A 72089-nucleotide genomic window follows, 5' to 3' on the forward strand; every position below is an offset into this window, starting at 1 on the left:
CCCCACCCCTCTCTCCTCTCCCACAGGACCCCCCCTCTCTCCTCTCCCACAGGCCCCACCCCTCTCTCCTCTCCCACAGGCCCCCCCCCACCCTCTCCCACACGCCCCACCCCTCTCCCACAGGCCCCACCCCTCTCCCACAGGCCCCACCCCTCTCTCCTCTCCCACAGGCCCCCCCTCCCCTCTCCCACAGGCCCCCCCCTCTCTCCTCTCCCACAGGACCCCCCCTCCCCTCTCCCACAGGCCCCACCCCCCTCTCTCCTCTCCCACAGGCCCCCCCTCCCCTCTCCCACAGGCCCCCCCCTCTCTCCTCTCCCACAGGACCCCCCCTCCCCTCTCCCACAGGCCCCACCCCCCTCTCTCCTCTCCCACAGCGCCCCCCTCTCCTCTCCCACAGGCCCCACCCCCCCCATCTCCCACAGGCCCCTCCCCTCTCCCACAGCCCCCCCCCTTTCCTCTCCCACAGCCCCCCCCCTCTCCTCTCCCACAGGCCCCACCCCTCTCTCCTCTCCCACAGGCCCCACCCCCCTCTCTCCTCTGGCCACACCCCCCCCCCACTCTCCTCTCCCATAGGCAACCCCCCCTCTCCCCTCTCCCACAGCCCCCCCCTCCTCTCCCACAGCCCCCCCCTCCTCTCCCACAGCCCCCCCCCTCCTCTCCCACAGCCCCCCCCTCCTCTCCCACAGCCCCCCCCTCCTCTCCCACAGCCCCCCCCCCTCCTCTCCCACAGCCCCCCCCCTCCTCTCCCACAGGCCCCCCCCTCTCCTCTCCCACAGACCCCCCCCCCCCTCTCCTCTCCCACAGACCCCCCCTCTCCTCTCCCACAGGGCCCCCCACCTGCTAGCTCTCCCCTCCACTCCCATCAGAACACCCCTCCTCTCCCATAGGTTATCCCTTTCCGCTCCCAAGCCTCCCTAACCCCCCATCTCCCACAGGTTCTCCCCCCACCCCCTCTCCCCCGGCTCCTCTTTCCGCCTGCCAGTGGTATCAGATCAGGACTGATCCCGGCTGCATTATTCCCTGGTTTGGCTGATGATGTCCCCTTCTGAGCCTTGGTGAAGAAGTATATGTAAATATGAAATTAATGCTTCATATTTGCATCAGCTGAGCAGGTTTCCTTTGGAAGATTAATGTGCAATGTGTTCTGAAATTTCAGAATTTTTTCTTTAATTAGAACAATCGAAATTTCTAAATGCCTTTCACAACTTCAAAACACCTTAAGCCAATCAAATACTGTTGAAGCGTAGCCATTGCTGTAATGTAGGAAATATGACAGCCAATTTACACACAGCAAACTCCCACAAACAGCAATCACCAGAACATATGCTTTTTTCTTAGCAGAGTTGGTTGAAGGATAATATGAACCGAGCTCCCTTACTCTTTTTGGAACAGTGGGATCTTTTGTGCACACTCGATGGGGCAGACTGGGCCTTAAAATCTCCTCTAAAAGGTGGCGGGCATGAAATATCCCATGGTAATCTACAAGAAAAAGTGTTTTCCTGCTCCTGACCAATGTTTATCACTCAACCAACACTGGATTATCTAGTTGTTCCTTGCTGTGTGCAAATTGGCGAATCAAATTTGCATAAATAACAAATGTGACCACGCTTCAAAAGTCCTTCATTGGCTTTGGATGCCCTGAGGTCACGGAAGGCTCGGCATTAATGCAAGTTCAATTTTTCCATTCTGCTTCTGAAGCCTCTGATCCATCCTGGGATTCCAAACACATTCCACTGGCACTCCCAAGTGGGCATTGTCCAGGTACACAGAGCTAAATGGTGAGCATTAGCAGAATATCCAGTTGCAGATGGCCTGGGCATGTTTGCAGTTGATGCCCACGCATTTGCTCTTTCGAGCTTGACTGGAGGTGAGGAGGGCCCTCCCCATCAGATCCTCCGCACACGCCCGGGGTCTCATCTCCTCGGCACCGTTGTGCTCGAACTGGCTGCTGTGGGGAAGGGGCTGTCGTCCACCTTCTTCCGAAATGTGCCCTGGCAAAGGAGGTTTAACATAGAAACATAGAAACAAGGAGCAGCAGTAGGCCATTCGGCCCTTCGAGCCTGCTCCGCCATTCATCTTGATCACAGCTGACCATCCAACTCAATAGCCTGCTCCCGCTTTCTCCCCATATCCTTTGATCCCTTTCGCCCCAAGAGCTATATCTAACCCCTCCTTGAAAACATACAATGTTTTGGTCTCAACTACTTTCTGTGGTAACGAATTCCGCAGGCTCACCACTCCCTGGGTGAAGAAATTTTTCCTCATCTCAGTCCTAAATGGTCTACTCCATTTCCTCAGTCTGTGACCCCTGGTTCTGGACTCCCCCACCATCGGGAACATCCTTCCTGCATATCCCCTGTCTAGTCCTGTTAAAATTTTATAGATTTCTCTGAGAAAGAGATGCGGTGTTTTCTGTTGGGGTTCATCCCCAACAGCCCTGTGACACAGGACTCTGCTCTCTGGGCTTTTTCCAAGAACACACGCACACAGATAAACATCAACTGCTGCTGGAGGGCCATCACATGAACATACAAATTAGGAGCAGGAGTAGGTCATTCAGCCCCTTGGGCCTACTCTGCCATCTGATAAGATCATGGCTGATCCGATTGTGGCCTGTACTTTCCTGTCTGTCCCCTATACCTTTTGACTCCCTTGTCAGTCAACTCTGCCTTAAAAACATTCAACAGCCCTGCCTCCAGTGCTCCTTGGGAAAGAGAATTCCCTCTGAGAGAAAAAAATTTGGTCTGTGTAAAATGGGAGATGCCTTATTTTAAGCTGTGTCCCCTAGTTCATCCACTGGGTTAAAGATGAACATAGGGCATAAGAACATAGGAGCAGGAGTAGGCCATTCAGCGCCTTGAGCTTGCTCCACCATCAACTAAATAATGGCTGCTCATCTACCTCAACACCATTTTCCTGCTACTCCCATATTCTTTGATATCATTGGTATTTAGAAATGTATCGATCTCTGTCTTGATCACACTCAATGACTGAGCCTTCACAACCCTCTGGGGTAGGGAATTCCAAAAATTCACTATCCTCTGAGTGAAGAAATTCCTCCTCATCTCAGTCCTAAATGGCTGGTCCTTACTTTGAGACTGTGTCCCCCAGTCTAGAGCCCCCAGCCAGGGGAAACATCTTTCCAGCATCTACCATCTCGAACCCTTTAAGAACTTTTTAAGCTTCAACGTGATCACCTCCAGGCCCAGTCTCCTAAATCTCTCCTCATAGGACATTCCTGCCATCCCAGGAAATGGCTGTAAATCAGGAATTGGAAGGGATGGAGGAACTCAGGAAAATTACAATCACCAGGGAAGTGGTACTTAGCAAATTGTTGGAAATGCGGGTTGACAAATCCCTGGGACTCGATAGATTTCATCCTAGAGTCTTAAAAGATGTGGCTAGTGAGATAGTTGATGCTTTGGTTCTAACCAATTTTCCAAAATTCAGCAGATTCGAGGAAGGTTCCATTAGACTGGAGAATAGCTAATGCAACTCCTTTATTCAAAAAGGGAGAGAGATAGAAAGCAGGAAATTATAGGTCAGTTAGCTTAACATCTGTCAATGAAGCTATTATTAAAGACGTTATAACAGGGTGCTTAGATAAATTCAAGGTAATCAGTCAGAGTCAACATGGTTTTTTGAAAGGGAAATCATGTTTAACCAATTTATTGCAGTTCTTCGAAGCAGTAACAAGTGCTGTGGATAAAGGGGAGCTGGTGGATGTACTGCATTTAGATTTTCAGAAGGCTTTTGATAAGGTGCCTCATCAAAGGTTATTGCAGAAAATAAAAGCTCATTGTGTAGGGGGTAAGATATTGGCATGGATAGAAGATTGGCTAGCTAACAGGAAAGTGAGTAGGCATAAATGGGTAATTTTCTGGTCGGCAGGATTTGACAAGTATTGTGCCACAGGGAACAGTGCGGGGGCCTCAACTCTTTATAATTTATATAAAAGATTTGGTTGAAGGGACTGATGGTATGGGTGCTAAATTTCCTGAGGACACAAAGATAGGAAGGAAAGTAAGTTGTGAAGAGGACATAAGGAGGCTACAGAAAGATATAGATAGGCTAGGTGAGTGGGCAAAGATCTGGCAAATGGAGTATAATGTGGGAAAATGTGAAGTTGTCCATTTTGGCAGAACGAATAAAAAAGAGGCATGTTATCTAAATGGTGAGAGATTGCAGAGCTCTGAGATGCAGAGGGATCTGGATGTCCTACTGCATGAATCACAAAAGGTTAGTATATAAGTACAGCAAGTCATTAAGAAAGTTATGGAATGTTATTGTTTACTGCGAGGGGAATTGAATACAAGAGTAGGGAGGTTATATTTCAGTTATGTAGGGCAGTGGTGGGACCACATCTGGAGAACCGTATTGTATTGGTCTCCTTATTTAACGAGAGACGTAAATGTATTAGAAGCAGTTCAGAGAAGTTTACTAGATTGATGCCTTGAATGTCTTATGAGGAAAGGCTGGACAGACTAGGCTTGTATCCGCTGGAATTTAGAAGAGTAAGAGGTGCCTTAATGGGGTGGATGTGGAAAGGATGGTTCTTCTTGTGGGAGAATCTAGAACTCGGGGCCACTGTTTAAAAATAACGGGTCGCTCATTTAGGACAGAGATGAGGAAAAACATTTCCCTCAGAGGGTTGTGAGACTTTGGAATTCTCTTCTTCTAAAGGTGGTTGAGGCAGAGTCCTTGAATATCTTTAAGGCAGAGGTAGATAGATTCTCAATAAGCAAGGGGGTGAAAGGTTATGTGGGGTCGGCAGGAATGTGGAGTTGAGGTTACAGTCAGATCAGCCATGTTTGTCTTGAACGGTGGAGCAGGCTCGAGGGGCTGAGTGGCCCACTCCTGCTCCTAATTTGTGTGTTCATATGTTCATATGTGAACCTCTGCTGCACTCCCTCTGTGGCAAGTATATCTTTCCTTAGGTAAGGGGACCAAAACTTTACCCAATACTCCAGGTGTGGTCTATCCAAGGTTCTTTGCAATTGAAGCAAGGCATCTTTACTCCTGTACTCAAATACACTTGTGATAATGGCCAAAATGTCTTTTGCCTTCCTAAGTGCTTGCTGCACCTGATGTTCTTTGGTCTGCCCAAAAATTGCTGGTTCTCCAATGCAAAGAGTGTGCAGTTGAGAGTTGCAGACTGGCACGTTCCAAAGTCCAGGACTTCATACTGAGGATTGCTCTAAAGCTTGGGGCAGCCACTGCAAATGCTCAATAGGGGAAGGCCACAATCTAAGGCTCGTCTGCCAGCAGGGCTGGAAACTGTGGAAAACCTCTTGGGCTGCATGTTTGACATGAATTGCACATTGTAAATATTATGTGTAGTTGCAATTATATTGAGACACTTTAAGGGTGCCACATCTATATGGAAAGAAATCAAATTGTATTGCATTTTCTGCAATGCTGAATTTGAACTGTTTTGCTATGTACTTTTACTAATTTATAGATAAAGTAATAAAATAAACCTTTGCCCAAATATCATCAACACTGTAATTAGTGCTGGGCTGAATGAGCCCAAAAAACTGTCAATCCACTGATTCTGCCCCTAGGCACCACACCCAGCTCGTAGCCTAATGGGTTTTCAATGGTTTGGGGTTGGGCAGCCTTCTTGTTCATCCCCTTACTAACCACATATCAAACTACTGTGGCATATTTACTTATTGAAGCTGAGCTAAGGGACCTGTTCCCTGAAGAGCTTTGAGGCTGAAATGCAATGTTTGGGCTGCATTTCCCGATTTAGATAGAATTTACAGCACAGAAACAGGCCATTCAGCTCGAATGGCCTGCGCACCAGGTGAGCCTCTTCCCAATCTATCTCACCCTATCAACATGCAGAGTGGGGTTCGGGTTAGGCAGTAGAGTCAACAACTTTCATTTCAGACTTTCCCTAACTTTCATTTCAGGCTTTCAGTAATCATCCCATTTTGCCAGCTATGTACTATATATGTTATATATATATGTATATATATATATATATATGAGGGGCTGATACTGAGAAAAACACAGTTGTACAAGACCAGATGGGAGTAAATAATAAATCACAGAATTACAGAATCACAGTACAGAAGAAGCCCTTCAGCCCGTCGAGTCTGCACTAACACGTGAGAAACACCTGACCTACCTACCTAATCCCATTGACCAGCACTTGGCCCATAGCCTTGAATGTTATGATGTGCCAAGTTCTCATCCAGGTACTTTTTAAAGGATGTGAGGCAACCCGCCTCCACCACCCTCCCAGGCAGCGCATTCCAGACCATCACCACCCTCTGGGTAAAAATGTTTTTCCTCACATCCCCCCTAAACCTCCTACCCCTCACCTTGAGCTTGTGTTCCCCTTGTGACTGACCCTTCAACTAAGGGGAACAGCTGCTCCCTATCCACCCTGTCCATGCCCCTCATAATCTTGTACACCTTGATCAGGTCGTCCCTCAGTCTTCTCTGCTCCAATGAAAACAACCCAAGTCTATCCAAACTCTCTTCATAACTTAAATGTTTCATCCCAGGCAACATCCTGGTGAATCTCCTCTGCACCCCCTCCAGTGCAATCACATCCTTCCTATAATGTGGTAACCAGAATTGCACACAGTACTCCAGCTGTGGCCTCACCAATATTCTATACAACTCCAACATGACCCAAAAACAAAAAAACTGCGGATGCTGGAAATCCAAAACAAAAACAGAATTACCTGAAAAAACTCAGCAGGTCTGGCAGCATCGGCGGAGAAGAAAAGAGTTGACGTTTCGAGTCCTCATGACCCTTCAACAGAACTAGGTGAATCCAAGGAAGGGGTGAAATATAAGCTGGTTTAAGGTGTGTGTATGTGTGGTGGAGGGAGGGGGGGGGAAGGGAGGGAGGGGGGTTTGGGTCGGGGAGAGAAGTGGAGGGGGGTGGTGTGGTTGTAGGGACAAGCAAGCAGTGATAGAAGCAGATCATCAAAAGATGTCACAGACAACAGAACAAAAGAACACAGAGGTGTTGAAGTTGGTGATATTATCTAAACGAATGTGCTAATTAAGAATGGATGGTAGGGCACTCAAGGTATAGCTCTAGTGGGGGTGGGGGGGGCATAAAAGATTTAAAAATATTTATTAAATATGTCACCCACACCTTTTGTAAACAGGAATGTTACCTTCCAGGCTGGTGCTAACATGCAGAGGGCAAAGGACACACATAATTGTGGCTCCCCAAATATATTAAATATTAAATATTAAATATTTATTATAGTCATCTATGTGGGGGGGTAGGATTAGTAAATGTAACTTATCTGAATTTTCAAAAGGTCTATGATAAGATCCTGCATAATAGACTAATGAAACAAGTCAGAGAATGTGCTGTGGGGGGATAAGTGGCAGAATGCACTGCTTACTGGCTTCGATGCACAGAGTAAAAGGTAGTCATTCAGAATGGCAGAAATGGGAAGTGTCGTTCCACAGGGATCAGTGCTGACACCACTGCTGTTCACAATTCACGTGAGTGAATTGGACTTTGAAATCAAAAATACAATTTCTAAATTTGTCGATGACACCAAATTTGGTGGGTGGTAGGGTTGGTGGGGAGGGGGTGGAGGGGTGAGGTGGTCATGGATAGTCCGTACGAGGAGGACTACAAACAGGTTACAGGAGGGACATTAATAAACTTGCAGAGTGGGCAAATGATTAGCAAATGAAGTTCATCATAGATAAGTGTGAGGGAATACATCTTGGGAGGAAGAATAGAGAATTCACTTATTACTCGGAAGGTGAAAGTCCAGCTAGGGTAGAGGAACAAAGGGTCACGGAGCACAAATATCCCAAGCCACAGGCTAAGGCCCATATAAAAAGCAAAGCAAGAACTAGGGCTTTATTTCTGGAGGAATAGAATTGAAATGGTGAGTTTTGCTAAATCAGTATCACACCTTAGAGTGCACAGTGCATGCAGTGCGAGTCACCATATTATAAAAAGATACAGGCACTGGAGAGAATACAGAGAAGGTTTACAATGTGTGGGTATACAAAGCAGGAAAGGGTTGACTGCGTCTCTTTTCTATTGAAAAAAGGCTGAGGGGTGACCTAATAGATGTTTTCAAAATTATGAAAGTTTTGATAGAGTGGATACAGAGAACATATTTCCTCCAGTGGGGAAGTGCATAACTCTTAACATTGAGCCATCAATGTAAGATAGTCACCAAGAAATCCAATCGGGAATTCAGAAGAAACTTCTTTATCCAGAGAGTGGTGAGAATGTGGAATTCGCTACCACGGAGAGTGGTTGAAGTGAATATAGATGCATTTAAGGGAAAGTTAGACAAGAGTATTAAGGGAATTGTTACAATGGTAGATTTAAATGAGGAAAGATGGGGGGGAGGCTTGAGTGGCACATAAACACCTGCATGAACTGGTTGAGCCGAATGGCCTATCTCTGTGCTGTATATCCTGTGTAATCCTATGTTCCTTTTTACCCACTATACATATAGAGGAGGTGGCACTGAGAAGCACACTGGCCATACCGTATCAGAAGGGATTGATTCATGCTATTTTAACAGTTGTGTGCTGTACATGTTCAGGGGCTGACAGCGAGACCCACACACTATGCTGTAATGTAGCAGATAGAAATGAATCAGTCTCTTTTATCTGCAGCATACTATAGGAGGGATTCGGGGAGCCACAATTATGTGTGTCCTTTGCCCTCTGCACGTTAGCACCAACCTGGAAGGTAACATTTCTGTTTACAAAAGGTGTGGGTGATGTAAATTAGCAAACATGGTAAAGGTTTGTGCTTTGGAGTTGACAAAGATGTTTCTTGGAGAATTTAAACTCATTCTGAACATCTTTGCTTTAATCAAGAGACACTCAAAGTTTTCAACCGAAACCTTTCAACTCTAGCTACCAACTCTTAATTACTTAAAGCAGCCTCCAGAATTTCCTTGCATCCTCCACCCTGCCCGCAAGGCAACAGCAGCTCCTGGAGCAAAAATGATGAGACAGAAGTTTTATTCACCTCTTCCTAGCTTTCAGTTTGCTGCCATTTTAACCCATTAATTTCTCCCCACAGCAGCATTCAGCAAATGCTTTCTAACTGCTTCTCTCTTCTCTGCTCCCTCCTCAAAATGTTCACCCCTTTTAAAGAATGGGGTGGGGGAAGGGGAGGGGGGAGCAGGGGGAGAGGGAGCGGGGGTGGCTTCCCCTGGCACAAAGGGGAATGATTTCCATTCGTAAGAAGCTGTCAGTATCAGTAAGGGCCCTGCAGTATGTTTGACAGTTCGGTTAAATGGAATTGCAGGGCGAGGAGCCAGCAGAGAGAGCAGAAGGCAGAAGCTGATAAAGTAAGTCTTTCATCAGTTATTTAAAGTGGGAGTGAGGAGGTGTGCAAGAGTGTTTTGGGAGAGGAGTTCCAGAGGATGGAGGCAGACCTGCCTCTAAATGTTGGAACAAAATAGATGAGGAATATTACACCTCTGACCTGTCTTTTCAGGTGTTCATGAGTTTCAGCATTTCGCATTTTCAGCTTCAGCAGCAGTTTGTCTGTAACTCAATACCTACCGCAAAAACTAAAGGAAAGACTTATTTAAAGAAGGATCTAAGTGCATTAGGAGCAGTTCAGAGAAGGTTTACTAAATTAATACCAGAAATCCTGTGGTGAGTAACTCACCTCCTGACTCCCCAAAGGCTGTCTACCATCAATGCACAAGTCAGGAGTGTGATGGAATACTCTCCACTTGCCTGGGTGAGTGCAGCTCCCACAACACTCGAGAAGCTCAACACCATCCAGGACAAAGCAGCCCCGCTTGATTGGCACCACATCCACAAACATTCACTCCCTCCACCATTGAAGCACAGTGTACCATCTACCAGATGCACTGCAGCAACTCACCAAGACTCCTTAGACAGCACCTTCCAAGCCCATGAATACTACCATCTAGAAGGACAAGGGCAGCAGACACATGGGAACACCACCATCTGGAAACTCCCCGCCAAACCACACACTATCCTGACTTGGAAATATATCGCTGTTCCTTCACTGTCGCTGGGTCAAAATTCTGGAACTCCCTCCCTAATAGCACTGTGGGTGTACCTACACCACATGGACTGCAGCGGCTCAAGAAGGCAGCTCACCCCCCACCTTCTCAAGGGGCAATTAGGGATGGGCAATAAATGCTGATCCAGCCAGCGAAGCCCACATCCTGTGAATGAATAAAAAGCAATGGGCAAGTTATCTTATGAGGAAAGATTGGACAGTCTAGGCTTGTATCTGCTGCAGTTTAGAAGAATCAGAGGTGACTTGATTGTAACATATAAGATCCTGAGGGATCTTGACAGGTTGGGATGTGGAAAGAAAGTTTCCTATTGTGGGAGAATCTAGAACTAGGGGTCACTGTTTAAAAATAAGAGGTCGCCCACATAAGACAGAGATGAGAAGAATTTTTTTTTCTCCGAGTCTTTGGAACTCTCTGTAGAAGCAGATTCTTTGAATGTTTTCAAGGCATGGGTAGATAGATTCTTGATAAACAAGGGGTGAAAGGTTATTGGGGGATGGTGGGAGGTTACAGTCAGATCAGCCATGAATGGTGGAGCAGGCTAGAATGGCTGAGTGGTCTACTCTTGCTCCTAGTTCGCTTGTTTGTATTTCAATTCAGCCCAAAGCGCTTTACAATCAATGAAGTACTGTTGGAGTGTAGCTGCCAGTGTAATGTAGGGACATGCGGCAGTCAATTTGCACACAGCAAGATTCCATAGACAGAAATGAAACAATGATCCAATCACTATTAGGTGTTGGTTGAGGGATGACTATCAGTCAAGAACTCCCCAGCTTGTCCTCAAATCGTGTCCTGGGATCATTTGCATCCACCTGAGAAGGCAGACAGGGCCTTGGTTTAATGTCTGACCCAAAAGACAGATGTGGGTAGACTTCATGTAATGGTGTAGAACAGGTACAGCGAAGCTGCAGCCTTTCCAAGCACTGCAAGGTGTTTAAAATTTTTTGCAGGAGGCACATCGAGAAACAATCATTCTGAACAATCAGCATTGTTTTTAAAATTCTGTTCGCGTTTCTGACCTGAGCTGTTGCTTTTGACTCTGTGATGTCTGTGCAGGCATGAAGTCAGTGTTTGGTCAACTGGTGGAGCAAACTCTCACCTCCAGACTGCCTGTCACTCTCACGGCTGGTCTTGATTCTCCACACTCTACAACTGTCCAAAACTCAACTGCCCTGTCTCCTATCCAGGCAGCTAGCCTCACTCACCAATCACCCTTGATCTTCCTGACCTAGAGCACCTCCCACTCTATAAGTGTGGAGGCGGCCTGCATGTACCGATGTTTTTCCATATCCCTCCACCACCCATGCATTTCAAATCAGGATTGTTTTGGAATAAGCTCCTGATTTTTTTTCTGCCAGTTTCCCCAGGAAGCAAGCAGTGTTTCCACCTCCGATTGCTGCCTCGAACTCGAATGCTTTCCAAAATTAGGAGTTGGGTTTGCACAGGAAGTGAAAAAATAGCCATGGTATAAAAAGCTGGAAGCAGAGAGAGAGGCTGCGGTCAGAATCTGTGTGCGATTGACAACATGATGGAATGGAGGCTGGGTGAAAATCAGAAATCCTTTCCTGCTACATATATTGTTCTCTTTTATTTCCTAATTCCCCATTCCCCAACCTGGATGATGAAGACCCAAATACCCTCCAAACATGGCCCTAATATTAAATGTCAGTTCACTTATGCCTAGAGCAGTGTAAGAGGAAACCCCTCCCCAATCTCTCAGTTCGATGATTTTTGTCACATTTGGATAGCCCATCAGAAACAATCAGACAGCACAGAAGGAGGCCATTTGGTCCTGTGCCAGCTCTTTGAAAGAGTTATCCAATTAGACCCACTCCCCTGCTCTTTATCCAACCCTACAAATTATTCCCTTTTCAGAGTTATTGTTGAACCTGCTTTCAACATCCTTTCAGGCCATCATGCCAATAATAAAACAATAGATATGAAAAACTTATGCTCAGCAATCACAGATGTATATAAGTGGGGATTTGAATAAGGTTTCTCATTAGAAGTCTCCCTGCCTGTCTCCCCAGAGTTATCAGGCCAATATTGACAATGAAACTCCTGTGACTCTCCATGTCCATGTCAGTGAGTGCAATATTGGAACTCTAGGGTTCAGGACTATCATATGCTAACCAGTGCCATCCTGGCTATCATACCTACTCAGCGGGGAATAGCTTAATAAAGAGTTGGTGATTTTTCATTGATTATCTGCTAACAAGAGTGCAGAGCAGAGACTGTGCATTGACAGCTCCTGGTCACACAACCAACTTCACACATCAGCTTAGCTCAATCTTTCTCCTTCCCCTTTGCTGAAACACCTTTTTTAAAAAATGTATTCATTTTTGAATGTGGGTGTCACTGGCTAGGCCAGCATTTATTTCTCATCCCTAATCGCCCTTGAGAAGGTGGTGGTGAGCTGCCTTCTTGAACCGCTGCAGTCCATGTGATGTAGGTACACCCACAGTGCTGTTAGGGAGGGAGTTCCAGGATTTTGATCCAGTGACAGTGAAGGAACGGTGATATATTTCCAAGTCAGGATGGTGAGTGACTTGGAGGGGAATTTCCAGGTGGTGGAGTTCCATCTATCTGCTGCCCTTGTCCTTCTAGATGGCAGTGGTTGTGGGTTTGGAAGGTGCTGCCTAAGGAGCTTTGGTGCGTTGCTGCAGTGCATCTGCAGTGTAGATGGTACACACTGCTGCTACTGTGCGCTGGTGTTGGAGGGATTGAATGTTTATAGAAGGGGTACCATCAAGCGGGCTGCTTTGTCCTGGATGGTGTTGAGCTTCTTGAGTGTTGTGGGAGCTGCACTCATCCAGGCAAGTGGAGAGTATTCCATCACACTCCTGACTTGTGCCTTATAGATGGTGGACAGGCTTTGGGGAGTCAGGAGGTGAGTCACTCTCGGCAGGATTCCCAGTCTCTGACCTGCTCTTGCAGCCACAGTATTTACATGGCTACACTACTTTTCTGGGTGTAATTCTGGGGCAGTTGTGACTCTCTGGCTCTTGCTACTGTGGACAGAACACCACAGATCTACAAGAGAGAAACTAGGATAGACGGAGAGAGAGAAAGTAAAAGAAAGAGTGTGAACAAGAAAGAAAGTGAGTGATAAATCAAAAAAGGTACTTGAAAGAGTAAATGAAGATGAGAAAGGAAAGGCCAATGAAATAAGAGGGCTCCCATTATAGAGTGGCTTATCCCCAAAGGATGGCAGATGTAGGTAAATTTATCCTATGGAAAAATTGAATAGACAGTGAATGAGTGTGAGAATATATCAAACGGATAAGGGTTACTACACAAGAGTTTTAATGTGTCAATCAATATCTTGCTCTCGGTCTTTATCAAGAGAGTCTGACTGGCTGGGAACTTCACTTTCTCAGGCAGGGTTCTGAGATCTTTATTATCATTGAATGTACGCTATAAGTTCTGGGAGTGCTCGATGTTGCCGTCATTTACAAAGAAGCATAAAAAAATAAAGAATTAATTATATATAGCTGAGCCAGAATAACAACCTCCCTGCAGACAGTACCTGGAAAGATGTTGAAAGCAATGCATCAGGCAATTAAAACTCTCGGATTGAACCTTACCCTGTGCAGCACTCATTCCAGGGTATCAGCCACTGTGCAAGTCAAAAAGGCAGGCGTCTATAACCTCAAACAGTGACACATCAGGAAAGTGCAAAAAAAGCATGGATTGAATGGCATCTTTCAGTTTGCGTGCCATAGTTGAATAATCCGTTTAGGGCTGCTTAAAGATACACAGGAAACTTCCTCCACCAACGCGATGCCAAATGTCTGGGGTCGGCAAAAGCAGAATGTGCTATCTCTTTAAAGAGTTATTTAGAAATGTTCATTCCAGCCACCCACATCTGCTGGATGTCTCTCTTCCTCTGATTTTGTGTGGGGTATAGTTCCACTTTACTAATATCTTACCCAAGTGGTCATTCATTATGTTAGTAAGATATCTGAGAATGAATGGACATCACAGCTGCTCCAATCCTGTCCCCACCTGACGCATGTGTCGCCCTAACAACAAGCGCCAGTTTAATTTTGTTCATGGCGTCATCTGCACGGTGTGCCTAGCATTGAAATCACTTAACATGTAAAGGAAGGGAACTCTTCACTTCTGCGGGCACACAGCACAAGTAACATTTCATCGCACCATTATCTAGAAGGAAGTCACTCAATGGGACTTCACAGAGGTGTAATCGGACAAACCAGAGTCAAAGATGGTGCTGTTGGAAGGAGCGGCCAATTAAATGCTTGGCTTTAGCAGTGGTTTAAAGGAGGATCTTTTGGGGGAGTCGCGAGGCAGAGGGATTTGGAGGGAGTTGTGAAGGCCTGTTGCTCAAAGGAGTAGGGGAGATGCACAAGAGAATGTGAATGCTCAAGGACTTCCAGCAGCAAAATGCACAGGACTCCTTCCTTATTGACCCTTTAGATACCGCAAGGAAAATCAGAGAGGGCAAGCCCCCTTGATGAGGGGGTTACAGTGTGGATCACGTCCCAGAATTCCAACCTTTAACACCATTAGACACCAGGGGCAGAATGTTCTGGTCCCACCAAATTCAGAAACAGACAACAAGCTGGTTTCCCCACCCCCTGCCCGGTGTCGGCCATCTTAGGGAAGGCAGCTTTTAAGGCCAGTAGGGCATCCCAAAGAGGTGCTCAGCCAGTTAGACTGATTGAGACCCAGGTTAAGGGCAGTTAAAGGAGGCCAGCTGAGATTTCCCAGTTTTAGCGTCCAGTTTCCTGATGTGATAGGGGGAGTGGGCACCTCTCAGCAGGCCAGGAGTGGTGGGGGTGGGGTTGGGGGCTGTTGGAAGGTGGTGAGCCAGGACACATGACCGGCCAACTAAAAGCTGCCCTAAAAGCATTACCCCCAATTCCCCAAGTGGTGGCCTGGTTGCTTTCTCTATTGCTGAGAGTGCATTTTCCATGCTGAAGAGACCTCTCAGTTTCTCATCCTCTTCTGCAGGTTCGGGACCTGGAGATAGTCCCGGCTTCTGTTTCCTGTCCCCAAAGTGAAAATCCAGCACTAAGGTTTTAAAAATTAAGGGATAATGTTTGAGGACATCCTGTACCAAACTACAGGAGATGATGATCCTCCCTCGCCTACTCTTCTGATTCAGTTGTTTTGCCATTAAATCGTATTCCGCCAACATTTGTCCGGGTAGTGCCAGCTAAAACCAGGCATGACCTGCAGAGGTGGTAGTCCTGGTAATGAAAACTTTTAAATGGAAATAATTTAAAGATGAGTTTTGAAGATTTTCAGTGATGGGGTGTGACTGTTTCCTTTGGCAGCTTGTTCCATGGTGGGATTGTTCTTGGGAAGAAAGGTTGTTGTAACACTGTATTGGAAACAAATGGACCCAGAACTTCCAATCTCCGGATGGTCGGGCCCCAGAGGTACCAATCTAAGCTGGGACCCCTCGGAATTCCCCATGCACTGACTACATGGGAATTGCCTGGGAAGTTTGAACTTCCGATGGGTAATTCCCCTGCATCTGGAACCCTCCAAAACACCGGATGGTTCCGACTCTCTTACCAGAATAGTTACCTAGGAAAAGGTAGAAGGATTAAAACCCCTTCTGACTCCTGGGTAACTATACTACTGACACCCCACTGAACACCCGACTATACCCCTGAATGCCCAACTACCCCCCTCCCCACCTATCTGACTATCTCCCGACTCCCTGACTAACCCCTTGACTCCTTGACTACCCCCAGCTCAACCAACCATCCCTACTCGACTCCCTCCGACCTCTTTTCTATTCGTTCATGGGATATGGGTGTCATAGGCTAGGCAACAGCATTCATTGCCCATCCATAATTGCCCTTGAGAAGGTGGTAGTGAGCTGTCATCTTGAACTGCTGCAGTCCATGTGGTGTAGGTACACTCACAGTGCTGTTAGGAAGGGAGATCCAGTATTTTGACCAAGTGACAGTGAAGGAATGGTGATATATTTCTAAGTCAGGATGGTGAGTGACTTGGAGGGGAACTTCCAGGTGGTGGTGTTTCCATATATCTGCTGCCCTTGTCCTTCTAGATGGTAGTGGTCATGGGTTTGGAAGGTGCTGTCGAAGGAGCCTTGGTGAATTCCTGCAGTGCATCTTGTACATGGTACGCACTCCTGTGTATTAGTGGTGGAGGGAGTGAATGTTAGTGGAAGGGGTGCCAATCAAGCGGGCTGCTTTGTCCTGGATGGTGTCAAGCTTCTTGAGTGTTGTGGGAACTGCACTCATCCAGGCAAGTGGGGAGTATTTCATCACACTCCTGACTTGTGTGTTGTAGATGGTGGACAGGCTTTGGGGAGTCAGGAGTTGAGTTACTCGTTGCAGGATTCTTAGCCTCTGACCTGCTCTTGTAGTCGCAGTATTTATATGGCTAGTCCAGTTCAGTTTCTGATCATGATGTTGATCGTGGGGGATTCAGCGATGTTAATGCTACTGAATGTCAAGGGGCAATGGTTAGATTCTCTCTTGGAGATGGTCATTGCCTGGCACTTGTGTGGCACAAATACGGACTGTTTCAGTATCTGAGGAGATCTGACTACCCCCCGACACGACTAACCCACCCCCGCCCCACCATCCCCCTGACTATCTCCCAGCTACCCCCCAACCCAACAATCTCCCCTGACCCCTGACTAACTCCCCGACCTGACCCCCCCTCCAATTCCATGACTACCTCCCTGACCTGACTAACTGCCCCCCGATCCAACCTGACCAGTCACCCGACCTCCTGGCTACCCCATCCCAATTACCACCCCGACCCCCCATGACTACTCCTTGAACCCCTGACTAGCCCCCGACCAACCCCACTGATCTCCCGACTGCTCCCTGACCACCCAGCTACTCCCTGACCACTCGACTACCCCCTCGAGCCAACTGCCCCTGACCCAACTATGGCCCCGACCCCCGACCCAACAACCCCTCACCCAGTTACCTTACACACTTGCCTTCTCCCCACACTTTGTCAAAGTGGCTTCAGGACATTTAAACTTACCGAAATATGGCAGCTGGAAAAAAGGGACATAGCTTGGAGCCCCTTGTTGATGCTGCAATACGAGGAAGCATTCCCAAAATATGTACACTCCGCATTTCTAAGGAAGCCCATTTCGGAAGTCCAGGCGAGAAATACGGAGCTCAGGTGAAAGCTAAGTCATTAGGAATGGAGTGGCAATCAGATGGTGATTGGCGGTCCTCAGAAGATTCGGCCCATTATCTTTGTAGTTTGTGTGAATGGCTACCTCATGTTTTGTTATTACTCCCCTAAGAAACAGAACAGGGAAGTTAAAGATTTAAAGGAAAAACAAAATTAATTGGTGACTCTTCCTCTGTCCCACCTACAATTCCCAACATATCACTGGGAATTCCTCTGCTGGCTATGAATAGGGTGTTAATGCATTGGTGAGCATTTTCTTTGTTCAATACTTTTCGTGCAATCATAAAAGTACATGGGTTGAGGGTTCCTGCACTCATTAAACTCAGTTAAGTATAGTGAGTGCAGGAGCCCCCATCCCATACTGAAATCCCAATCCCGAGGAACTTTGATCCTATACTGAGTTCCCAATCTCATGAACCATCGCCTCACACCAAGAGCCTGACCTCAGTGGATTTAACCAGTTTTGTCCAGTTGGTACAATCTCCTCCAAAAGACCAACTGACAAACAGCAGAGTGAAATGAGGGATGCTCCACAGTTTGCAGCATATTATATGTTGCACTAATCATCACCCAGCGCTCTCTTATATCATTACAAAATATTGCGGATGAAATAAAAACAGAAAATGCTGGAAAAACTCAGCAGGCCTGGCAGCATCTGTGGAGAGAGAAACAGAGCTAATGGTTCATGTCTGAATGACTGTTCTTCGGAGCTGCTCTCTTATCCTTTCACAACGGTGACTTTCATGGTCTTCTGAAAACAGAAGCTGTCCAGTACTTACCCAAGTGGCTGTTGTTCATTTATGAGCCAGGATAATGATTATTGAGGGCTTTTCCTCCATCCAGACTGTCTTAGGAAATGTCAATATTTTTAAGGCAGAGCTAGATAGATTCTTGATTAACAAGGGGGGGTGAAAGGTTATCAGGAGTAGGCAGGAATGTGGGGTTGCGGTTACACTCAGATCAGCCATGATCTTATTGAATGGCGGAGCAGGCTCGAGGGGCCGAGTGGCCTACTCCTGCTCTGAATTCGTATGTGCGTATGTTCAATCTTATTCATCCTGAAACCCACACATATGTGCTAGGGAATGGTCAAGAGTCCGCACCCTGGCTGAACTTTCTCCTCCATGAAGTACCATGAAGCCAGTCAGGGTGCCTCCAGTGCCAACCAACTGGCATTGGCCAATGCAGTACAAATGCTTTCCACTTGCCTGGATGAATGGGGCTCCAGCACACCCAAGGAGCTTGACACCAACCAGGACAAAGCAGCCCGCATGATTGGCACCCCACCCACCACCTTCAACATTCACTCCCTCCACCACCGACACACAGTAGCAGCAGTGTGTGTACCATTTACAAGATGCACTGCAGGAACTCACCAAGACTCCTTCGACTGCACCTCCTAAACCCACGACCACTGCCACCTAGAAGGACAAGGGCAACAGATGCATGGGAACCCCACCGCCTGCAAGTTCCCCTCCAAGTCACTCACCATCCTGGCTGGGAACAATGGGAGGGCTTTTGCAGCCCCTCCCACCATCGGAATTTTCCAGTCCTGCCGAACTCAATGAGCTTTAGAACGGCTCACCGCATTTTACAGCCCTGGCCTCAACACGACGGGGTGGACAAACTCTGCCCCATATCGCTGCTCCTTCACTGTCACTGAGCCAAAAGCCTGGAACACCCTCCCTAACAGCACCACATGGACTGCTGTGGTTCAAGAGGGCAGCTCGTCACCATCTTCTGAAGGGCAATACTGGCCTTGCCAGCGATGCCCACATCCCAATAAAGAATAAAAGGCAGGATTTAAACTTCAGCTGCCTGTTTTTTATGAAGCAGTGTAGCGCATTAAAGCAGTGCATAAAGAATTGTTGTGGATGTGTTAACAAGTGCTCTTCAAATGGGGACGTACCATTCCACACTATTCTGTATAACATCTGAACCGGGTGTTATTCAGTGAGTTGGGTCAGTTTCTGATATTTGTATTTTCTGACTATCTGACTGAATAAAATTGACTGACTGAAATGCAGTTGCTTGAACTGGTGTCACTAGAATGTTATAACACACACTTTCAGTACCAGCTAGCTCTGCTCCCGGTTGCATATATGACCTATGCATACATTATGTCCACTACATACAGGGGTGGAAATTTGGATGTGCCAATTTCTGGGCATGGGGAACAGCCCACAAGCCTGAAGCTGAGGCCCAATGCCACATTTCCATCTAGCAACCCAAGTATGAGGGTCAAAGACTGGGTTCACTGCTAGCGTTGTAAGACACCTCAGATGAGTGAGGACCTGGTCAGAGGGATTGGAAGACATGGGGGTCAAAGGCTGAGGGGGGGTGGTGGTGGCCAGGCCTTGGAAATGAGATAGGGGTGAGGGCGATCTGGTCAAAACAAAGACTGAGGGAGGGAGTGGGGGGGGGGGGTGGGTGGAGGTCAGAGGTCAGAGGTCAGGAGGCAACAAGGAATCAGAGATTGAGGGATTGGAGTTCGGAAGGTTTGGAGGCCACGGCAGTAAAAGGAGGGGGTAGGGAAGGGGATTGGAGTCTGTGGGAGTCAGAGGTTGGGAGGGGAGTAGTGGCAGCACACTGTTTTTTATTCTCTCATGGGATGTGAGTGTCACTAGCTAGGCCAGCATTTGTTCACCATCCCTTGAGAAGGTGATGGTGAGCTGCCTTCTTGAACCGCTGCAGTCCATGTGGTGTAGGTACACCCACAGTGCTGTTAGGGAGGGAGTTCCAGGATTTTGACCCAGCGACAGTGGAGGAACAACGACATAGTTCCAAGTCAGGATGGTGAGTGACTTGAAGATGTGTGGTTTGTGGGATTGGCAGTCCCAAAGCCTAGTTTCATTGAGTGCAAACAGTTATAATTTTGTTCAAGCCCTAATGTTCAACCCCTTTGTCTCAAGGGGAGTTTGTCTCTGCACTTAACATTAGAACCTAAAGGACAGGGGAGAGTGGGTTCTGACCTTCACTACTGGGTTAGCTGCAGTAGGGAGAGGTGGTGGTGGCATAGTGGTATTGTCACTGGGCTAGTAACTCAGAGACCCAGGCTAATGGTCTGGGGACCTGGGTTCAAATCCCACCATGGTAGCTGGTGGTATTTGAATTCAATATCTGGAATTATATCTATTGATGACAATGAAACCATTGTCCCATCTGGTTCACTAATGCCCTTTAAGGAAGGAAATCTACTGGCCTATATGTAACTCCAGATCTGCAATAATGTGATTGACTCTAAATTGCCCTCTAAACAAGGGCCAGTGATACCCACCCACATCCAATGAATAATAAAAAAAGGAAGTTTATTGAAAACTTTTAATGAGACTAATGAATATTCCAAATTGTGATGCACAAATTTAACTGGAAATTGGTTTAAATCTTCCAAGTTTTCATGATTATAGACAAAGTGTGAGCTAGGGCAGCAGAGCTTTGAGTGAGTTTTAAGAAGCAAACATGGCCCATCGTGTGTGACACAATCATCGACCTGCACGGATCCCAGCTCCAGCAGCACTTGTGGAAATAAATAGGTGCAACAGCACAGAAGTAGGCCATTCAGCTCAACAGGTTATGTAAATGAGTCTCATGGACCCTGAGGGCTAAGGAAGGGATCACTCAGTCAGGGCCCTTACTCCTTGTTGTGATCTAGTGATCAATTTAAGTGGACGTGTCACAATGCGTGACTGACATCCAGTCCTGGATGAACAAAAATTTCCATTGGGAAGACTGACACCATTGTCCTTTGCTCTTCATCACAAGCGCCACTCACTGATCACGATTTCCACCTCTGTTAACTCTCAGAAGCTAAGCTGGCCAGATATCTGCTCTATTACCAAGACTGCCTGCCTCCAACTCCATAACATTTCCAGACTCCAGCCTTGCCTCTGCAGCTAAAACCCTCATTCGTGTTTTTGTTACCTCTAGATTTGATTATTTCAATGCTCTCACCAGGTGGCCTTCCATCTTCTACCCCTACATAATCTCAAACTCACCCCACACGCTGCCGCTCGCATCCTAACTTGCTTCAAGTCTTGTTCACCCATCAACTCCATGCTTGCTGATCTACATTCGCTCCCAGTCAAATAACACCTCAGTTTTTTTTAGAATCCTTATCCTTGTTTTCAAGTCCCACAATAGCCTCACCCTTCTCCATCCCTGTAAGCTCCCCCTGCCCTACATGATCTCTGCGCTCATATCCTCCAGCCCTACATGATCTCTGGGCCCATATCCTCCAGCCCTACATGATCTCTGCGCCCATATCCTCCAGCCCTACATGATCGCTGTGCCCATATCTTCCAGCCCTACATGATCTCCGTGCCCATATCCTCCAGCCCTACATGATCTCTGTGCCCATATCCTCCAGCCCTACATGATCTCTGCGCCCAGATCCTCCAGCTCTACATGATCTCTGCGCCCATATCCTCCAGCCCTACATGATCTCTGTGCCCATATCTTCCAGCCCTACATGATCTCTGTGCCCGTATCCTCCAGCGCTACATGATCTCTATGCTCCTCCAGTTTTGGGCTTTTGCACATTCTCGATTTCCACTGCTCTACCATTGGCAGCTGTGCCTTTAGCTTTTCTATTTATGTATTCATTCATGGGATGTGGGCTTTGCTGGCTAGGCATTTATTGCCTACCCTCAACTGCCCTTGTTCAGAGGGCATTTGTTTAAGAGTCAGCCACATTGCTGTGGGTCTGGAGTCTCATGTAGGCCAGACCAGGTAAGGACGGCAGATTTCCTTCCCAAATGGACATTAGCGAATCAGATGGGGTCCTAATCTGGGGTCCTAAGCTTTGGAATTCCCCACTCCCCCAAACCTTTCCACTTCAATGTACTCCTTTAAGACGCATCTTAAAACCTACCTCTTTGACCAAAGGGGTCATGTCTCCTGATATCTCCTTCTGTGGCTTGGTGGCGAGAATATTTTTATTGAGATCGTGCTTGTTACACGCCTTAAGATGTTTTGCAATGTTTCAGGCGCTATATTAATGCAAACTGTTGTTAATTAAGATGGGGCTCAGCTGAACAGGCTTGCTGCTTTCAAAGAATAGTGTACAGCAGTGTGCAATCTTGTAACAATCCCTGGATCATGCTGAACTAACAATGGAATTAAAACAAGTCTTGCTTGCATTTGTACAGTGCCTTTCATGTTACCAAAATCTCTTACAGCCATTTGAAGTGTTGTCCCTGTTGTAATATAACGAATGTAGCAGCCAATTTGTGCACAAACAGCCACGAAATGTATGGCCACATCAGCTGGCTTAGCTGTTGGTTGAGGAATAACTACTGACCAGGACACAGGGCAGAACTCACCCACTGGTTTTCAACATAGGGCTGTGTAATCATTCGCTTCCAACCCTGACAGAGCAGAAGGGTCCTCAGTTTAACATCTCATCCATACGATGGCACTTCCAACAGTGTAGTACTCCTTCAGTACCGCAGTGAAACGTCAACTTAGACCATGTGCCCAAGTCTTTGGGATGCCAGGATTTTCAGAACCCGCCATGGTCCATCCGATAGCCCATTGAGTTTTAAGAGGGAATTAGATGATTATTTGGAAATAAATAATCTGCAGGGTTACGGTGAGAAGGCAGGAGAGTGGCACTCGGTGAAATGCTCGTTCAAGAGCCAGAGCAGACATGATGGGCCGAGTGGCTTCCTTCTGCACTGAATGATTCTGTGACTGAAAGGGTGGTAAAATTAGATCTTGGAGTACTATTCAAAAAAGCAATTGGTTATGTACTGGAAAAAGAAACAAGATTGGAGGGCGATGGGGAAAGACCTGGGGAGTGGGACCAACTGGGCAGCTCTTTCAAAGGGCCAGCATGAAAGGCAGGACGGGCCGAATGGCCTCCCTCTGCGCTTTAGCATTCTGTGTGACGACTAAGTTACTTTCAAATACAAACTTCTGAATTAATCTCGTGAAGATAAAAAAGAACCTGCTAAAATAACCTGGCCACTGCAAAGTGCTTTTCCACCTAAAGATTTTTTTTAAGTTTATAAAACTTTTTTTCATTTCAAAAGTTGGACACCTTTTTTTGGGGGTCAATTTCATAACTTGCAACCGACAGGCACCGCCCTCTGCTAGCAGAAACTTTCCGCGTATCGTTAATATTGAAGTGTGTATATTTAAATCAGGCTGCTGAATATTAATCAGGGACAAGCACGCCCCCGTTCACAATCTGGGGTTGGGGGGTGGGGGGGTGGTGGATAGAGAGAGAGAGAGAGAGAGCCAACCAACCAACCAACCTGTTGTTGAGAAGATTTTCAGATCGGGAGCGGGGAGGTGAGTGAGTGAGAGAGAGAAGAGGAGTGAGCAGCCACAAACACACACACACACACACAGATACACAGACAGAGACGGGCCAGCCACTCTCCTGCACCGGGAAGGTGACAAGTCGCTGACCTGCCTTGGACTCGGCATGGCTTTGGCAGACGCCGTTCTCCCTTCCATCAGCTCGTTTGCCAACTGCAGTAATTTTCAAGAGAGACAGAACGCGATCATTAAGGTAAAAGAATCAAAGCAGTTTGGAACTTGAAGTTGTTTCCTGGTGAGCGAAAGGGGGAGCAAAGTCACCTTTTTTTTTAAACTGACAGATGGGACGACTGAAATGTGGCATTGCCTCAGACTATGTCACCAGGCTTAATTCCGTGAGGAAAATTGGGCTGGGGTGTTACTGAGGAAACAGCAGCCGATGTTCCAGTCCTTTATGGAACGTGAATGTTGGCCGCACGGCTTTCGTAGCCGAACAGCAGGTTTCACATAGAGGCTGCGGTTTGGGTGTGAAATGAGATTTTTTTTTTTCGTTTTAGCACCGTAACTCTTTCGAGTACAAACTCATTTCCATCTGTTCCTGTTTCAGATGAAGTTACATCGTTTCATAGTTTGCCATTGTGAGATTTGAACTCTTGATCTTGGGGTTATAAGCCCAGTACCATAACCACTTGGCTATTTAGGCCAAGCTTTACCACCATAAGGTGCAGCCGGGCATTGAACGCAGGGCTCTGCGGATGCTGGGAATTACCGGGCATTGAACGCAGGGCACTGCGGATGCTGGGAATCTGAAATCAAAACAGAAAGTACTGGAAATACTGGCAGTGTAAGTATAGGTGCTCCTGTGCTTCAGGGGAACACGCTGTGGCAGATTAGAGTGTAGATACACACTAAACTTCTATTTATTAGCAGTGGGGGGGGGGGAGAAATCATCTTTTTAGTTAGCGGGGGAGTGGAGATTGACTTCGTGGCACTTAATTATTCAGAATTAACAATTTGGTCAAAATTGGAGTGGTGAATACAATGATTGTGTGTACAACAAGATACTTTAGATGTAATAGGGGAATGGGAGGGGTGTCTTGTGGTGTAAACTCCAAGTTTGAGTCTCCCTTCAGGATTTGATTGTCACAGAAGGTGTGTTCATAATGTGGCCAAACAGGTTGATTATCAACCTGCAAATCCTTCCAATATGCCTGTGGCAAGCGGTAAGAGTGGGAGAGTTTCCTGGTCGTGCAGAACTAGCAAAAACACTGCAGCACCTTGTAACTGTGTAACAATGTGGCCCAACTCGTGGAAGGCCTTGGCCGTGAATGCCCTCTTGGAGCATGGTACCTGGAGAGAGAGGGGGGAATTGGAGACTCTGGTGAGTCATTGTGAGACATTTGGGAGATTGGTTGGGAGTAGAGTATTCTGGGGATTGAAGGGCTTGGGGGTGGGGTGGTGTCAGTGTTCAGTTGAGATGGACGATAGCAGGGATGGAGCAGACGGCCACTGCCTGTGAAACCATGAGAGTCAGCACCTTCAGGAGAGGAGGGAAACAGACAGGAAACTGGGAGTTGGAGGAAAGGTGAGGGGGAGTGAGTGCGCAGAGCTCCCAAAAATTGTCAGCTAATTTTTTGTTTTGCACCCCTTGGCCCTGCGAGTTGAGGATCCTTTTGGAATGTTTCCATTGAGAATTCCATTGTGACTGCAGAGAGAGAAACTGTTGCTTTTCTAAAGCAAACGGCCACAGTAAACAGCATTTTCTGGAGTCCTCTGACTTTTGTTGTGTGAGCAAATGTGGTTGACATTCTGTGCACAGCAAGATCCCACAAGCATGAAGCAACTCTTTCATCCTTTTTTTTGTTTTGGTGGCTTTGTTTGAGGGAGGAATTGTCAGCTCAGGGGCACTTGGGGTAATGCCTTCATTTTTTTTTTGAATGGCTGTTGTAGTATCGTCAGCGTTCATTCCACCCACCCCACACCAAAGGATCTCGGTTGGATGTCTCATAGGAAGAGTGACAACTCTGGCAAGGTAGCACTTCCTTGGCTGCTGCACTGGAACATGTTGCAATGGTCAGTAGCTGCCTGTGGTGGTCTGATTCTTGTTTTTCCCAGGATCATGAGACTCTTGACATATGGATCAGGCAAAACTAGTCATAATCCCACAGGAAAACATTCCCAAAATTCTCCAGTGGTCACTACGAGAAGGACTTGGGTTAGGAATCTGAGGCAAAAGCTCTGGGAATTCTAAATCCAATATAGAAGGAAAGGTTTTCATCCATGTATCATCTTTCATTTGGGATGTTCCTTTATGGCCAATTTAAGTATATTTGAAATGTTGTCACTTATGGCAATATAGGAAAAGTGAGAACTAATTTGTGTACAACTGGCTGCCACAAACTTCAATATGATAATGACTCTCTGGGTTAATGATGTTGGTTGAAGGATATATATTGGCCTGGGCACCAGGGAGAATACCCCCGCTCTTTTGAAAGAGTGTCATAGGAGATTTTAGGTCCACTTGAAGTGGCAGACAAGGACATTATTTCATCTGAAAGATGGCACCCCTGACAATGCAGCACACCCTCAGTAACTGGCTTGGAATGCCTGCTTGGATTATGTGCCCTGGAAAGAGTCTTAAAACCTTCAATTTTCTGACTCTGAGCCACAAGCATTACTATTGAGCCATGGATATACAACAACAACTTGCATTTATATAGCCCCTTTTGTGTAGTTATACTCCAAGGCGCTTCACAGGAAAAACATAGAATCAAAACTTAAGGCAGGAATTTAGGATTTAACCTGGAAGGAAGTTTGAACGTTGTGTAAAGTAGGTGTGTATTTCATTGACGTTACCACCCTCATCATAATGTGAAATTGAGATTACGTAATTCTAGAAACTATCAGGTGTCCCAGTCATTTTCCATAATCGTTCCAGATTTCACTTCCCTCCCTCCCAACGAAAAAATAGCCAAGAATTCCTTCACCAGGATTCCAAAACAAAATAATGGAAAACTTATTCTAGAAGTGTAGCAAGAAAATAATTTCTTCGCGCATCTAAATTCACATAACATTCTCCACGTTGCTCAAGAGAAACCCTTTCGGCACCTGCACAAGATAAAAAGATAAGGATTCAAGCAGCAAATGAAACTTTTCTAGTTATAGGAAGGATTGGCTGAGGAAACAAAGCAGTGACTGCTTCCCAGGGAATATTAGATAAAGCACCTGCAATTGCTGAGGAGTTTTGCATTTAAAGAATGGAGCAGGAGTTTGTGATACAGTGGGGGTGGATTGAACCTGGGAGAGGGTCTCGAAGGGGCACTTTATAATCGAAGGAGTTATTATTACCACCCCCTCCCCCTGTGCTCTTTAATTTCCATTGGCTCCTTGTTTGACAAAAGTTCAATTTTTTTAAAACTTCCGTCCTTGTTTTCAAATCCTTGCCCTCTCCTTATCCACCTGCTCCAGCCTTATAACGCTACCAGATCTCGGCACTCCTCCAGTTCTGGATTCTTGAACATCCTTAATTTCTGTTGCTTCACCACTGGCAGCCATTCCTTCAGCTGTCTAGTTCCTAGGCTCTGGAATTCCTTCCCTGAATTGTTTTGGTTCTCTCTCGCTTCCTTAGACAATACCCCTTTGACCAAGCTGCTGTCCCGTTGTCCTAATATCTCTCTTGATAAAGAGAGAAAGTTTGTTTGATAATTTACATTTTAAATTTGGTTTTGTTTGATAAAGGCTCTGTGTGGCCATTTGGAACGTTTTAGTATGTTAAAGATGCTTTGTAAATGCGTGTTGCTTATTCATGTTGTTTGGTATGATTAGCAATAATAGATTAAAGCAACTGCAAATACTGGTAATATTTGGCAGGCCTGTGCACATCTGTAGAAAGTAAAGACAGGTTTTAATACATCAGGCATTTTCTGTTAGCCAAGGATCTGATGAAAGATTTACACCTAAAATCCAGTTTCAACTTCTTTCTTGAGATGTGAGTAGACCCTGTGTTCATTTCCAAGTTCATTTTTGTATTATATATTTAATGTAGGAATTATTTTTTTAAGGTTAGTGGGAGTGCTGGTCACACAGCTCTGGGTTAATTTATCATTGTTTTCTTTATTTGGTGTCTTAACACAAGTTGAGTAATTTCTTAATTTCATAAGAAATTTTTACTTTTTATTTTGTGGGATGTGGGTGTCGCTGGCAAGGCCAGCGTTTGTTGCCCATCCCTAATCACTCTTTAGAAGGTGATTGGCTGCTGATGAGTTACAAGGGCGTCACTTAGTTTTATAATGCTGCAAAACATTTCAAGGCACTTCACAGAAGTGCAATTTGGAGATTTTAGGACTGGTGGGAAGTAATTACCAAAGCTTGTTTTTAAGGAGCATCTTAAAGGAGAAGAGAATGGTGTAAAGATGTAGGGAAGGAATTCTGGAGCTTAGGGCCATCTGAAGGCATGGGTTCATCAATGTGGGAGCAGCAAATCGTATGGTATCAGCAAGATTTAGGGATTAACTCAGTGCCTGTGACTCACTGTAAACTAATATTATTTAACCTACTGGCAGCTCACCTCTGGCACTGCTCGTGCTGTGTTTTATAATGATAAGGATATTTAGCATGTAATATGCATGGTTAGCTGTGTTTATGATGACTTGTCCTCTCAAGGCCACACAATGTCACTCCTGTCCATACCATGATAACCTCTACCTGACCTCAGGATAATTGCTGTTGGGTGAGATTGAACGGGTTAGAAGAAACCGGCAAACAATGTCTTCCTTTCTCTCTCATTCTTTCAATACTTAGAAATGTGATGTTTTGATGCAAGACTTTACTGAGAATTTTAAATTTGTCAATCAGAAGGTCAAGGTATCATCTTTCAAATGAAAATGAAACTCTGGTCCTATCTGTCGCCTTGGGTGGGCATGAAAGGTGCCATGGCCACTATTTCAAAGAAAAGTGGGAAGAGTTCTTCCCGGTTCCCTGGCCAATACTTATTCCTCAACCAACACCACTGAAACAGATTATTTGTTCATGATCCCACAAAAAGTGATGTGATATTGCTGTGTGCGCATTGGCTGCTGCATTTCCAAAATTACAACAGTGACTGTGCTTCAAAAGTATTTCATTGGCTTTGTGCAGTGCTCATAGCTGAGGTGTTACATATATGTAGGCCCTTTTTTAATATATACATTTATGCTTTCCCTTTTGTTACCATTATGTGCTGATGTCAATAGTGATAGAGGCACTGGTGCTACTGCTGGTGTAGAATCAGAAAGAAATGGTGCTTGTTCCTCAAATATCCTGACTTGGACAGATGCCAACGTTCCTGCCTTGTTGCGATGACGTGGTGGTATTGTCACTGGACCGGTAATGTTCTCGGGATCTGGGCTCGAATCCTGCCACGGTGGAAATGGTGGAATTTGAATCCAATAAAAATCTGGAATTAAAAAGTCTAAAGATGACTGTGAAACCATTGCTGATTGTCATAAAAACCCACCTGGTTCACTGTTGTCCATTAGGGAAGGAAATCTGTAGCCCTTACCTGGTCTGGCTTAGATGTGACTCCAGACCTACAGAAATGTGGTTGACTCTTAAATGCCCTCTGAACAAGGGCAATTGGGGCTGGGCAATAAATGTTGGCTGAGCCAGCGATGCCCACATCCCATGAGCGAATAAAAAAAATAAAAAATCCTGACTACATGCCATCATGGAAGCTGCAAGGGGTTCATGGAGAAGGTCCATGACCACCTTCTGAGGGCAACTAGGGATAGGCAACAAAGGCTGGTATTGCCAATGTGAGCTACATCCCAAAAACAAGTCAACATTAACAGTCAACATAACTTTGCTAAGAGCAAAGGTTGGGGTGGGGGGTGGGATGAAGTTTTCATATTCCTCCCCATTAAACTATGGAAATTCCCAGCATCAAGGCTTTTCACCCTGGTTTCTCACCATAGAAATAAACCAAAATGCTGTCTCTGAGGCAGGGCCACCAGTATGACCAATCCCAATGCCTTTGATGTTTGGAGGCATTGAAATAATCTTGGAGTGAGATTTTTACGCATTGCTTCTCATCCAAACTGTCAGCCTGGGCTAATAGAAACCGCTCATTGGTCTGCCATTTTTTGGGGCTGAGCTTATTAGCTCACCTGCACCAGGTAGTAAGACACTTACTGCAATGCTGGGTGGGGGGCAAGATTAAGTGCAAAAATTTGCAATATTTGGTCTGGAGGTTGGGGCCTGGGGGTTGGGGGGGTTGAGGTGGGAGAGGGAAACTGTGCGGATACACAAGTCGCATGCATGGGATTGAATCTGACCTACATTATAAATAACGACAGCCTGTGTTTATCAAACACCTTTAATGCAGTAAAGCATCCCAAAACATGATCAAAGTTTGATATGGAGTCAAAGGAGGAGGAATTGGGAACAATAAGTGGGAATATACTAAGAGGGGTAGATGAAGTGAGAGATCTTGGCGTACAAGTATACAGGTCCCTGAAGGCAGCAGTTCAAGTAGACAAGGTTGTAAAGAAGGCATATGGAATGCTCTCCTTCATTGGCAGAGGTATAGAATATAAAAGTAAGGATATAATGTTGGAATTGTATAAAACACTGGTGAGGCCACAACTGGAGTTCTGGTCCAGGTGTGCAGTTCTGGTCACCACATTACAGGAAGGACGAAATAGCTCTGGAGAGAGTGCAGAGGAGGTTTACAAGAATGTTGCCAGAATTAGAAAAGTGTAGCTGAGGTGAGATTGGATAGTTTGGGGTTATTTTCCTTAGAACAAAGAAGGCTGAGAGGTGACTTGATTGAGGTGTACAAAATTGTGAGGGGAATAGATAGAGTGGACAGGATAAAATTGTTTCCCTTGATGGAGAGTTCTAGAACCAGGGGACATAGTTCCAAGATAGTGTAGACAGAAGGTGTAGGGGGGACATGAGGAAGAACTTTTTTACGCAGAGGGTAGTGGGTGTCTGGAATTCGCTGCCCAAGTTGGTGGTAGAGGCAGAAACTCTAAACTCTTTTTAAAAGTACCTGTATCTGCACCTTAAGTGTTGTAAGCTGCAGGGCTATGGGCCAGGTGCAGGATGGTGGGATTAGAAAGGGCACCTGGGTGTCCTCGGGCTGGCATGGACAAGATGGGCTGAATGGCCTCCTTCTGTTCTGTAACTTTTCTATGGTTCTGAGGTGGCTGAGAACTTGGTTAAGGAGGTAGGGTTTAAGGAACTTCTTAAAGGAGGAGAGATTCAGTGCGTGGGGTGGACAGGGTGGAGTTTTATGGCACCTGCAAGAGCGGGAAACATGGGATTGGGGTTGGGGGAGGGGGGGTGTGTGTGGGGTGGTGGTGGCGCGGTGGCGACTGAATTAGGTGAGAGCCGAAATTTTGCTTTTCCCCAACAATTGTTTGCGATGCTGAGCAGTGTGTCGGTCTCACACCGGCTTATGGCGGGTTCCCACTTGTATTATGAATACTCCACTAGGGTAAGGCTTTGTAAAATTACATCCTACCTTTAAAGTAAATGAGTGGCACACAGGAATCACGCGGCACCCAGTTTACGTTTGTTTATGGGTGGTGTGCACCAGTCGTCTTTGTGCAGTTGTGACTGAGGTCAGTGGTTTTCCTCATGGAACTCTGTGGCACAAGGGAAGGGCAACAGGAGAATGACAGCTTGATGGGGGCTCGGGAGCAGGAAAGGTGCTTCAGGGGTGAATAGGAGGGGGTGGAGTGGTGGTTGAAAGGCTGGCATTCGGCTGCATCGAGGAGCAGAGGAGGGGTCCAAGGGAGGATAGTGGGTGGGGTCAGGGGCACGGATGAGTGAAATGGGAAGGGCTTGGTGTCCTGGGTGTAGTGGAGGAGTGGTGTGTACAGTCAGCCAAGGTAAGGAAATGAGGGGCTTAAAGGATGGTGTCAGTACTGTCCACATGTGGGTTCATCTCAGGGTGTTGGCTGGCAGAGTCCTCACTGGGCTTTGAGTTCACCTAGAACATTTCAATTACCCCCTTTGAGAGTGACCTTGGACAGTATCCTTCACAATGGATAGATCGGAAGGCCAGTTGAGCCTGCAAGTTCAGTCATGTCCCACAGAATAGCGAGTACAACACTGGACATTAACATGAACATTCAATAAAGAGTGAACAAAGAAACACAACATTGTTTCTTCCACAATAAAGGAAATGCCCCAAGCTCTCCTGTAACCAGCAATACCTGCCAATCATCAGGTGTGCCAGAACATGACTGAAACTAGCCTCAACAAACAACGATGATGCACCATAGACAAAATGAAACCAGTGTAATGTGAAATATTTACAAGTAAGATATAATTTTCAACAAGACCCATTGCACCTTTGTATTCTCAATAAGTCTTATGTTAATGGCAATGGAGTTGGGCAGTAAAGTTTTGGCCTGTTTGACCAGAATGCTCCTTTATAGCCCAGCAGTAGTTGCAGCATTGTTGACTGATGGCAGGTTTCACCAATGAAAAGCTTCCCTTGCTGTGAAATCGTATGTATCCCCTGTGCATGCCGCCAGTACTTCAAATTTTAATTGTAATCATGTGAGGAAAGAGCAAGGAAGCACACTTCCCATTATGCCATCAGGAACGATACACCACTGATAAAAGTCCAACCATCAGGAAGTTCAGGGAGGGAATTTGAGGGTTTAGGGCCCAGGCTGCTGAAGGCACAGTTACAAATGGTGGAATGATAAAAGTTGGGTTGCGAAAGTAGCCAGAATTGGAGGAAGATCTTGGAGGGTTGTAGAGGCTAAGAGATGGGGAGAGGAATTGCACAAGGTAAACTCGGCTCAAGAGCCAACATGTTCAATCTTCGAATTAAGTGAAGCCCCCCTACAATAGCGATCCCACTTCCCTGCCCTCCCAAAATCAACCATTTTTCAATCAGGGTAAACAGAAATGAAATATTTAATTATTTATTATCCTAGGTGAATTTCTCCTGCTGTGAATTTACTGTGTTGAAAAATTCATCTGGGGTTTGTCTTGTTTTTAGTTTTGCTAAAGACCAAATGAAACAGTACACTGCCATTCCAGCGTCACACTCTACTCTACTCCTCCTGCCCATTAACGTTTCCAAGACCATCCAACAAGGAAACAACACTTGCCCTTCTTCATTTCCTTCTGCTCACCCCATCCCCTGCCTCCCCCAGCTCTCCCACCATCCCAGTTTAAAATGAAAAGGAGAGACAGCATCTCCAACAGTAACCTCCAATGTACCTGGGTAGGTTCTCAATGTGAAAATGACAATCGTCAGGCTTATATACCAGACAGATGATCTCTAGCTGCAGACCTGGGCAACATTCAGGCTTGGCCTGATAAGTAATAAGTAACATTCGCTCCATACAAGAGCCAGGCAATGACGATCTCCAACAAGAGAGAATTTCCCCTTGACATTCAATGGCATTACCATCGCTGATTCCCCCATGATCAACATCCTGGGGGTTACCATTGTCCAGAAACTGAACTGGCCCAGCCATATAAATACTGTGGCTACAAGAGCAGGTCAGAGAATAGGAATTCTCCGGCGAGTAACTCACCTCCTGACTCCCAAAAGCCTGTCCACCATCTATAAGGCACAAGTCAAGAGTGTGATGGAATACTGTCTACTTGCCTGGATGAGTGCAGCTCCCACAACACTCAAGAAACTCAACACCATCCAGGAGAAAGCTGGCCACTGGATTGGCTCCCCATCCATCGACTGAAACATTCACTCCCTCCTCTACCGAGATGCAGTGACAGCAATTTGTACCACCTATAAGATTTATTGCAGCAACTCACTAATGCTCCTTTGACAGGACCCTCAAAATCTGCCACTTCTACCAGCTAGAAGGACAAGGACAGCAGACACATGGGAACACCACCACTTGCAAATTTCCCTCCGAGTCACTCACCATCTTGACTTGGCAATATATCACCGTTCCTTCACTGTTGCAGGATCAATGTCCTGGAACTCTCTTCTCAGCAGCACAGTGGGTGTACCTACACCAGGTGGACTGCAACTGTTCAAGAAGACAGCTCTTTGCCACCTTCTCAAGGGCAGTTGGGGATAGGCCGCAACTGCTTTCTTACAAGTGATGCCCACATCCCATGGAAGATTTAACAATCCTGCAACAAGTTTCAAATCTATGCCAGTGTCTTTCACATACTGTGTGTGTGTCACAAGAGTGTTATATCAATAATATATATATTGTATATGAGGCGGTATATCGCTAGAATACAAAGTATATTCTATATATTGTACATGGGACATAATATCTATAAGATATTGCACACTATTATTGTTTGTGGAAGTGTTATATCTATAATATATAGCGTATTCTAAATATTGTACATGGGAGATTATATCTCAATAATACATGGTATATTCCATATTTTTTATGCAGGAGTGTTATATCTATACTATATAGCTCAATCTATTTATTGTAAATGGAGTGTCATATCTAGTTATATTATCACTCTTTTAATATTTGTATTTCATTTAAGAGGTGTGGCTGTGTCTTCATGTGTATTTGTAGTCATCTTGAACCAATAATTTTCTACATAAGGGTGAATGTGTACGTTTGCAATGGTTTTTTTTATATGGTCAGTCATAGAGCAGAGAGGACAGTAATGTCTCAGATTCCCTGATGAATGCAGATGGTGGAGTTCAGAGGGCCAAATGGGGAGAAGGGCAGCATAAATACAGCAAGCCACAACTGTCCCAGGTAGAGTGCTCCAGGAAGCAGCTCAGCAGTGCTATCAAACAGGTGAACATTTGCTATCAGACATTCAAACAATGACTAGCAGCTAAAACAAAAACAGAATTACCTGGAAAAACTCAGCAGGTCTGGCAGCATCGGCGGAGAAGAAAAGAGTTGACGTTTCGAGTCCTCATGACCCTTCGACAGTCATGAGGACTCGAAACGTCAACTCTTTTCTTCTCCGCCGATGCTGCCAGACCTGCTGAGTTTTTCCAGGTAATTCTGTTTTTGTTTTGGATTTCCAGCATCCGCAGTTTTTTTGTTTTTATCTAATGACTAGCAGCTGTTAGATTAGGTTACAATGCTATGGTAACTCACTCTGATTTGCATAACATCATGACTGGAGATTTAAGAAGTGGGAGCAGGATGGGAGTGTGTGCTGCTCTGCCATTCCATTTTATGGTTGGTCTTTTACCTCAGCTCCATTTCTCCACCCTATTCCCGAGTGCCTGGACTCCTATTCATATGGGATCCAATGATCTCCTTAAATATACTCAATGACTGAGCAGCCACAGCTCTCTGGGGTAGAGAATTCCAAAACCCACTTGAGTGAAGAAATGTTCCTCCTCATCCCAGCCCCAAAGGGCAGACCCCTCATGCCACAGCCTTTGACCCAGTGAGTTTATGTCCATTGCAACGAATGCCTCTTTCTCAGCGGTTTGCATCCCAGCCCCTGCCTCCACCCTGCGTTTTGTGAATGAGATGAAATGAGTGCCTCTTGCCAGTGTGCTATTCTCCTCCAGCTCCAGAATCGGAGCTCAGCAGCCATGGTGCCTAGTGCTGGAGCCTCCGTTTTATTCCGAGTGAGCCCCCCCGCCTCAATTCCTGACCAGGAAAATGTTGGGAGAAAGTTATTTCCACCTGAGCTGGGGTAGCGCTGCTACAGTCGGATGTCTGTGTAGGTTGAAGACCCAGGGGTAACAAAGGCTGGGGACACCCAGTCACCAAGGCAGCATCTGTAGGGCAACATGGTTTAGTCAGCTGCATTGGATCTCGAGGTCCTTCCTCCGAGCTGCAACTGACTGAACGGCCAACTGACTGATTTGTGTAATTTTTAAACATTTGATCTTGGGATGTAAGGGTTGCTGGCTAGGTCAGCCTTTATTGCCTATCCCTAATTGCCCCTTGACAATTAGGGGTACAATGTGGTGTAATGGTAATGTCACTGGACCAGTCACCCAGAAACCCAGACTAATGCTCTGGGGACACGAGTTTAAATCCCAGCTGGTGGAATTTAAGTTCAATTAATAAACCTGGAATATAAAGCTAGTCTCAGGTTAATGATGCTGTGAAATGATCATCGACTGTTGTAAAAACTCAGTGCTTCACAGATAGAAAGACTTGCATTTATATAGCACCTTTCATGACCTCAGGATGTCCCAAAAGCCAATGAAACACATTTTTGAATCTGGTCACTAATTAGGAAATGCAGCAGCCAATTTGCACACAGCAAACTCCCACAAAGAGCAATATGATAATGACCAGAGAATCTGGAGGTCTTTAGTGATGTTGATTGAGGGTTAAATATTGGCCAGGACATCGAGGAGAACATCCCTGCTCTTCTTTGAAACTGTGCTATGGGATCTTTTACATCAACTTGAGAGAACAGGCTAGGCCTCGATTGAACACCTCATTGGGAGATGGTGGCATAGTGATGATATCATTGAACTGGTAATCCAATTAAAACCAGTAATAAATCTGGAATAAAAAGCTAGTCCCAGTAACAGCGACCATGAAGCTATCATCAATTGTAAAAATGCATCTGGTTCACTAATGTCCATTAGGGAAGGAAGTCTGCCATGCTTACCTGGTCTGGCCTACATGTGACTCCAGACCCACAGCAATGTGGTTGACTCTTAACTGCCCTCTGAAATGGTCTAGTAAGCCACTCAGTTCAAGGACAGTTAGGGATGGGTAACAAATACTGACCTTGCCAGCAATGCCCACTTGCCATGAAAGAATAAAGAGGGGAAAAAAAATGGCACCTCTGACAGCGCAGCATTCATTCAGTACTGCACTGCGGGTATCAGCATAGATTATTTTATGGGCTCCCATGCTGGGAGTGGGACATGATTCATGATTCTGTGTCACAGAGATAAGAGTGTTACCAACTCAGCCACGCTCACACACATGCTGCCTGACCTGCTGAGTATCTCCAGCCACCACTGGTTTTATTTTCACATTTCCAGCATCTGCGGGATTTTATTTCTGTTTCCTCCGCATGTGCAGCCGTGCAGATGATCTCTGATCCAGGTGGACTTAACAACATGGGGTAGGGAAGTGACTCCCTGTTGTAAATGGGTCGTGAGGTGGTGCTGGAGTTATATTGCAGCTCCTTGCTGCAAATATTTCCTCTTCTGCATCCTGTTTCGAATGAATGTCAGCAAACAATGTGCATAATGAGCTGAAGTTGCCAAATACATGAAAGCAATGCTGCCTAACCTGTCGGGTAGAAGTAGAGTTAGGTAGTTTGAGTCATCACTGACAATTCCCTATTCACAGAGAACTCGGGACTTAATGAGGTACTAACTCCGGTCACAGTGTAATGACCTCTTCATAGATGGCCCCTAGTTTTAGGATAGCTCAATCCTATGGCACACAGAACAGCCACATAACCAACTGGACTGTACATCATTAACCATTACGTTAATTTGACACCATTACCTAACAACACATTAATTGAACATGATTAAGTAATTGACTAACATGTTAATTAAGCTCCATTGACTAACCAGTGTCTGCTCTGGCCCAGAATCCCGACTGGCCTCTGAGTCTGAAGGTTAGCACTCCAGTGTCACTACAGAAGTTGTGCTGCATTGTCGGAGGTGCCACCTTTCAAATGAGACATGCAACCGAGGCCCCATTTGCCCTGTAATTGGATGTACAAAATCCAATGAACGCTATTCGAAGAAGGGCAAGGGAGTTCTCCCCGGTGTCTTAGCCAATATTTATCCCTCAATCAATATCACAAGAGACAACTTATCTGGTCGTTGTCACACTGCTGTTTGTGGGAGCTTGCTGTGTGCATATGGGCTGTTGTGTTTTCTACATTACAACAGTGACTACATTTCCAATGCCCTTTATCGACTGTTGAGCGCATTGAGACATCTGGTGTTTGTGTAAGGTGCTATATAAATGCAAGTCTTTCTTTATTTCATGTTAATATTGCATTCCTTGGGCCTGTCCCAACATTTATAATTTGATCCATAGACTTTGTCAGTGAAACAATCTCCTCTTTAAGAGGAAGGGATTTGTACCACCCACGCACATCAGTGTAAGCAGGGGGTGGATTCCTTTTAGCCAATGACGTGTAGGTTGCAATGGCTGACACTAGCCAATCAGAAGGAAGTTTTAACAAAATGGAAATGAGAGTCAGAATCCCAAAGGAACTCTCCAACCCTTCAAACAAAATATTCCCAAAAAACAAAAGCTTCTCACTCCCATTGCCAATCCTTTATGATGATAGGATCTCCCAAAACCCATTAAAGCCAGTGAAGTACTTTTGAAATGTTGTCACTGTTGTAAGAAATGTGGCAACCAATTTGCACACAGCAATCTCCCCAAAACAGCTATATCATAATGACAAGACTATTTGTTTATTAGAGATAAAAGCAAAATACTGCGGATGCTGGAAATCTGAAACAAAAATAAAAATTGCTGGAAAAGCTCAGCAGATCTGACAGTATCTGCGGTTTTAGACCTGCTGAGTTTTTCCAGCTATTTTTATTTTTGTTTGTTAGAGATGTTGATTGAGGGATAACTATTGACCAGGACATTGGGGAGAGCTTGCCTGCTCTTCAAAATAGTGCCTTGGGATCTTTTCTGTCTACCTGAGAGGGAAGATGAGGTGTCACTTTTATGTCTCATCAAAAAGACAACGCCTCTGACAGTGCAGCACTCCCACAGCACTCATTGGGAGTGTCAACCTGCATTATATGCTGAAGTGAGTTGGGGCTTTGACCCATGACCTTTTACTTGGAGTGTTCCTACTCGGCCAGGGCTAATAGATGCCTAAACGTAACTGCTTTTCTCCCCTTCAGTTGGAGGAGTGTTGGGTGTGGGGGGTGGAAGGGCAGCTGCACTGAGGCCTACCCATCTCGGATCTGCTAAGCCAGTTTGCACAGCTTCTGTCCCAAAACATTTCTGAATATTAACAGAATCAGATCCCCTACCACCTACACACAGCTAATTCTCGCCTAGGGCAGAGCTTTCTCCTCCATATTGGCTTAAAGCACAACCTCCCTGATGGAGCCAAGATGCAAAATGCACATACAATCCCAGGACAAGTCTGAACAGGATCTGGAATCGCTGACGGTGCAACACACCTGAAGCCTCAATCTCGGCCCTGAGCTTGTGCCAAGAAACTTGCACAATAACACATTAAACTGCAGAATAAACACACACTTTTTGATTTTTTTGTTGGCTAATTAAGCAATGTCATTATTCGTTTTCAAGCCGGGAGTTTGCTGAGGTTTCTGGACAAAGATACAGGGAACAAAGATATAATGGCCTCTCTGTGTAGGAAACACCTTCCCAACCTGAATAAGGAACCATACCAGGCTTGGGAGGAAAGATTAAACGAGGCCTCCTGCCGGCCAGTAAAGGAAGAACTGGCGTTTCGTAGCTTGGCTCATAAACATGTGGGAGGACACCCCTGCCCGCTAAGTGAGCCTGGGAAGGCTGAGGCAGTGCACAGCAATATCCCAGCACCGACCACCAGATGAATGAGCTGTTGACCCTGTCACTGGTGGTTGAGGCTGGAAGGTTGGCCTGCTGGGCACTCCGAGAGAATTTCCCGCTCTTTTTTCTTAAAGCGAGATGGGAGCATTGGCCACATCCAAACCTGGACCAGTGGAAGAGGCATTCACAGGGCCATGACTGGACACCAGCGCTTGCTGACTTTCCAACCCCTGCGTTTGGTGGGGAGCGTTGTGAGCTCCGGTGCTTGTAATTCCTGGTGAGCTTCCTGCTTCTTTTCACTCGCCAAATGAAGAATGGCAGCGGACAGGAACTAAGAGTCCACCTTAGGAGAGGAAAAACAGAAGAGACTTGCGTTTATATAGAGCCTTTTCTGATTTAAAAAAAAAATCTATTCATTCATGGGATGCGGGCTTCGCTGGCTGGGCCAGCATTTATTGCCCATCTCTAATTGCCCTTGAGAAGGTGGTGGTGAGCTGCCTTCTTGAACCACTGCAGTCCGTGTGGTGTAAGTACACCCATAGGGCTGTTAGGGAGGGAGTTCCAGGATTTTGACCCAGTGACAGTGAAGGAACGGCGATATATTTCCAAGTCAGGATGGTGAGCAACTTGGAGGGGAACTTCCAGATGGTAAAAGCAAAATACTGCGGATGCTGGAAATCTGAACAAAAACAGAAAATGCAGGAAAAACTCAGGTTTAATGGCATCTGTGGAGAGAAAAAAAAGCAGTTAACATTTTGAGCCCATATGACTCTTCTTCAGAACTGGTTTAACAACTGACTTGGAAGGTGGCACCTCCAACAGTGCAGTACTCCCTCAGTACTGCACTCTTGAGTGTCAGCCTGAATTTTGTGCTCTGGTCTCTGAGTGGGAGCTGAACCCACAAACTTCTGACCCTGATAAAGACTATGGAGTAGGCAAGAAGATAAAAGCCCAAGAAACTGGGTGAGAGGGAGGAGAGCAGCTAGCTGTATGAATGTCACTGTACTACCCTGTGGGACCCACGCAGCTAGTCACTGTTACTCATGTGGCTGTGCGCGCAAGGTGGTGCCTCGGGTGAACAGCTAGGTTCCTCACTCCGAGGGATTGACAGCTCTGGTTTGAACTAGCTTTAGTTGACTTTTTATTTGAATAAATAGGGCTGACATAGGCCTACTGAGGTCTGTCCACCGTCTGTATGAAGTAACAAAGCATGAAATCTGATAAGGTTAATAATAGTTTACAACAAGGAACAAGTTTTCAAAAGAGAAGATAGGAATCAAACTTGATAATTCTGATTTTGTTAGCTCTGTAATGGGTATTTAAATTTCTCCACAATTTATTAGTGCCAACTAGTAATTTGCTTGGGTGATCTTGATCGAATGCAGAACATTTTGGTAGTACAGTTTCAGACATTGGTACCAGTAGGATGCTTGGGGTTAGTGTGTTTTTAAGCAGTGGTTAGTCAGGATAGGTTGAGAAGAAGGTAAGTGAAAGAACTTGCATTTATAAAGTGGATTATAGGCACTTTTTTATTTTGAAGTGTGACTACTGTTGTAATGTGACAGCCAATTTGCGCACAGCAAGCTCCCAAAAAGAGCAGTGTGATAAACAACCAGATCAAACCTGTCAAAGAATTTGGTAGATGGGTTAGTGTTGGCCAGGTAGCACCCCCCTCCCCCGCTCCCTTCCCCCCAGCACTCTTCTTTGAAATAGCGCCCCACCCATCCACCTTTCAATGTTGCAATCCTTTCACAATGAAGTGCGTGTTCTAGTTGTAGGTGAGAGCAGCTGTTACTAATTGGGGAAAGGTTAGGGCATTATTCTTAAGTATATATAAGAACCAGTTTCCACTTGTGGGGGGAAAGAAAGGGGAGTCTGTACCTGTGTTCTCTGGATTATGTGAATAAACCTTTGTGAAGGAAAGACTGGCTCCAATTTCCTCCTTTTACTCTGGGAATAAACAACAAATTGTAACAGGACAGATGGGGGTCTTGGTTTAATGCCCTATCCAAAAGATAGGGACCAACAGTGCAGCACTCCCTCAGTACTGCACTCGACTGTCAGCTTTACCTCATGCCCTGGAGTGGGACTTGAACCAACAACTTTCTGATTCAAGTCTGCCTGCTGAACTGTGGATAAAGCATCGCACTTGGTGGGTTTTTGCTCTAGCCTCAAATGAAGACTTTTCAAAAAAAAACTTTCTCCATTTTATGAACATTACTGAAGAATTTGCTGCTGTAAACTTCCCTCCCCTCATTCCCTTATGTTTCAAATATACCATGTGCGTTCCTCATTAGAAGAACAGATCCATTTCTATACGTCCAGCCTCAAATGTTTCTGGACAGCAATGTGCATTTGTATAGTGCCTTTTTAATGTGGTAAAATTCAGCAAGCTTGCTTCACATGAGTGTAATTAGAGAACAAACTGACACCCAGCCAAAGAAGGCAACGTTAGGGCTGGTATCCAAAAACTTGTCCAAAGAAATGGGTTTTAAGGATTGTCAAGGGAGGAAGGAGGTGGAGAAGTGCAGAGAGGGAATTCCAGAGCTCCGAGCCCAGGGAGCTGAAAGCGCGGTTACCATTGGGACAAAGGAAATTGGAGGATGTGCGAGGTCAGGACAGGAGGAATGCAGAGACCCTGGTGGTTCGTGGGGTTGGGGGAGGTGATGGAAAGAGAGAAGGGGTGAAGCTCAGAAAGGGGTTGAACACAAGGATGGGAACTTCGATATTGTTCTCTAGGGGGGAGCCAATGTATTCGGTGAACACGGGCGATTTTGTGTGTTGGGAGAAGTTGAGAAAGACGGTAGGTTGATTTTAAAACAAACGAGGTGCCTGATTTTGTTTTTTTTTGTTTTGTTTTTTGCAGTGGTGGGAAGTAGATGGCAGCTCGGCCAAGCTCAGCTCCACGATCAACAAGGACGTTGTAACCCCGATCCTTACACCCGATCAGATCAAGCGCGAAGATGACGACTTTGGTTCGTACTTGGACCTGGACCTCTTCCTGTCGGATCTTTCCAGTGGGGAAACCAGCGCCAGCCCACCCATGCCAGCTGGCTACCCATTGGCAGATGGGACAGAGAATTGCAATGGTAAAGTGAAGAAGGAGGCCCAGCAAGCTGTGAACTGGAATGGTTCTGAGCCCCCGCGCACCAGCCTCGTAGCTGAACTTTTGTCTTCCGATGTCCAAACAAGTCAACTGGGCAATCAGGCCAATTGTCTTGACCCTCGCAGCAAAACCTACACCAATTTAGGGGCTGCAGACCATGATATGTCAGCCTCGGTACTGGAGAAGCTGGTAGACCACTCACATATGCCAACAGGAAGCACTGGACATGGGTTTCAGAAGCAGGCCAGTATGGCCTCCACTTCCTCCTCTGCCAATCCACTGGTGGATGAAAAGTCCATTTTAATACCAAGGAACCATATGCAAGTCCACCTGGGCCGACAGTTCTACCCTCAGACACAGATGGAACCAACCCTGGGAGGTCTGAGGTCGCAACAGATGAGCCAGTTCCAGATTCCCCAGAACTATCGATACCACCACCTTCAACAGCAGCCGCCCCTCGGTTACCACGTACTCTCCAGATACCCATCCTACTACCCTCACCAGCCACCTCACCAGTATCAGGGGCAGATCCATTTCTATACATCCAACCTCAAATCTGCCCACCCCTCACAGGGTACAGTCCCGCCTCCTCCCTCCTCCCTGGTGGCTTTGATACCACCCACCACAGTGCCAGAGGAGACCAAACTGAAGCGAGGTCGGAAGGCCTGGGTACGGAAGCGAGTCACCACCCACACCTGTGACTATCTTGGCTGCGGCAAAGTTTACACCAAGAGCTCCCACTTAAAGGCCCATCTCCGCACCCACACAGGTAACAACATTCAGAGTGTTCGCTTCAATTCAGTTCAGCTTGTATGCCCAAATACAAGATGCTTTCACACACCCAATGATCACATCTTTCATAAACAGCCTGCAGTGCTTTAAAATTGTGCAGGAAAATACAGCCACCAAATTAAACACCACGATCTCCCAGAAAAGGAAATTGGTTGACAGATCAATTCAATTTGTTTTCTGGTAGTCTGACTGATGGAGGAATGTTGGCTATCACATTGAGCCCATCCCAAACTATCTCTTCTTCATTCAAGGGATGTGGGCTTTGCTGGCTGGGCCAGGCTTTATTGCCCATCCCTAATTGCCCTTGAGATGGTGGTGGTGAGCTGCCTTTTTGAGCCGCTGCAGTCCATGTGTTGTGGGTACACCCACAGTGCTGTTAGGGAGGGAGTTCCAGGATTTTGACTCAGCGACAGTGAAGGAACGGTGATATATTTCCAGTCAGGATGGTGAGTGACTTGGAGGGCAACCTCCAGGTGGTGGTGTTCCATCTATCTGCTGCCCTTGTCCTTCTAGATGGTAGTGGTCACGGGTTTGGACAGTGTGGTCGAAGGAGCCTCTGCAAACCACACCCTGTTCACCCCTCACCATGCTGGTTTCTCCCCTCCTTAATGGACAGACATTGAACTCAACTGTACCTCTTCATCTGTTGACAATCTAATTCCACCCAGAGCAGCCCTAACCTTCTGGTCTGCATGGGCCAATTTCTAACTCTCTGTAAGTGAATGGGTTTTGAGTGAATTAAAACCTTGCACCACCACCTCCCTCCCCCTCTCCATGGCTCACTATCCACTGACCATTAAGGCAAGCTCTAAGGATAAAAAAGCATTTGAACCCATCTGCACAAACAACAATCGTCTTGCATTTCTATAGCACCTTGAAATTATTAAAATGTTCCAAAGCACTTCAAAGGAGTATTATAAAACAAAGAATGACACCGAGCTACATGAGATATTTGGGCAAATGCAAACACTTAGTCAAAGAGGTAGGTTTATGGAGTGTGGTCTGGAGAGTGGGGTTTAGAGATGTGGGGAAGTTTAGGGAAGGAATTCCAGAGGCTGGGACCTAGGCAGCTGAAGGCATGGCCACCAATGGGTGAAGAGGCTAAAATTGGGTATACAGGCCAGAATTGGAGGTGGTTACCTCTAATTTTCCTTTGCTGTGTGAGTTCTGTTTCTTGCACTGCAACTGGGCAAGTGTACATCTTAGCGAGAGCACTGTTTGTGTGGGGCCTGTTTGTCTCAGGCACAGCACATTCCCACAACCCCTCAGCCTCGAGGGGACACTGGTTGTGAGGCTGGAGGAGATGATAGGGATGGGGAGAGGCCATGGGGTGATTTGAAAAAAAGGGTGATAATTTTTAAAGTTGACTTAACCGGGAGCCAAACTAGGCCAACAGTGAGGAGAGTGGGTGAATGGGGCTTGGTGCGAGTTAGGACAAGGGCAGCAGAGGTTTGAATGACTTCAGGTTTGTGGAGGTAGAACATGGGAAACCGGCCTAGAGGGCACTGGAATAGTCACGTCTCGAGGTAACAAAGGCATGGATGATGGAGTTAGCAGCCAATGAGCTGAGGCAGGGATGGTGACTGGTGATGTTAAGGGAATCTTAAGATGGAATGGATATGTAGTTGGAAGCTTATCTTGGGATCACATGTAACACCAAAGTTGCAAGAAGTTTGGTTCGGCCTCAGGACACCCAAAAAACACTTCACAATCAATGAAACACCTTTGAACTGTAGTGACTGTTGCAGCATAGGCAACGCAGCACTCGATTTGCACACAGCAAGCTCCCAGGAGGTAGTGACCAGATAATCTATTTTAGTGATGTTGTTTGAGGAATAAACATTGGTTAGGACTCCAGAGAGAATTCCCCTGTTCTTTTTTTGGAAGTGCAATGGGGTCTTTTATGACTTTCAGGGCCTCGGTTTAAAATCTCTTCAGAAAGGCAGCACCTACAACAGTGTAGCACTCCCTCAGTACTGTATTGGAAGGGTCAGCGTAGATGTTCTCCTGGAGTGGGACTTGAACCCACAATCTTCTTACCCAAAGATAAGAGTGCTACCCACTGATCGACAGTCAGTTGACAAATGGGTTTGAGGAAGGGCCAAAATGGGAGGGACTTTTTTTTAAAGCGAAAGGCTGAACTATAGAGGATGTAGTCCATTCAGTTACTTGACCCTGTTCTGCTATCCAATTAAATCATAGCCGATCTGTAATATTTATCTATGATTCACATTCTTTGTACCCTTATCCAACAAGAATCTAGTGATCCCAGTCCTGAAAACTCTTAATTGTCCCTCAGTGTCTTGAGTTTTATAGGGGGAAGGTACCTTCAAGGAAATAAAAATGACTCCTCTCATTATTCCAACTGTGGCTCAGTTAGCACTCTTGCCCCTGAGTTAGAAGATCGACTCCCGTGGCAGGACTTCAGCACAAAGGTCTAGGTTGACACACCAGAGCCGCACTGAGCCAGAACTGCACTACCTGTCTCTTAGGTGGATGCAAGAGAGCTCGTTTCTGAACAAGAGCATGGGAGTTCTCCATACGTCCTGGTCAATATTTATCCCTGCGCCAATGACACAAAAGCAGATTGTCTGGTCATTATCACATCGCTGTTTGTGGGAGCTTGCAGTGCATAAATTGGCTGCAGTGTTTCTTGCATTACAACTTCAAAAGAACTCACTGGCTGTTGATGTGAAAGGTGCCGTAGCAATGCAAGTCTTTTTTATTTCCTGGGTCACCACCTGGCCTATTCTGGGAAGCAGGTACTTGGTGTGACGTGGAATGCGGTGGGGGTTGGGAGTAGGTATTTAGTGCCAGCACTGAGTTTATTGAAGGATTTCTAGGCCTTGCTTCCTTCCACAATCAGTCTTTGAATTCTCTCAGATGAAGACTTGTGGCTCTATGCACAACGGCCACTCTCTGCTACTTACCTCTTTCAAGATTTGTCATTACTCATACTGCAACCCTAGAATCATAGAAAAGTTACAGCGCAGGAAGGAGGCCATTCAGCCCATTGTGTCTGCACTGGCTGAAAAAGAAAAGCTGTGTTTAAAAAAAAAAACTAGCTGCCCATTTTAATCCCACCTTCCAGCACCCGATCCGTAGCCTTGCAGGTTACAGCACCTCGGGTGTAGATCCAGGTAACTTTTAAATGAGTTGATGGTTTCTGCCTCCACCACCAAACCAGGCAGTAAATTCCAAACACCCACCACCCTCTGGGTGAAGAAATCTTTCCTCATCTCCCCTCTAACCTTTCTACCATTCACCTTAAATCTGTGCCTCCTGATCATTGACCTCTCTATGGGGGGGAACAGGGCGCCCCTGTCTATTGGGGGGGGGAACAGGGTGCCCCTGACTCCTGGGGGGGGGGGGGGGGGGGGGGGGGGGGGGGAACAGGGCGTCCCTGTCTACTGGGTGGGGGGGAGGGAAACGGGGCGTCCCTGTCTCCTGGGGGGGAAACGGGGCGTCCCTGTCTCCTGGGGGAGGGGAACAGGGCGCCCCTGTCTCCTGGGGGAGGGGAACAGGGTGCCCCTGTCTCCTGGGTGGGGAAACGGGGCGTCCCTGTCTCCTGGGGGAGGGGAACAGGGTGCCCCTGTCTCCTGGGGGGGTGGGGGGGGTGGTGGAACAGGGTGCCCCTGTCTCCTGGGGGGGTGGGGGGCGTGGTGGAACAGGGCGCCCTGTCTCCTGGGGGAGGGGAACAGGGCGCCCCTGTCTCCTGGGGGAGGGGCACAGGGTGCCCCTGTCTCCTGGGGGAGGGGAACAGGGTGCCCCTGTCTCCTGGTGGGGGGGAACAGGGCGCCCCTGTCTCCTGAGGGGGGGGTGTGTGAACAGGGCGCCCCTGTCTCCTGGTGGGGGGCAACAGGGCGACCCTGTCTTCTGGTGGGGCGCAACAGGGCGACCCTGTCTCCTGGTGGGGGGCAACAGGGCATCCCTGTCTCCTGGTGGGGGGCAACAGGGCGACCCTGTCTCCTGGGGGGGAAACAGGCCGCCCCTGTCTCCTGGTGGGGGGCAACAGGGCGACCCTGTCTCCTGGTGGGGGGCAACAGGGCGACCCTGTCTCCTGGTGGGGGGCAACAGGGCGACCCTGTCTCCTGGTGGGGGGCAACAGGGCATCCCTGTCTCCTGGTGGGGGGCAACAGGGCGTCCCTGTCTCCTGGTGGGGGGGCAACAGGGCGTCCCTGTCTCCTGGGGGGGAAACAGGGCGCCCCTGTCTCCTGGTGGGGGTAACAGGGCATCCCTGTCTCCTGGTGGGGGGCAACAGGGCGTCCCTGTCTCCTGGTGGGGGGCAACAGGGTGTCCCTGTCTCCTGGGGGGGAAACAGGGCGCCCCTGTCTCCTGTATCTAGGTACCTCATACTCTTGTGCACCTCAATCAGGTCACTCCTCAGTTTCAAGGAAAACAACCCCAGCCTATCCAATTTTTCCTTTATAGCTGCAATTTTCAAGCCCTGGTAACATTCTCTCTCTGGAACAATTATGTCCTTCCTGTAATGTGGTGACCAGAACTGTACACAAAATTCCAGCTGTGGCCTAACCAGCGTTTTATACAGTTCCAGCATTACATCCCTGCTTTTGTATTCAATACCTCGTCCAATAAAGGAAAGCATTCCGTATGCTTTCTTTACCACCTTATCCACCTGTCCTGCCACTTTCAGCGACCTGTGGACATGCACTCCAAGGTGTCTCACTTTCTCAACCCCTCTCAATATCCTCCCATTTATTGAGTGTTCTTTTGCTTTGTTTGCCCTCCCCAAACACACGACCTTACACTTCTCCGATTTGAATTCCTTTTGCCACTTTTCCACCCACTTAGCAAATCATTGATGTCATTCTGGAGACAGCAGCTATCCTCTTCACTATCAACTACACAGCCAATTACTGTGTCATCTGAAAATTTCCCAATTATGCCACCCACACTTAAGTCCAAATCATTAACATATACAATAAACAGCAAGGGCCCCAACACTGAGCCCTGTGGAACACCACTGGAAACCCTTTTCCACTCGCATAAAAATCCATCAACCATTACCCTTTGTTTCCTGTCGCTGAGCCAATTTTGAATCCCATTTGCCACGTTCCCCTGTATCCCATGGGCTCTTAATTTGCTGACCAGTCTGCCATATGGGACCTTGTCCGATTCCTTATTAAAATCCACGTAGGCAGCATCCACTGCATTCCCTTCAATCAATCCTCCTCGTTACTTCCTCAAAAAACTCAATCAAATTAGCAAGACACAATCTTCCCCAAACAAATCCATGGTGACTGTCCCTGATTAACCTGTTCCTTTCTCAGTGACAGTTTAACCTATCTCTCAGAATTGATTCTAACAATTTGCCCACCACAGAAGTCAGACTGACCAGCCTATATCAAGCTCTCACCTTGCCCAATTGGGTGACTTGCTGACACTTGAGATTCTCGTTCTGAATGTCAGCACATTACCCAACTGGGCAAGGTGTGTGCTGATCCCAGTTCTTAGTTGGCATTAGCGCATTGAGCGGAGGCATGATCAAGGGGAACCCTGGCTGATTGCCACCCCCCACCAGAGCATTTGGGTAGGCATGTAATGGGCAGCTAAATCCTTTCAGTTCAGTGCTGGTGTGACGCCAGGGTATGTAGGCCATACATCCCACGACTGCCGATTGTATCAACCAGCACGTCCCTTCGGCTGTTCACAATAGGCAGAGTACTGACTGTACTCAGCTAACCCATGATTGTAAAACTCAGAACAAAATGTCTAACGTGAGATGGGATTCCACAATTGGACGGCACTTGTTGAACAATCCCAAATGTGCTAAGAATTACACCAACAACCAGTTTAAAATGATCAGTTGGGCTCACAATGTGGCTCATTTATGCTTGCTAGAAGCTAAACATATTCATACACAGGGATTCTGTCCTCTGCAGCCAAAAGGTACATGAATTGGATAGAAGCATGAAGACAACAGTTCCTTGGTGCATTCTCCATGGCAACACCTCAACCAATCAGAACTGACTTGCCAGCTAATCAACTTTTTCTCATGCAGTATAAATTGTTGCTCCCTTTGAAATTTGGCATTCTTGCATTTGTCCCGATGAGTGCAAGCTGAAAAGCTTCGATAGCTTGTCTCCTGTAATACAAGTTTGTGTCTTTCCCATTGCAGGTGAGAAGCCCTATCAATGTACCTGGGAAGGCTGCAGCTGGAAGTTTGCCCGCTCTGATGAACTGACCCGCCATTATCGGAAGCACACGGGTCACCGTCCCTTCCAGTGCCACCTCTGCGAGCGGGCCTTCTCCAGGTCTGATCACCTGGCTCTTCATATGAAGAGGCACATGTGAACTCTCCCCACTGCACCCAAGCCTGGATGAGGTGTGTGTGGACAGCATCCCTGGTCCTCTGAACTATAAGCTGCACTGAGAACGCAGTGGCATACACCTCCCTTCTGCTGGGAGGAGAGGGGCTATGTTATGGTGCCCAGTTAGTTCAGTCAGGTATGAGGGAGTAAAGGACAGGGTGAAGGGTTTGTGGGGATTGGGATTGAAGGAGTCCACCAGGAAGGAGGTCGTGTGGAAAAACTAGGTATAAGCAAGATATTCCTTGTATTAGACAAAATTCAACCATGTTTTTTAGTTACCGGATGGGAAGGCATAGGTGCCCATTTAAGATTTGGTACTAGTGGCAAAGGATGTGTGGATCCACCAATTACTAACCCTCCCCCTCATCATGCAGACTTTCTGTTGACTCTGCCCAGGATGCTAATCACAAATTCCTCAAACCATTTCTCGCCCACTATATCTGGACGAAGGGGTCACTGCCCAGTGTCAGAGGGGGCACAGACTACTGGTACTTGAAGCAGGGTCAGCTCCTGGCAAGCGACACCTTGGCCCAGTGCTGCCCACTGAATGGGCCTGGGCACGGGCACACAGTTTCTGTTGTGGTGTGTTTCGCTGTGTCAGTGAGTAACTAGGGAAGCGAGGGGCCTTTGCCAGTCAGTGGCTATTGGGCGGTATGGGTAAGCAGCTGCCAACCACCTCCTGGAAGGTCTGGAATCCTCTGTCCTTATACTGTACACGTTTTGACTGAACTCATTCTATCCAGTATTAGTAATTGTCTTGGGATCCGGTGTCTGATGACAAAACTGGGGTTGTTGGTGTGTTTGGATTGTTAGAACAGCAGGGGTCATATCATCTCTGATGATAAAGGCGTGACTCATCAAAAACTTTGGACATCTCCTGCCCTCTCCCAAGAAACAACAGCTCAGCAAATGTAGAGTTCATGGCAAACTATAGACTCGCACACGCTCACACTCACTCTCTCACACGTGCGCGCACCCCACACTCTCACTCACACGCACACATTGCCCATCTCCTGGGCCTGTGTTGAATACTGGTCAGACAGAGCTCACAGGAACCACTTTGCACTCCTGGGCTAATGAGAAAGGGAAACCAATGAGGCAGGGGTTATCTGTGTGCAATGAGCTCTCCTGTAAAGTGTGTGTACGTGGTTTATATCTGCCAGGGGCTGGGTCAGCTTGACCACGTGGTGACTCATTGTCTGAGGTCACACATGGCTGAATGGCCAAGATTCTGGAAAACCTTGGAACTCATTTCCCAGCAACGGTGAGCGCTCCCAGGTTACAAAGGGCCCATTGAAAAGGAACAGAAGTTAACCTTTTAAAGGTTTCGGCAAGTGAGCCGTTTGTTGGCAGAGCATCTGTAAGATTCTTAGTTAGAAGATTCACTTTCCTGTATTGTCCCTGGAATTACATCATTGCTGTTGATCTTTTCACCACCTGTATGAGGTAAACAGTGTCTATGTGTCTAATGGGCCTGTCTCTGTGGTCAAACCATCTTCCCCTCTCCTGGGGTGGGAACAAAAGCTCAGGGATGAAGGAGGGCAAAGAATTGGAGGTGAAGTCACCCAAATACCTGAGCTGCCTGGTGTCAGTCAGAACGCTTGGAACAATTTTTAAGGTAAAGTTCTTGATACCAAAAAGCCTTTCTGTAGATCAGCCAAGCCCCATCCCCTCCCAGGGCCACAAACTCACCAATGCTCCTCCTCATGTTCTTCAAGCCCACCTACCCTCTCTCTCCCCAACCTCTCAATCCCACTTACCCTCCCTCTCCCCAACCTCTCAATCCCACCTCTCGCCAACCCCTCCATCCCACCTACCCTCCCTCTCCCCAACCTCTTCATCCCACCTACCCTCCTCCCGAATCCCACCCCCTCCAATTGCCTGCCTTCTGGCCATACCTCCGTCCTTCCCCCCTCAGTCCTTCCTCTTGGTAGAAAAGCATTCTATTATCCACATCACTATCATTCCCTGGTGCTTTGCTCCACAATTCTGGGTGGAATAATTGAGCCTGTATCCCTTGTTCTTGCTGTTTTAGCAAGCCTTTCATTGGGAGGTCAACCCCTTGCTGTGTGATGATCAGTCTGCAATTTATTGTAAATAGCTCTGACTCGGAGAGAAAACCATGTCAAATGGATGGATGTGGAGCAACGGACCCTTGTCCCTATTATTACAGGAGTTGAGGGTGATTAATTTGTAACTGTGCTCTGGTGGTTAAACTGAAATAAAACGTACAGATTTAATCCTTTTACACTGCTCATCTGTCAGCAGCACATATTTCAACAAAGCAGCCTTTAACACCAGTGTAATCGTTTCACCTTGTGACAAGGTTTGCACTGCTTCTTCTTCCTGTGGTGGACTTTCTGCTCGAGTTGCTTGCTGGATTTTATGTCTGCTGTGACCCTACACAACACCAGAGTGCAGAGAACCGTGGCTGTGACTGGGTCTGCAAACACGGAGAAGCAAACTTGCCCAGTGCTGGCTGAAGATTTTGAGTGTTGCAGTGGGGAGGCCAGTTGTGCTGCTGGGTGATGTTGGTACCACCTGAACACATACTTGTCTCCTCCCCAATTCTCCTGCCCATATATATGGGGAATAGGGGAGCTGGATTATTGCATTTATTGCAAGGGGAATTGAATACAAAAGTGGAGAGGTTATGCTTCAGCTGTACAGGGCATTGGTGAGAACACATCTGGAGTACTGTGTACAGTACTGGCCTCCTTATTTAAGGAAAGATGTAAATGCATTAGAAGCAGTTCAGAGAAGGTTTACCAGACTAATACCAGAAATGGGTAGGTTGTCTTATGAGGAAAGGTTGGACAGGTTAGGCTGGTATCCACTGGAGTTTAGAAGAGTAAGAGGCGACTTGATCAAAACCTTTAAGACCCTGAGGGGTCCTGATAGGGCAGATGTGAGGATGTTTCCTCTTGTGGGAGAATCTAGAACTAGGGGTCACTGTTTATAAATAAGGGGTCGCTCGTTTAAGACAGGGATGAGGGGAAATTTTTGCTCTCTTGAGGGTTGTGAGTCTTTGGAACTTTCGCCCTCAAAGAGCAGTTGAAGTAGAGTCTTTGAATATTTTTATGGCAGAGGTAGATAGATGCTTGATTAACAAGGGGGTGAAAGGTTATCGGGGGTAGGCAGGAATGTGGGGCTGACGTTATAATCAGATCAGCCATGATCTTATTAAATGGTGGAGCAGGCTCGAGGGGCCGAGTGGCCCACTTCTGCCCCTTCTTCATGCGGTGTTAATGCCACTGCACTGGACTAGTAATCCAGAGGCCCAGGCCAATACTCAATCCCACCACTGCAGGATGTGTATTTTAAATTTAATTAACAAAACCTTGAATTGAAAGCTAGTCTTAGTCATGGTGACCATGACATCTATCATCGATTGTTGTAAAAACCCATCTAGTTCATTAATGCTTTTTAGGCAAGGAAACCTGGCCTGGCCTATGTGACTCCAGACCCACAGTAATGTGGCTGACTCTTAAGTGCCCTCTGAAATGATCGAGCAAGGCACTCTGTTCAATTCCTCCCCGATACCTCATCTGAACTCTATTGCATAACCCTCTATTCTCTCTCATATCCAGCCTTGCCCTGAATGTATCTACACTATTCATGTTCCATATTCTCACCACTCTCTGTGGAAAAGAAGTTTCTTCTGAATTCCCTATTGGGTTTCTTGGTGACTATTTTATATTGATGGCCTCTCTCGCTTTACTCTCCTCCACATGAGGAAACGCTCTCTGTGTGTCCACTCTCTCTGAGCCTTCCATCATTTTAAAGACCTAAGGGTCACCTCTTAGCCTTCTCTTTTGAAGAGGAAAGAGGCCCATCCTGCTCACCCTCGGGTTGTCGACTCTGTGTGGATATAACCCTGGAAGTTTTGCCACGTGGGTACCCTGCCTCCCATTGCCCCTACCCCCAACCCCAGCCATGGGTGAACCCAAAACAGCCACCCTCATGACACACGGTCTTCCCTTGACCAATTGCAAAGCGGACACACTCTCCGTGACCCAATTGTATGGTTCGTAGCCATCAAACAGCCTTGTTTTATTCACCAAAACCCCTATAATTTAATAACTGATCAAAGCATGTGAAAAAGGACACTTTTATTTTTAGTACCCTTATTATTTCTCTCCTGGGTTTCCCCAACAGTGTCCTGGAGATTAATCTTCAATTCCTGGAGACTCCAGGGCACTCCTGGAGGGTTGGCAACCCAATTCACCCTCTCCTGTTAGGTTATTTCCACTCCCACCCCTCTCCGCATCGTACTGCTGGTAGAATTTTTGTAATCCTTTTTGCACCCAATGCTGTACCTCTATACCTTTTTTTCTAAAAGGGCGACCAGAAATGTACATAGTGCTCCAGGTGTGCTCTGACTGAGATTCGATACAAAAATCTGGAGGGCAGCTGGAGTCCTCAAGAACAATACCAATTTTTTTTTCCTTAGGTAAGGGCATCAAGGGGTAGTGAGCAAAGCCAGAAGGTGATACAAAAAATGCAGTTTGTTGCTATTGTTATAAATGGTGCTGAGGTGGAGAGTGGCTATGCTCTAATAGAATGGCTGGGTGCTGAATGGCCTCCTCCTGTTCTAATGTTCCTCCCTCTTTTGAAAGTTATTGACTCAGGTTGGCGACAGCCTCACAGGCTCTGGCACAAAGTTTGGCACAGAGAGTCACTTTATGTGAAGTGATGGGACATCGCCGACTCCCACCCAACCCCTGTGCCCCCCCATGACAAACCAGCTGCCAACTTCAGCCATCTCTCAAGTGTGAGTGTGAAGGGTAACGGGGTGAGGAATCCTGTAAACCAGCGAGAGGACAAGCCTTCAGGAGAGGAATGGAGTGAGGGGGGGAGAGTGTGGGGAGGGGATTGTTTTCTGTCTGCAATGAGGATGAATGTGCTTGGATATTTGTAAATTAAAATCGAGTGTGAGGTTCCTCTTAAATGTAAATAAACACGCTTTAAAAAATACCAGATGTTGCGGGCTGAAGAGTTGTCTTGTTTTCGGCACTGCTGGAGCTCCCTCATCCGGCAACCACTCGATTTTAACATTCTCAAACCTTCTTCACAAATCACTCCCTCCTTCAGCCTGAAAACCCTCCAACATCTCAACGCTCCTCCAATTCCGGCTACCTGGGCATCCTGGATTATAATTGCTCCACCACTGGAGCCCGAGTGTTCAGCTGCCTGGGCCCTCATCCCTGGATGTCTGCCTCCTCCACCCCCTATACCCACCTGCTTCTCTGGATTGTTCACCTCCTTTAAGACACTCTTTAAAACCTACCGCTTTGGCCAAGCTTTGGATCGCCTGTTCTAATAACTCCTTGTATGTCTTTTTTGCTTTATAAATCGTCTGTCTAGCACCTTAGGATGTTTTGCTACGTTATAGGTGCTACTGAGGCAAGTCAGTTGCCAACCAGACAATGCTTGTACATCACCTGATGTGTGGCTCCTGGTTTATTTGTAAACTGGTTTCAAATTTCCTTTCTGTTCAGTCACCTTTCCGACTCGCTCCTTCCTGATTTCAGATCAAGAGTGTTTCATGGTGGAATGATTGATTCTGTCGTGGATGGAGGTTTGTTGGTTGCTTCTGGTGATTAGCCAGTTGGTCACTCGATCTCAGCCAGCTCACTTATTGGCCGCCTACAAGTGGATTCAGTGTCCCGGAGTTTGGGGAGGGTAAGTCAGCCTGGGCCTCCTGCCCTTGATCTCCAGCTGTGACCGCCCCCTACCCCCCCACTCCCCTGTCCCTCGCTGACAATTGATGACGTGAGGTGTCCTGTGGGGGCAGAGGCAAAAACAACCATGAGGGACCCTATGGTGGAATAGCCAACAGACACTGGTGAAGGATGAAGATAAATAGGAGCAGGAGTAGGCCATTCGGCTGCTCAGGCCTGGTCCACCATTCAATAAGGTCAAGGCCTCATCTCCACTTTTCTGCCTGTTCCTCGTGACCCTTGACTCCCTCGTCAATCAAAAGTCTGTCTTAGCTCAGCCTTGAATTCCAAATATTAACGGCCCTCTCGAGAACAGGTTCACCCATGAAGGGAAAACATTCTCACAGCATCTACCCTGTCAAGCCCCCTCAGAATCTGATTCGCTTCAATAAGGTCACCTCCCATTCTTCAAAACTCCAATGAGTATAGGCCCAACCTGCTCAATCTTTCCTCATTCGATAACCCCCTTCACCCCAGGCATCAGCCTAGTGAACCTTCTCTCAACTGCTTCCAATGCAAATATATCCCTCCTTAAATAAGGTGACCAGTGATGTATTCCATACTCCAGGCATGGACTCACCAACTGTAGAAAGACTTCCCTATGTTTATTCTCTATCCCAATTGCAATAAAAGCCAATATTCCATTTGCCTTCCTAATTACTTGCTGTACCTGCCTGTTAGGATTTTGTGGATCGTGTACAAGGACACCCAGTTCCCTCTGCACCGCAGCACTCTGTAGTCTCCCTTTCCATTTAAATGATATTCTGCTCTTCCTACCAAATTAGGTAACCTCACATTATAATCTACCCGGCAAATTTTTGCTCTCACACCCTATCCATATCCCTTTACAGACTCTCTGGGTCATCCTTACAATTTGCTTTCCCACTGATTGCTTCTGGAAGCCCCTGATAGTCCCTGACGTGAGATACCGGAGAATAAACATGGAAACCATTCCTTACTCCCCCCCCTTCCCCCAACCCCCACGTAGCCAGAGTCAACACCACCAAGGGAGAACAGCGGGCGAATGAAGCGAATGTCAGCCAGGGATGTGGCACTGGGGCTTGAACACACCGACCTTCTGACCCAGGCACCACCGAGCTGGGGTGCACCTTTATCGAAAAGTTTGGGAAGTGAATCACGGTTAAAACTCTCAGAGGGGGCAATGTGAAACGTGTGGAGGCTGCTGCCTGCTGTTTATGGTCATTTGGACATTGCTGCCCTCTTGTGGCCCAATATGGAATAGACAAAAATCAGCACTTCAGTTGAAAAAGTTTCAAGACTTCAAGGTGGATGGGTAAGGGGCAATAAAAATGTAACACAATGGGTAGCACCCCTATCTCAGAGTCAGAAGCTGTGGGTTCAAGTCCCACTCTAGGACTTGATGACCACAGAAGATGTGTTCTTAATGTGGCCAAAAAGATTAATTATCAGCCTATTAATCCTGATGGAAGGCGGTAAGAGTGGGAGAGTTTTCTGGTCGGCCATACTGCAGAAAGCAATGGCAAATCACTACAGTACTTTGCCAAACATAATCATGGACCAATCCAATGGAAGTCTATGGTCGCCAACATCCTCTTAGGGTATGGTACCTGGAGGAGGAAGGTAGTAAAGGACATGACAGGTTAATGAAATTGAGGTAGTGGTCAGCCATGATTTAGTTGAATGGTGAAGCAGGCTTGAGGGGCTGAATGGCCTCCTCCTTTCCCCATAATCTCTGCAGTTACCTGCAGCTTCCTTCTCCCCTTGTTGTCATGCTGGAGCTCAGTTCCCTAGGGAATCAGAGCCCTGCACTGATCCCTGAGGTGAAGCTTCATGCTGCCCATCCTAATGTTCCAGCCATAAGAGGCCAGGAGAGAGAGTCACACTGTGGGGACAGGAGCTCAATCCTCTCCTCATGTTGCACATAGCCAGCGGACAGTGACCAGGAGCAGGGACTCTCTCTCTCTCTGTCACTTCCCACCTTCTGGGACTGGGAGACTCAGCTAAGATTGGAGGAAATGGAATCTGTGTGCAGCACTTGACTGGGGAGAATGCAGACCTCCACCTGGGCACCCCTGTCAGGGGAACAACAATAATTACATTCTGTTATGGTGTGGCAGATGATCTCTGTCAAACGGATCAAATCCACAAGGGAAACTTGATCACGCAGTCAAAACTGTTTTGCAATTTGTATTTTATTTCGAGACGCGTGTCCTGAATTCTGAAGTAATGAGACTATCACAACTTCAGAGGTTTTTAGAAAACTAAATTAAACATTTATTAGCAAACGAGAAGTTTTCAAGCACACAAGTCTACAAATTACTATTATAATAACTCCTAAAACTCCTAAATAATCTGACTCCCAGTTACACCTCCGTTAAGGCCACAGTAAAAACAAATAGAGTTAAACAGACCCAGGCAAAGCAACATGAAGCCCTGGACAGGAATTCAAAGTGAGTTTTCTCAGCATCGGTTCCTGTAGACAGCAACTTGATACACAGAGGCTGGAGGCTTTTCACATGTGTGTTAGAATATCTTCACCCTTTACACATAGCCTTATCTCCTTTATACATGTTTCTCTATTTTTAATGCAAATTCCATTGTTCCAATATATCTTTGGAACTTTACCTTTCTCATAATATAGTACTTTCATAGTACTAATTTTATCAGTAACCTTTGGGAAAAATAAACACACTGTTTGGTTTAGCTTTTTCTGGCTAGGTGTAACATCTAACCATCTCTTTGAAATTAAAACTACCCTAATTTATCTATAAATGCAAATTTCCCTCACACCTCACATTCTAAAACATCAGCCATGTTTATCTATTTAGCATTTCAAACCCAGCTTCTTGTTGATACATCAAAGCCTCCAGACAAGCTGTCTCCAATTCGATTAACCCCCCCCCCACCCCCCCCCACACACACAGAGTGAAACTAATCCAAACCCCACCATTAGCCCACTTTACAATTAATCACAATAATATTATGAAAATTATATTTTCATGACACCCCCTCCTTATGGGAAATTGAGCCATCATAATTTAAAAAGATGGCTTCATTTTCTTAACCCATCTTTCATTACCCCCATCTATATACTGTCATGAAGCTATTAACATATATAATATTATTGGAAAATATTTTTCTTTTAAAATAGAGGTTTAGTCTGTGGGTGTGTCTTAATTGCATTAAAGCCAGCTAGTCTGGTGCTTTGAGATGTACCAGTTTTGAGATGTAAGAGAGGTAGAGTGCATTTGCATTTTTTGAACAGAGCATTCAAGAAGCAGGGTGAAATTTGGCACCTAGCTAGCAGAGACCAAGCCATATGTTTATATTACTAATAAGCTTGGTGCTATGAAAGGGGTTTATTATTAGAAGAGATGGAGTTCAAAGAGGCTAGTGATACAGTGGGAATTTACATTCAATGAGCGTGTTGGATATAACCAATAGCAGTTTTGTGTGTGCGGGGCAAAGGCAATGTGAGAAGAAAGCAATTGTAAGGTTACAACTGTCTCCACAGGAACCAAAGTGAAAAGAACCTCATGTTGAACTTGTAAGGTGAAAATGCTTTGCCTGGTGTTTGGTTAAGTCTATGGGTTGTTGTTGCCTTAATGGAGGTTAGTTTGGGAATTTGTTAAAAGCTATGATAGTTGTAATTTGTAGCCATGTGGATATATTTAACTTGTGTAAGTTAGTAAAATGTTTCATTTAATTTAATATAAAACCTCTCAAGAACTGGTGGTCTGATTCCTGAATTTAGAGCTGCATCTCAAACATACCAATTAAAAATATAGGTTATGACAGTTGTTTCAAGTTTTCCCTCTGGGATTTTTAAATATCTCAGCTTTACGGAAGGGCTGGATCATAACAAAACTCACATTATTGCATTACCAGATGCACGTATTAACGCAACAAGAGTCATACGGACTCGAAACGTTAACTCTGTCTTTCTCTCCACAGATGCTGTCAGACCTGCTGAGTTTTTACAGGAATTTTTGTTTTTGTTTCAGATTTTCAGCATCCGCAGTTTTTTGCTTTTAATATATATAGGAATCCTTGGTATCAACAGAAATAATTCCAGTCCAGCATCCAGGTTTTTACATGTCCAATTTTCCCTTTGAGCTTCACACTCTTGACAGTGCACCTGCAATTAGATTTTCTCATCCAGCCACATATATAATTTGTAGATTAAATGGTTGCAGTAATCATCTCCATCTGAATAGCCTTGCGCTTCTGTCTTGAAATTTGTCCAGAAACTTTAAAGGATTGTGGTCTGCATAAACAATTGTTTCTGAAGAATTGTTTGAAACATAAATCTCAAATGCTGCAATGCCAGACCCACAGTCCCCTTTTCGATCGTTGAATATCTTCTTCTCTGCTGCACATTCAACTTCCATGCAAAATACCCTATCGGTTTCTCAATTCCAGTTTCATCTTCTTGTAACAGGGCAGCTCCAATGCCTATTTCGCTTGTGTTAATGGCCAACTTAAATTGCTTGGCATATTTGGTTACTGCCAAAACTGCTGACGTGGTTAATACAGTTTCCAGACTGTCACTCTGACTTCTGACACTCCTGTGCCCACTGAAACTTTTGTTTTTTTTAAATAGTTCAGTCAGTGGAGCAACCACTAGGCTAAAATTTGGTACAAATTTCCAGTAAAACCCACCCATATCCAGAAATCTCAAAACTTCTCATTCTGTTGTAGGCATTGGGGGAATCCGCAATAGCCTTGACTTTCGCATCTCTCGGAGCCACCTTAACATGTCCAATGGTCTGGCCTAGATACGTAACTTGCACTTTTGCAAATGCACTTTTAGCCGAGTTCATCACTAAATTAGCTCTTTGTAATTGGCAAAGCAATTCTTCCAGTTGTTGCAATGCTCCTCCCATGTGTGACTGCAAACTATCAGGTCATCAATATAAACAGCACAATTGTTCAGACCCTGCAATTACTTTGTCTGTCAGTCTTCAAAATGTTGCAGGTGCATTTTTCATATCAAATGGCATAACTTTTAAACTGATATAGTCCATCTGACATCACAAAAGCTGATGTCTTCTTTGCTGTCTCCAATTAGGGTACTTGCCAATATCCTCTTAAAAAGTCAATCTTTGTGATAAATTTTGATTGTCCCACTTTCTCAGTGCAATCTTCTAACCGTGGTATAGGATATGAATCCGCTTTTGTCACCGTGTTCACCTTTCGATAGTCCGCACACAGTCTTTGTGTTCCATCCTGTTTTAGTACCAATACAACAGGCGAACTCCAGTTACTGCAACTAGACTCAGTGATGTCATTTTGAAGCATGAATTCAATTTCTTTCTGTACTTGTCATAACTTTGCTGGATTTAATCTATAAGGGTGTTGCCTTATCGACGATGAAACTTCTACACACATATCATGTATAGCAAAATGTGTCGTCATCAGCATATCCCCACAAATAGCTTTGTGTGACTGCAATAGCTCCCTTAAATCACTTTGATACTTGCCTGGAAGGTTAACTCAATATTGCATGTAAATTTTCAAGTACCCCCTCATTATCCAATTTGATTAGAGGAAAATCAATTTTAGAATCCTTCATTTCTACCTTTTTCACCGTATCTACCAACATTGATACCTCATTTTGGTCCTCTTCCCTGTCAAAGTACTTTTTAAGCATTTTTGTTCATGACACACCCTCTGCTTCTTTCTTCTATCTGGAATATTTATTAAACAATTTACTTCACTCAATTTCTTTTCAATCCTGTAAACCCTGCTAAACCTTGCCTTTAATGAGGCACCCAGTACTGGTAACAAAGCTAGCACCTTTTGCCCAGCAACAAAACTACAAGCAGTAGCTTTCCTGTCTGCTTTCATTTTCATCACACGCTGTGATATCTTTAAATGTTCCCTAGCTAACTAACGTGCTCTGTCGAATCTTTGCATGAAGTTTGATAGTCCAGGAGAGTAGTTTCTGAATATTGACCCACCAATTTCTCATGAATCAATTTCAGTGGTCCCCTTACCTCATGACCATAGACTAATTCACAAGGGCTAAATCCAGGAGCATTAGGGGCGTTAGGAGCATCCCTAATAACAAATAACAAGAATGAAATTCCCCTAACCCAATCCTGTGGATAATCCTGACTATACGCTCTCATCATTGTCTTTAAAGTTTGATGCCATCTTTCCACAGCCCCTTTGTTGGTTTAAACTGTTTTATCACCAAACCAGTCATTACTTCCTTAAAAACCTGTGATATGAAATTTGAACCCTGATCTGATTGTATTTCTTTAGGTAAACCATATCTTGTAAAACATTTAGTCAACTCTTCCACAATTCTCTTTATTGTAATATTCCTCAAAGGTATTGCGTTAAGAAATCTTGTAGACATATCCATTATTGTCAGTAAGGACTTATTTCCACTTTTGGTCTTAGAGAGGGGTCCTACATAATCAATCATGACCCTAGTAAAAGGTTCTTCAAATGCTGGATTTGGAATAAAAGGTGCCAGTTTAGCCACTGCTTGTGGTTTCCTTATCACCTGACATGTGTGACATTCTACAAAATTTGACTACGTCTCTATGCAATTTAGGCAAAAAAAAATGTTTTGTATTTTCGCCCATATCTTTCTAATTTCTAAATGTCCCCCCATTGGGATTCGATGAGCTATTCTCAGGATCTCATTTCTATATTCCAATGGTATAATAATCTGATCCACTTCCCCCCAGCTTTTATCTGTTGAAACATGAAAAGGCCGCCAATACCTCATTAAAACATTATCCTTAAGGTAATAACATTCTGGAATACATTCTGCCTCTGTTTCTGAGTAAGCTGTTTGATATACCCGTCTTATTTGTGTAAGCTTCTTCTGTAACTCTACCAACTGCCTTGAACTAATGACCTCAGCTGCATTATCCTCCATTCTTTCTTCCTGAACAATGTCCAGTTTTCCTGTGGCCATTTCATCTGTTTAGCCATCTTCTCAAATGAAATAAAGAATGTTTCAACATTTCTTTCCTCAAACTTGGGAAGAGCTTGTACAAATTTAGACATCTCCCCACTGGGTTTTAGTTTAAAGGTTTTCTCATCATCAGAACCTTCCTCAGCACCTGATGCCTCCTTTTTAAAATCCAGCTTTTTAAGCCGGTACGCTCTGTCTCTTTCCTTTATTCTCTCTTCCTTTTGTAACTTCACCATCTCAAGTTCCCTTTCTTGTCTTTTTTCTCTCTCCTGCCTTTTTGCCAGTTCCCTTTGGAAAGCCCTTTCTCTTTCCTTTACTTTTTCTGCTGCCTCTAGTTCACGTTTTCTCAGTTCCTTTGCTTGTTCAAATTCAATCCTCTACATTTCTAACTGAAGTCTCACTACCTCCAACTGTGACTCACTAGTGGCAGGTATTCCTTCCAACTTTAAATGCTGTGCTATCATTTCAACTATATCTGATTTCTTTGCCCCTACAGGTAACCTCAATTGCAACTTATCCACCAACTCTGTTAACTTACCCTGAGATACATTTTATAACCCAATCAGAGTTATAACTTCTACTCCAAAATTTTTTTAGCCATGGATACTGCCATTTTGCCTGGTTTAAAATTTCAAACAATGTTTGGCAGTTAACTGTCAGTCACAATAAACTGGTACATTCTCCATGGCAAAGTCTCTGCCAATCAGAATCCTCTTGCCAACCAATCAGCACTCTCTTCTCATGTAGTATAAATTGTTGTTCCCTTTACATTTGGTATTCTTGCGAATTGCCCTGATGAGTGAAGACAAAAAGCTTTGACAAAAATGTCCCTTTTTTCAGCAAACATACAAAATCTGCCACAAAGACACATAAGGAGATATTCAGACGGACGACCAAAAGCTAGTTCAAAGAGGTAGATTTTAACAAGTAGCTTAAAGGAAGAGAGGGAGGCAGAGAGGTTTAGGGAGTGAATTCATGAGTGTAGTTGGAGCCCAGGCAACTGATGGTACAACCACCAATGGTGGAGCGATGGGAACCAGACATGTGGAAGGGGTCAGAATTGGAGGATCGCAGAGATCTTGGAGGGTTATAGGGCTGGAGGAGGTTGCAGAACTAGGGAAGGTGGGGTAAGACCATGGAGGGGTTTAAGGGGAGGCAGTTGGAAAGCAGTATTGTCACCAGACTAATAAACCGGGGACCTGGGTTTGAATCCCACCACAGCAGATGGTGGAATTTGAATTCAATAAAAAAAAATCTGGAATTAGAAGTCTAATGGTGATCATGAAGCCATTGTTAATTGTTGTAAAAACTCAGCTGTTCACTAATATCATTTAGGGACCCTTACCTGGTCTGGCCTATATGAGACTCCAGACCCACAACAATGTGGTTGACTTTAAATGCCCTTTGAAATGGCTGAGCAAGTCATTCAGTTCTCAAGGGCAATTAAAGATGGGCAATAAATGCTGGCCCAGCCAGCGACGCCCACATCCCATGGACAAATAGATTTATCCAAAAAAGAGGTAACACAAGGCTGGGAGTTTTAAACTGGAGGCATTGCTGGAATGACAGTCGGTGTAGGTCAGTGAGTACTGGGGGTGATGCTGTGAGTTAGGATATGGACAGCAGAGTTTTAGACAGGATCAGTGATGAATCTGTGCTTTTCAATTTGAGCTAAAATCCTTCAATAATGACTGTCCTCATCTGATACATGGACAAAAAGCGCATGAACAGTAATCCGATCGAGGGAGGACCCTCAGCACATGGCACCCATATATTAGGCAGGCTGCCTACTTTTAATACTCTGCTGAAATTGATGGACTGCAATTGATTCGTGCCTGGAAGGTGAGATCGTTCCATTTCCCCCTGGATTATTACCCAAGGCAAGAATGAGTATAAGCCCACCCCTTTAAACTGAAAAGCTCAAATATTTGATAAAGCATGTACGAATGCAATGGAACTGGAGGAGGTTATTCAGAAATGCCTGGAAAAACACTGAAGCCTGCCCCTCCATTCAATTAAATCCCGGTTTAACTCCATCTCCCCAGGTTGACTCTGGAACCCTCAGTATCCTTCTTTCAAAAATCCACTGATCTTAGTTCTGAAATTTTCCCTTGACCCCTGCAGTGTCAATAGCATTTTGGGGAGGAGAAAGTTCCAGATTTCCACTGCCCTGTGTGTGAGTAAGTGCTTCTTGACATCACCCCTGAACGGCCTGGCTCGAATTTTAATGCTATGTTCTCTTGTTTTGGACCCACCCCCCTGCTGTCAGAGGAAATAGCTAGCCTGTCAAATCATTCTGATATTCTGTTTTTATTTCATTCCAGTATCCAGCAGTGCTTTGCTCTTTCATCAAATCCCACAAACATTTTAAAAATCTCGGTTCTACATTTAAGCTTGGTCAATGCAATCTGGCCTCATCATTTAACCCTTTAAGTCCTGGTATAATTTCAGTGAACTGATGTTGCAACCCCCTATGAGGCCAATATGTTCTCCCTGAGTTTTATTTTATTCATTCATGGGATGTGGGCTTCGATGGCTGGGCCAGCATTTATTGCCCATCCCTAATTGCCCTTGAGAAGGTGGTGGTGAGCTGCCTTCTTAAACCGCCGCAGTCCATGTGGTGTAGGTACACCCACGGTGCTGTTAGAGAGGGAGTTCCAGGATTTTGACCCAGTGATAGTGAAGGAACAGCGATATGTTTCCAAGCCAGGTTGGCGAGTGACTTGGAGAGGAACTTCCAACCGGTTGGCGTTCCCATGCATCTGATGTCCTTGTCCTTCTGGGTGGTAGAAGTTGTGGGTTTGGAAGGTGCTGTCGAAGGAGTTGTGGTGCTCAGAACTGAACTCAGTGCTCTCGATAGGCCCAGACTAGAACTTCATACAACAGGGGGGTGCTGAGCTGTATTTCATGTGTCAAAATTCTTGATGTTGGATGTGACACTGGTGATGTGGAGTGAGACATGTGTATGGGCTGCAGGGCCTACATCCTGTGTGTCACCATTTATAGGAGAAGCTGCAAAAGAAATTCAGAATCCCGATGCCAGAAATGAAGGGGGAGTGGGTTGTTATAAAGGTCGAACTGGTTGGGGCTCTTTTCTCTAGAAAATAGAACACTGTGAGGGACATTATAACTCTTTAAAATAATAAAGAGATTGACAGAATAGACACATAGATTTTTCCACTTGTCGGGAGTGATGGAGCCAAAACCAAGGGACAGAAATGTAAGGCAATCACCAATAAATAGGGAATCTCAGAGAAATTCTTCATTCAGAGAGAAGTTAGAATGGGGAACTAACAGAAGAACAGCATAGAATCATTTATAATTCAATAATTACCTAAAATAAGCTAGCAATATGTATTGTTTAATACTAATCTTTAGTACATAAAAGAAAACTGGGCAAGCACATGGGGGAGAAAGGAACAGAACGATATGTTGTTGGGGTGAGATGGAGAAGGGTGGAAGGAGACCCGTGAGGAACAGGAAAAACAGCATGGATCAGTTGGACAGAATGGCCTTTTTCAATGCTGATCGTTCCTTGTAATACTGAGCTGGAAGTGAGTTCAGTACTATATTGATATAGACTTCAAAAGAGGTGTCTAAGGCCTGTGCCTGAAACAGATAATACTAACCACCCTCCCCGCTCCCCCATTCCCTCTCCCTGTAACACAGGAACTCGAAGTCTATTGCCGATTCATCAGCAAAGCCAGGATGTATTGTCAGCTCACCGCTCTCCCTCAAATCAGGCTCCAAGCCCCAATATCAGGTGTGCCTCAGGCCCAGGGGTTCTGGTGAAGGGTTCATTTCCCTCTCCCAGCTGATGCGTTCTGCCCCTGGGATCCCTACTCACTCCTTGATTCCTCAGGTGTAAGGAACTTATCTCTTTATTTTCTGTTGGACGCTGGTAAAATTACAAAGGCTGCAGGTTGAAAGATACATCTGCTGGAAGAGTATGAGAGATATATACAATGTTGCAGTCCTGGAATAGAGTGTGCCATGAAAGACAGGATGGTGCTGGAAAGGAGTCCTGGACCAAGGGAGTTGTCTGACAACAGCATTTTAATTGGCTCCTGACCAGGTGACCAGCTTTTGTGAGAGCCTGAAAAGCCTGAAGCTGACAATTCACTTAATTAATAAATAGAGGGTATCTAGACCAGAATCAGGCAACTACTGTTCTTAGGATTTAGCATTTATAGTAAAAATCTAGCCCTAGGGAATGTATAGTTAATAAGGAGTCAAGAAGCAGTTATTAGATTTAAATTGATTTATTAAATAGTTCTAGCAATGGCAGTTGCTGGGGTGAGGTGATTCACCTGTGGGGTGTGGGAAATCTGTGATGCTTCAAGTGTCCCGGACACCTACATCTGCAGGAAGTGCACCCAATTGCAGCTCCTCACAGACCATGTGGATCGGTTGGAGCAGCAGTTGGATGCACTTAGGAGCATTCAGGTGGCAGAAAGCGTCACTGACAGGAGTTTTACAGACGTGGTCACATCCAAGGGTCAGACAGATAGATGGGTGACTACTAGAAGGGGCAGGCAGTCAGTGCAGAAATCCCCTGTGGCTGTCCCCCTCTCTAACAGGTATACCATTTTGGATACTGTTGGGGGGAATGGCCTATTAGGGGAAATCAACAACAGCAGTAGCCAGAGCAGTGGCACCACGGCTGTCTCTGTTGTTCAGCGGGGGGGGTCAAAGCACAGAAGAGCAATTGTCATAGGGGACTCTATAGTCAGGGGCTCAGATAGGCCCTTCTGTGGTCGGGAAAGAGACACCTGGATGGTATGTTGCCTCCCTGGTGCCAGGGTCCAGGATGTCTCTGATCGGGTACGGGACATTCTGAAGGGGGAGGGAGAACAGCCAGAGGTTGTGGTACACATTGGTACTAACGACATAGGCAGGAAGAGTGACGAGGTCCTGCAGCGGGAGTTCAGGGAGTTAGGCAGAAAGTTAAAAAAACAGGACCTCTAAGGTTTGTAATCTCAGATTACTCCCTGTGCCACGTGCCAGTGAGGCTAGAAATAGGAAGATAGTGCAGCTGAACACGTGGCTGAACAGATGGTGTAGGAGGGAGGGTTTCCGATATCTGGATCATTGGGATCTCTTCCGGGGCAGGTGGGACCTGTACAAGAAGGACAGGTTGCATCTAAACTGGAGGGCACCAATATCCTGGCTGTGAAGTTTGCTAGTGTCACTCGGGAGGGTTTAAACTAGTATGGCAGTGGGGTGGGAACCAGAGCAATAGGTCAGCAGGTGAAATAAAGGACTGGGAACCAGTGAATATGGCCAGTAGGACTAAGAGGAAGGGCAGGCAGGGAGAAATTATTGAACACAGTGGGACTGGGGGTCTGAAATGTATTTGTTTCAATGCGAGAAGTATAACAGGCAAGGCAGATGAGCTTAGAGCTTGGATTAGTACTTGGGACTATGATGTTATTGCTATTACAGAGACTTGGTTGAAGGATGGACAGGATTGGCAGATAAATGTTCCAGGATTTAGATGTTTCAGGCAGGATAGAGAGGGATGTAGAAGAGGTGGGGGAGTTGCACTGCTGGTTAAGGAGAATATCACAGCTGTACGACAGGAGGACACCTCGGTGGGCTCATGCAGCATGGGTAGAGCTCTGGAATGGGAAGGGTACAGTCACAATGTTGGGGTTTACTATAGGCCTCCCAAATGCCGGCAGGAGATTGAGGAACAGTTATGTAGGCAGATTTTGGAAAGATGTAAGTGCAATAGGGTTGTTGTGGTGGGTGATTTTAACTTTCCCTATATTGACTGGGAATCACTTAGTGTTAGGGGTTTGGATGGTGCAGAATTTGTAAGGTGCATCCTGAGACAATATGTGGATAGTCCAACTAGGGAAGGGGAAATACTGGACCTAGTATTAGGGAATGAACCCGGCCAGGTGGTCGAAGCTTCAGTAGGAGAGCATTTTGGGAAAAGTGACCATAATTCAGTAAGTTTCAAGGTACTGGTGGATAAGGATAACAGGAGTCCTCGGGTCAAGGTGCTTATTTGGGGGAAGGCTAATTATAACAATATTAGGCAGGAACTGAGGAATCTAGACTGGAGGTGAATGTTTGAGGGCAAATCAACAAACTGACATGTGGGGGGCTTTCAAATGTCAGTTGATAAGAATTCAGGACCAGCATGTTCCTGCTAGGATGAAGGATAAGCATGGCAAGTTTCAGGAACCTTGGATAACGAAGGATATTGTGAGATTAGCCAAAAAGAAAAGGGGAGCATTTATACGGGCTGGAAGGCTGGGAACAGATGAAGCCCGTGGAGAATATAAAGAAAGTAGGAAGAAACTTAAGCAAGGAGTCAGGAGGGCTAAAAGGGGTCATGAAAAGTCATTGGCAACCAGGATTAAGGAAAATCCCAAGGCCTTTTATACATATGTAAAGGGCAAGAGGGTAGCCAGGGAAAGGGTGGGCCCACTCAGGGACAGAGGTGGGAATCTGTGTGTGGAGCCAGAAGAAATGGAAGAGATACTAAATGAATACTACTCATCAGTATTCACCAAAGAGAAGGACTTAGTGGTCGATTTGTCTACGGAAGAGTGTGTAGATAGCCTGAATCATGTTGAGATCAAAAAAGAGGAGGTGTTAGGCGTCTTGAGGAATATTAAGGTGGATAAGTCCCCAGGGCCAGATGGGATCTACCCCAGAGTACTGAGGGAGGCAAGGGAGGAGATTGCTGGAGCCTTGACAGAAATCTTTGTAACCTCACTGGCTACAGGTAAGGGCCCAGAGGACTGGAGAATGGCCAATGTTGTTCCATTGTTTAAGAAGGGTAGCAGGGATAATCCAGGAAATTACAGGCTGGTGAACCTTACGTCAGTGGTAGGGAAATTATTGGAGAAGATTCTTCGTGACAAGATTTACTACCATTTGGAAGCAAATGGGCGTATTAGTGAGAGGCAGCATGGTTTTGTGAAGGGGAGTTCGTGTCTCACTAACTTGATTGAGTTTTTTGAGGAAGTGACAAAGATGATCGACGATGGAAGGGCAGTGGATGTTATATACATGGATTTCAGTAAAGCCTTTGACAAGGTCCCTCATGGCAGACTGGTACAGAAGGTAAAGTCGCACAGAATCAGAGGTGAGCTGGCAAGATGGATACGGAATTGGCTTGGTTATAGAAGACAGAGGGTAGCAGTGGAAGGATGCTTTTCTGAATGGAGAGCTGTGACTAGTGGAGTTCTGCAGGGATCAGTGCTGGGACCTTTGCTGTTTGTGGTATACATAAATGATTTGGAGGAAAATGTAACTGGGCTAATTAGTAAGTTTGCAGACGACACTAAGGTTGGAGGAGTTGCAGATAGTGAAGAGGATTGTCAAAGGATACAACAGGATATAGATTGGTTGGAGACTTGGGTGGAGAAATGGTAGATGGAGTTTAATCCGGACAAATGCGAGGTAATGCATTTTGGAAGGTCTAATAAAGGCAGGAATTATACAGTAAATGGCAGAACCCTTAAGTGCATTGACGGGCAGAGGGATCTGGGTGTACAGGTCCACAGGTCACTGAAAGTGGCAACGCAGGTGGATAAGGTAGTCAGGAAGGCATATGGCATGCTTGTCTTCATTGGCAGGGGTATTGAGTATAAAAGCTGGGAAGTCATGCTGCAGCTGGATAGAACCTTGGTTAGGCCACACTTGGAATATTGTGTGCAATTCTGGTCACCACATTACCAGAAGGATATGGAGGCGTTGAAGAGGGTGCAGAGGAGGTTTACCAGGATGCTGCCTGGTCTGGAGGTTATTAGCTATGAGGAGAGGTTGGAGAAACTCGGATTGTTCTCACTGGAGCGACAGAGATTGAGGGGCGACTTGATAGAAGTTTACAAAATTATGAGTGGCATGGACAGAGTAGATAGTCAGAAGCTTTGTCCCAGGGTGGAAGAGTCAATTACTAGGGGACATAAGTTTAAGGTGAGAGGAGAAAACTATAGAGGAGATGTGCAGGGCAAGTTTTTTACGCAGAGGGTAATGAGTGTCTGGAATTCGCTGCCAGAGGAGGTGGTGGAAGCAGGTACGATAGTTGTGTTTAAGAGGCAGCTTGACAAATACATGAATAGGATGGGAATAGAGGGATACGGACCACGGAAGTGCAAAATGTTTTAGTTGACGGGCAATATGATAGGCGCAGGCTTGGAGGGCCGAAGGGCCTGTTCCTGTGCTGTACTTTTCTTTGTTCTTTGAACAAGACCTAAAACCTCTTTTTCTAGGGTGCGAAAGATTCCACAATAACAGCTAGTTGTTTTTCTTTTTCTCTCCTCATATCCCTATAACCTGCTCTCTCTGAAAACCCCTGTCAAGAGGCAAAGGGGAAAATCACTGTTAGAGACATTGAAAGGCAAGTGCTCAGCCAGTGAACTAAACACTGAAAGTGCTGGAAGACCACCTTGTGTCATCAACAAGAACTGAAATGAATTTGAAAGATATCCTGTACTCTGGAATTGGTGCTACTGAACTGTTTTATCCCACCCTTAAAATCAATGTTTTTATGTGCCTTGTATGTGTGTGTATAGGGATTTAAGAAGGGGTAGAGTTAGAAGTTAGCACTTCATATTTATTCCTTTTGCCACTGGTTAACGACAGTTTGTTCAATAAACAGTTATTTACTTATTTAGTTTACAAACCAGGTGCTCACATTCTGTTAACCTAAATTAAACAATTAGATAGAATTGGGGACAATTTGGTGGTTTGATCAAAATTTTTCACATTTGTCGCAGCTCAGGGAGCAGTGGGGCTGATATTACAGTGCACTATCCCCAGTGAGTCAATATTACAGCTCAATATTCCCAGTGAGTCGATAATACAGCACACTATCCCCAGTGAGTCGATATTACAGCGCAAAATTCCTAGTGAGTCAATATTACAGCGCACTATCCACAGTGAGTCGATATTACAGTGCAATATTCCCAGTGAGTCAATATTACAGTGCACTATCCCCAGTGAGTCGATATTACAGCGCAATATCCCCAGTGAGTCGATATTACAGCGCGCTGTCCCCAGTGAGACGATATTACAGCGCACTGTCCCCAGTGAGTCGATATTACAGCGCAATATTCCCAGTGAGTCAATATTACAGCGCACTGTCCCCAATGAGTCGATATTACAGCGCAATATTCCCAGTGAGTCAATATTACAGCGCACTGTCCCCAGTGAGTCGATATTACAGCGCACTGTCCCCAGTGATTCGATATTACAGTGCGCTATCCCCAGTGAGTCGATATTACAGCGCACTATCCCCAGTGAGTCGATATTACAGCGCGCTGTCCCCAGTGAGACGATATTACAGCGCACTGTCCCCAGTGAGTCGATATTACAACGCACTGTCCCCAGTGAGTCGATATTACAGCGCACTGTCCCCAGTGAGTCGATATTACAGTGCACTGTCCCCAGTGAGTCGATATTACAGCGCACTATCCCCAGTGAGTCGATATTACAGCGCACTGTCCTCAGTGAGTTGATAATACAGCGCACTGTCCCCAGTGAGTCGATATTACAGCGCAATATTCCCAGTGAGTCAATATTACAGCGCACTGTCCCCAGTGAGTCGATATTACAGCGCGCTGTCCCCAGTGAGTCAATATTACAGCGAACTGTCCCCAGTGAGTCGATATTACAGTGCACTATCCCCAGTGAGTCGATATTACAGCGCACTGTCCCCAGTGAGTCGATATTACAGCGCACTATCCCCAGTGAGTCGATATTACAGCGCACTGTCCCCAGTGAGTCGATATTACAGCGCACTATCCCCAGTGAGTCGATATTACAGCGCACTGCCCCAGTGAGTCGATATTACAGCGCACTATCCCCAGTGAGTCGATATTACAGCGCACTGTCCCCAGTGAGTCGATATTACAGCGCACTGTCCCCAGTGAGTCGTGACCATTGAAATTCTCGCACTCACCGTAAGCTCAAATACTGGAAAACAGCCAAGTAATAGTTAGAAAACAGGGGGCACCCAATACATAGGATACAGCATCTTTTCCAAGCACAGGATGTCTCGGGGTCAATAAAGAACTTTTTGAAGTTTAGTCATTGTTGCAATGTTGGGAAGTGAGGCAGACAATTCACACATAGCAAGCTCCCACGAACACCTATGTGGATAATGACTACATAATCTGTCTTTTTTAATGGTGTTGGGTTGAGGGATGAGGATTGGCCAGGGCACCAGGGAGAACTGCTCAACTGGAGGGCACCCAGAGGATCAGGCAGTCCTTCTGTTTGACAAAGCGGCAGACCAGGTAATAGATTCTTTGATGGGCCTGTCTGCAATCCCAGACTGTAGACATCCCAGAATGTGTGGCCCACAGCC

The 72089-nt window shown here is 45.9% G+C and overlaps 1 protein-coding gene across 2 annotated transcripts; it reads left to right on the forward strand.

Moving 5' to 3' along the window:
- Positions 1–23398: 23398 nt before the first annotated feature.
- Positions 23399–51354, forward strand: LOC121271212 (Krueppel-like factor 4). 2 transcript variants are annotated; one of them, XM_041177005.1, is made up of 3 exons: positions 23399–23709; positions 41751–42759; positions 48922–51354. In XM_041177005.1, the coding sequence occupies exons 1-3, from the start codon at positions 23623–23625 to the stop codon at positions 49095–49097; spliced, it is 1272 nt and encodes a 423-aa protein (XP_041032939.1). In that variant the 5' UTR covers positions 23399–23622; the 3' UTR covers positions 49098–51354. The 2 variants fall into 2 exon arrangements, with proteins under 2 accessions (XP_041032939.1, XP_041032938.1); XM_041177004.1 differs by lacking the exon at positions 23399–23709 and adding an exon at positions 24736–24837.
- Positions 51355–72089: the final 20735 nt, after the last annotated feature.

This window comes from Carcharodon carcharias, chromosome 30 (assembly GCF_017639515.1).
Source record: "Carcharodon carcharias isolate sCarCar2 chromosome 30, sCarCar2.pri, whole genome shotgun sequence".
Classification (NCBI taxonomy): Eukaryota; Metazoa; Chordata; class Chondrichthyes; order Lamniformes; family Lamnidae; genus Carcharodon; species Carcharodon carcharias.

What these genes read in the sequence shown, in the direction of transcription:
- LOC121271212 (XM_041177005.1), top strand. Translation starts at nt 23,623, where the DNA reads ATGGCTTTGGCAGACGCCGTTCTCCCTTCCATCAGCTCGTTTGCCAAC. An exon ending in GACAGAACGCGATCATTAAG is followed by an intron (nt 23,710 to 41,750) that starts GTAAAAGAATCA and finishes TGTTTTTTGCAG; the next exon opens with TGGTGGGAAGTAGATGGCAG. An exon ending in CCATCTCCGCACCCACACAG is followed by an intron (nt 42,760 to 48,921) that starts GTAACAACATTC and finishes TTCCCATTGCAG; the next exon opens with GTGAGAAGCCCTATCAATGT.